Source organism: Biomphalaria glabrata, chromosome 5 (genome assembly GCF_947242115.1).
Source record: "Biomphalaria glabrata chromosome 5, xgBioGlab47.1, whole genome shotgun sequence".
In the NCBI taxonomy this organism is placed as follows: Eukaryota; Metazoa; Mollusca; class Gastropoda; family Planorbidae; genus Biomphalaria; species Biomphalaria glabrata.
In genome coordinates, this window is record NC_074715.1 from 2,436,193 (window position 1) to 2,508,281 (window position 72,089).

The window sequence follows — 72,089 nt, forward strand, 5'->3', positions numbered from 1 at the left end:
GTCTGATTCAATGTTCTGATACTGAAGCTAGTCTGATTCATTGTTCTGATACCGAAGCCAGTCTGATTCATTGTTCTGATACTGAAGCTAGTCTGATTCTATGTTCTGATACTGAAGCTAGTCTGATTCATTGTTCTGATACCGAAGCTAGTCTGATTCATTGTTCTGATACCGAAGCTAGTCTGATTCATTGTTTTGATACCGAAGCCAGTGTGATTCATTGTTTTGATACCGAAGCTAGTCTGAATCATTGTTTTGATACCGAAGCCAGTCTGATTCATTGTTCTGATACCGAAGCTAGTCTGATTCATTGTTCTGATACCGAAGCTAGTCTGATTCATTGTTTGATACTGAAGCTAGCCTGATTCATTCTTCTGATACTGAAGCTAGCCTGTTTCTGATTCATTCTTCTGATACCGAAGCCAGTCTGATTCATAGTTCTGATACTGAAGCTAGTCTGATTCATTGTTCTGATACCGAAGCTAGTCTGATTCATTGTTCTGATACCGAAGCTAGTCTGATTCATTGTTTTGATACTGAAGCTAGCCTGATTCATTCTTCTGATACTGAAGCTAGCCTGATTCTGATTCATTCTTTTGATACCGAAGCTAGTCTGATTCATTCTTCTGATACTGAAGCTAGCCTGATTCATTGTTCTGATACCGAAGCTAGTCTGATTCATTGTTTTAATACCGAAGCCAGTGTGATTCATTGTTTTGATACCGAAGCTAGTCTGAATCATTGTTTTGATACCGAAGCCAGTCTGATTCATTGTTCTGATACCGAAGCTAGTCTGATTCATTGTTCTGATACCGAAGCTAGTCTGATTCATTGTTTTGATACTGATGCTAGCCTGATTCATTCTTCTGATACTGAAGCTAGCCTGATTCTGATTCATTCTTCTGATACCGAAGCCAGTCTGATTCATAGTTCTGATACTGAAGCTAGTCTGATTCATTGTTCTGATACCGAAGCTAGTCTGATTCATTGTTCTGATACCGAAGCTAGTCTGATTCATTGTTCTGATACCGAAGCTAGGCTGATTCATTGTTCTGATACCGAAGCTATTCTGATTCAATGTTCTGATACTGAAGCTAGTCTGATTCATTGTTCTGATACCGAAGCCAGTCTGATTCATTGTTCTGATACTGAAGCTAGTCTGATTCATTGTTCTGATACTGAAGCTAGTCTGATTCATTGTTCTGATACCGAAGCTAGTCTGATTCATTGTTCTGATACCGAAGCTAGTCTGATTCATTGTTTTGATACCGAAGCCAGTGTGATTCATTGTTTTGATACCGAAGCTAGTCTGAATCATTGTTTTGATACCGAAGCCAGTCTGATTCATTGTTCTGATACCGAAGCTAGTCTGATTCATTGTTTTGATACCGAAGCTAGTCTGATTCATTGTTCTGATACCGAAGCTAGTCTGATTCATTGTTCTGATACCGAAGCTAGTCTGATTCATTGTTTTGATACTGAAGCTAGCCTGATTCATTCTTCTGATACTGAAGCTAGCCTGATTCTGATTTATTCTTCTGATACCGAAGCCAGTCTGATTCATAGTTCTGATACTGAAGCTAGTCTGATTCATTGTTCTGATACCGAAGCTAGTCTGATTCATTGTTCTGATACCGAAGCTAGTCTGATTCATTGTTTTGATACTGAAGCTAGCCTGATTCATTCTTCTGATACTGAAGCTAGCCTGATTCTGATTCATTCTTCTGATACCGAAGCTAGTCTGATTCATTCTTCTGATACTGAAGCTAGCCTGATTCATTGTTCTGATACCGAAGCCAGTCTGATTCATTGTTCTGATACCGAAGCTAGTCTGATTCATTGTTTTGATACCGAAGCTAGTCTGATTCATTGTTCTGATACCGAAGCTAGTCTCATTCATTGTTCTGATATCGTAGCCAGTCTGATTCATTGTTCTGATACCGAAGCCAGTCTGATTCATTGTTCTGATAAGCCAGTCTGATTCATTGTTCTGATACTGAAGCTAGTCTGATTCATTGTTGTGATACCGAAGCCTGTCTGATTCATTGTTCTGATACCGAAGCTAGTCTGATTCATTGTTCTGATACCGAAGCTAGTCTGATTCATTGTTCTGATAAGCCAGTCTGATTCATTGTTCTGATACTGAAGCTAGTCTGATTCATTGTTCTGATACCGAAGCCAGTCTGATTCATTGTTCTGATACCGAAGCTAGTCTGATTCATTGTTCTGATACCAAAGCCAGTCTGATTCATTGTTCTGATAAGCCAGTCTGATTCATTGTTCTGATACCGAAGCTAGTCTGATTCATTGTTCTGATACCGAAGCCAGTCTGATTCATTGTTCTAATACTGAAGCTAGTCTGATTCATTGTTCTGATACCGAAGCTAGTCTTATTCATTGTTCTGATACCGAAGCCAGTCTGATTTATTGTTCTGATACCGAAGCTAGTCTGATTCATTGTTCTGATACCGAAGCTAGTCTGATTCATTGTTCTGATACCGAAGCTAGTCTGATTCATTGTTCTGATACCGAAGCCAGTCTGATTCATTGTTCTGATACCGAAGCTAGTCTGATTCATTGTTCTGATACTGAAGCTAGTCTGATTCATTGTTCTGATACCGAAGCCAGTCTGATTCATTGTTCTGATACCGAAGCTAGTCTGATTCATTGTTCTGATACCGAAGCCAGTCTGATTCATTGTTCTGATACCGAAGCTAGTCTGATTCATTGTTCTGATACCAAAGCCAGTCTGATTCATTGTTCTGATAAGCCAGTCTGATTCATTGTTCTGATACCGAAGCTAGTCTGATTCATTGTTCTGATACCGAAGCCAGTCTGATTCATTGTTCTAATACTGAAGCTAGTCTGATTCATTGTTCTGATACCGAAGCTAGTCTTATTCATTGTTCTGATACCGAAGCCAGTCTGATTCATTGTTCTGATACCGAAGCTAGTCTGATTCATTGTTCTGATACCGAAGCTAGTCTGATTCATTGTTCTGATACCGAAGCTAGTCTGATTCATTGTTCTGATACCGAAGCCAGTCTGATTCATTGTTCTGATACCGAAGCTAGTCTGATTCATTGTTCTGATACTGAAGCTAGTCTGATTCATTGTTCTGATACCGAAGCCAGTCTGATTCATTGTTCTGATACCGAAGCTAGTCTGATTCATTGTTCTGATACTGAAGCTAGTCTGATTCATTGTTCTGATACCGAAACCAGTCTGATTCATTGTTCTGATACCGAAGTCAGTCTGATTCATTGTTCTGATGCCGAAGTCCATTGTTCTCTTTATTATTTAGCCAGTGGAAAGAGGAAAGCAAGGCATGATGCACCTGTCTCAAACCTCAAATTTAAAGTGTAATTAATATTACTTTTCCCTTAAATGACGTCATTGTTTGACCTTATTTTTTTTTTCTTTTTCATGTTCACAAGGAGAATATTTAAAAAAACAGGCATGATAAATCCAGTTACAGCTTTAACCTTAATCGCTTCAGTCATCGTGATAACCGGTAAGTATTATATTTTGTTTACAAAGCTTATATCAATTCACTCTTGATAAAGTGTTCAAAACATATGTGTTTCCTCATGGATTTTTTTCTCGACTTTCACTTTAAATAAGTCTAAATAAAGAATTAAAATTGGTGCAGTTTATTTGAATTCGTAATCTAATGAAATAAAAAAAAAAAAACAACTTCATCCTTCGCACTTACTGGCAAGTAACGTTACAACCTATGGGCACTTTAGACCAATAGCTCGTAGCCACGTCACAGGTATTACGACGTGGCAACGAGCTAACTGCCCACAGGTAGTAACGTTGCAGGTCGGTGTTGAGACCTATAACGAATGGTATTAGTTAGCCTGGGAGAACTCTAGATTGACCGTTATAATTTTTTCAAAGTATGAATAATTTATTCAAATAAGCGTAGTGGACTAGTGGAGGCGCGGTGGCTGAGCGGTATAGCGCTTGGCTTCTGAACCGGATGTCCCGGGTTCGAATCCTGTTGAAGACTGGAATTTTTTATTTCGGAATCTTTGGTTGCCTGCTTTAATGGACATTAGTTGTCGAAACGTAAAGTTTGTTGATTGTTGTGCAGGTCACATGACACCCTTGTAAGCCCTATAGATCACAAGGTCTGAAATAGGAATTTTACTTTTTTTTTTTAGTGGACTTCCGTTCTTCTCTATCAGACCTTCTGTAAACGCTGCCCAACAACACAATACATCTAAAACATCAACTTGACAACAAGAGCTTCAATAAACAAAGTGGCGATTTATTTACAATTACATCATCAACAGCCAATAAACACAATCGGCTACACTAACTTCAAATGCTTTGCTACACAACAGAACTGCCTAACTAATCACTAGAAGTCTCTCTAGCTCGTACAGCTACATTTTCGAGGACTCACTTCGTAGCACACAGTCCTTACTGCCTGCTGTCATGGACTTGACTGTCCTTTCCGACACACTGTCTCTCGTCTGTAAAGGCTTTTCGGTCACAGAACCATAACATTGGTCATATTTGCGTGCAGTAGCAGTAATGTCCCTTGTTCAACAGACGTTGACCTGTGTGATTGGCCTTAGTCTCGTGTGTCAGTAGGTCACACACACATTAACCCTTTCAGTCCGCCACTAGGGTTATAACATTATTTATTATAAATCTTATTCATTTAAGAGATTACTAAATGAATGTTCAGACAAGTTTTACGCCTTGTCTTCTAAGGCAACATCTGAAGGCCTATCTTAAGAATATTATAAAGTCAAGTAGATACATACATTCGCTTGACCAGGAGCTTTTTTCTGCAGAATGGGGGGATTGGGGCGGGGTAATTTTTTTTTAAAGTCTAACATTCATATCAGGTATTTTCTTTGTACAAAGCTTATTTAAACTTACTTTCTCTATCTGTGTGTCTGTCTGTGTGTCTGTCTGTGTGTGTGTCTGTCTGTGTGTGTGTCTGTCTGTGTGTCTATCTGTGTGTGTGTCTGTCTGTGTGTATGTGTCTGTCTGTGTGTCTGTATGTATGTCTGTGTGTCTGTCTGTGTGTCTGTCTGTCTGTGTGTCTGTCTGTCTAGCCAAAAAGTCAGTGTACCTTATTTTTGCGAAAACCCATTCTTAGATCTAGCTAAAATTTTGCTAATTTTTTTTCTTTTATTTGACAGCACAAAAATCAATAAAAAAAATGATTAGCTCATTAGTTAAATAGCTATTATTAATACATTACTTTGTTTGGTATCTCAAACAAGGGAAATAAATAATACTTGATTGATTTGATGGTATAAGCTGAATTATTCCCCTTTATAGAAGGCTGCATTCTTTGGCTTAGTGAGCACCAACGTGAAATAGAAGCAACAGATAACTACACAATCTTCCACGTTCATAAGCTCTTCGATAGCAGAGTGGTTACCGTGTTGGCCTGAGGAGGATTGAGCTATGAGTTCAGATCTTCCCCCCTTTTTTTTATTTTCATTATTATTTTTTTTTTATTGTTAGTCTAGATGCATTACAAATTAAATTATATGACTGATCCAAACTAATTGATACAAGTACGCTTATTATACGCTTTGTATTTTTAAATATTTTTCTTGTTAAAAAAAAGTGTATTTAATGCTATTATGTTTCGTGTTTCTATTTCATATACAGCCCAATTCACATGTCTGTCGGTCTTGTCTGAGTCCCAATGCAAACTGATGTCCCACTGCGACTCAGAGTTTTATCCGAATTGCACCTGTTCTACATGTTTACCACATTTTTATGGTGCTTTCTGCCAGTATAGTAAGTATTTCTTCCTTAAAGTCAGTGTTTCTCAAAGATTTATGGTGCTTTCTGTCTGTATAGTAAGTATATCTACCTTAAAGTCAGTGTTTCTCAAAGATTTATGATGCTTTCTGTCTGTATAGTAAGTATATCTACCTTAAAGTCAGTGTTTCTCAAAGATTTATGATGCTTTCTGTCAGTATAGTAAGTATATCTACCTTAAAGTCAGTGTTTCTCAAAGATTTATGATGCTTTCTGTCAGTATAGTAAGTATATCTACCTTAAAGTCAGTGTTTCTCAAAGATTTACGGTGCTTTCTGTCTGTATAGTAAGTATCTCTACCTTTAAGTCAGTGTTTCTCTACGATTTATGGTGCTTTTTGCCAGTATAGTAAGTATCACTACCTTTGTGGTGCTTTCTATCAGTATAGTAAGTTTCTCTACCTTTAAGTCCGTTTATCTCAAATTTGTATGGTGCTTTCTGCCAGTATAGTAAGTATCTCTACCTTTAAGCCAGTGTTTCTCAAAGATTTACGGTGCTTTCTGTCTGTATAGTAAGTATCTCTACCTTTAAGTCAGTGTTTCTCTACGATTTATGGTGCTTTTTGCCAGTATAGTAAGTATCACTACCTTTAAGCCAGTGTTTCTCAAAGATTTACGGTGCTTTCTGTCTGTATAGTAAGTATCTCTACCTTTAAGTCAGTGTTTCTTAAACTTTAAACAGTGGCGCCCATTATGGAATGTATCTTCATATTTCTGATATTTTTGGTTGTGTAGGTTGAATAGTTTATCTCTGTTCTCTCTCTATATATCTCTATCTATCTATGATTCTGCATTGCTTAGTCAGTGATGCTCAACCTAATTCGATCTGGGGGGCAATTTTAATTTCCGACATTCGTGTCGCGGGCCAAATGAACGAAAAGGAACAAAAGCGAATTTAAATTGACTTGAATTTGAAACTATTTGATTTGAAACCCTTACATTAATGAATTGGATATTTAAACTTTTTTTTTCACGAGCCAGAAAATGGCTTGATATCTTATCTTATATAATACAGACGTTACTTCAAAAAAAGAAAATGATAACGTCCTTAAAATATGAGCAAGGTTGTAGCTAGCTTTACAAAGACTCATTTTCTCTTTTGAATAAATATTCCCATTGATCCTCCAATCAGTAGGCGTAGTTAAACTTTTTTTTTTCGCGGCTTAAATCAAGAATGTCGCCTTATTTGTTTGATAATGCCGTTTACATGTTTTTCTTCTTAAAACAGACTCATTTTCTTTACAAATAAAAATATGTTGGCTTATTATCATAGTCCACAAAAAGTAAAGATCCGTTCACTTTTTTTGGTAGATTCTACATTCAGAGTTCCATTCACTAACCGTCCAAATATTAAAGGTCATTGTACCAATTAATTAAAGAAAAATTGAGAGCCCTAATGTAGGTAAAGATACATTTGTCAATATTTTCTTTCTGGATGGGGGATTTTCTACACTTTGTGCCAACTTTTCGGCGGGGCCGGATGGGACCACGTCGCGGGCCGGATCTGGCCCGCGGGCCATATTTTGGGTATCACTGGCCTAGATCAATCATTTGTGTACTCAAGTTGATATTACTTTGACTCGTCCAGAGAACCTAATGTCTCCCGAGGAATCACTGGTGGAAGTGCATGACGCAAGAGAAATGGGTCAGCTCTGCGATGAGAATCTCTCTACCTGTGACGATGTCCCATTGCACGAACAGCTAAATATCACATTTATTAAGCCATTGGTATTCATATACATCCGGATTGTAGCAAATGAATGTAAGTACTAGGTACTTAAGTTTTTTTGTTTTTTTTTATGGTTCAATCTCATTCGTGGACCATTGGGGGAGGAGTTTGTATTTGGAGAAGGTTTTTCCGTGCTGCCTTTAGGCGCTCAGTAAGCACAACTCTTCTCGAGTCGAGTGAAATGTTTGACATGTTTCGGATGTTCCTTCAGAGTTGAAGATAATTACTTCCTAGTCCAAACCTCCCGCAGGACGACGGGGGATGAGAGCGGGCAGGTTTGAACCCTGGACCATCGATAAATCTGAACGACAGTCCAGCGTGTTAACCGCACGACCAGGCAGCGAACCTTGATTCCCTTTTATAGGTAGCCAAGACAAGCCAAGTTCAAGCGTACATAGTCTCTCGACCACGCTTCCCGTAATAATAATAATCTTTATTATCCATAAGGAAATGTGTCTTACAATGTGTGCATTACACCAAACAAAACATTGTAATTATAGAAAACCCAAACATACATTCACACCAGACTCACTCATAATTTACATGCGAAAAGTTTATATAGGATAGTTTCTGAATAATCATTTGATTGCCAGGGGAACAAAAGAGTTTTTGAGTCTGTTTGTCTTTGCTATCGGTGTTGTCACAACTTTCCTATTCTATTTATAATTATAACTCGATAGAATCTACCTTAGGTTTCGATACGTCTGGGTGTCTCTGGTTCAGTTCTAGTTAACGAAATAAAACAATTAAACCACTAGATCAAACACATAAACTTTAATCAGCTTTACTGCATATCACACAAGCTGGTCTCTCTCTCACAACAAAACACACTTCCGGTCATTCGCGCAGATTGTAAAAATAGATTACACATACATTCATCCGTGAATGGTGTCTTGTATCTCTTTTGTGATGGTAAAATACTTAGCACTTTATATGTTTTATATATATGTAGAATACTTATATATGTAGAACACTTATTAAAATAAATAAAAAAATAATTAAATTATCAATAAAATCTCTATTTTATGTTCTAGCTATAGGGCGCAATATGTCCATAATATTGGTTGCTTCATCGAACACCCTGCAAGAATGTAATATGACCAATTCTCACGTTGTAGACAAGAACACCACAGATATCTACTGCAACATCACCAGCACCATTAGTAAGATCCTCCTGACGTTCGACAAAGCGTACCGAATCTGTGAGATATTCGTGAATGGAGGTACTTTACGCGTATTTTGATGATAGATATAATTAAAGTAATTTGTTATTAATTAATAGTGAAATTATTATAGCTTTTATATAGCGCTACTTGCATGCTTAAAGCATGCTCAGAGCACAAATCTTATTTGTGGACTAGTGGGGAGGGGGGGTATCTGTGAGAAGGATTTCCGTGCTGACTATAGGCGCTCAGAAAACAACTCTGCTCGAGTAGGGTGTGGAACCTCGAGCCCCCTACATAAGTAGTCAAGACAAGCCAAGTTTAAGCGTACTTAGCCTCTCGACCACGCTTCCCACATTAATTAATTGTTATTTATCGTTACATTGATACTGACCATTGGGAAGACATAGCCCTAGACCGTACTAGTTGAAGAGAGATGGTGACCAAGGAAGCTATGGACGGCGAGAAAACATGGGCTTCAGCTCTGGAGAAAACATGGGCTTCAGCTCTGGAAGAAAACATGGGCTTCAGCTCTGGAGAAAACATGGGCTTCAGCTCTGGAGAAAACATGGGCTTCAGCTCTGGAAGAAAACATGGGCTTCAGCTCTGGAAGAAAACATGGGCTTCAGCTCTGGAGAAGACATGGGCTTCAGCTCTGGAAGAAAAGCGTGCCATACGAAAAACAGCCGGCTCCTCTACCGCCCAAAGCGAAAGCCACCTCGACCTGCTGTATATGTCGATGGAAGTGTATCTACAAAATAGGGCTCCACAGTCACATGAAAACGTGCCCGGCTCCTCTACCACCAAAGTGAGAGCCACCTTAACCCGCGATATATGTGGACAGGAGTGCCTCTCCAAAACAGGGCTTCAGAGTCACATGAAAAATAGCCGTTCTAGATCTACCCCTGAAGGAGTCCCACACAATTTATCATATTTTAATCAGAATTGTGTAAATATCGGTACATTTCATAAATAAAGCATATTTTTTTAAATGTTCATTTGGATTTCGTAAGATGCAATGCTCTTTCATTAAGAGATGAGATACATTAAGAGTTAAAAGAGATACGGTTTCCAAAATATGTTTGTAAAATGTTTTACATGTTTCGGATGTTCCTTAAGAGTTGAAGATAGTTTACTTCCTTTTCCAAGTGTCCCGCAGGAGAACGGGGGAATGGCAGCGGGCAATGTTTGAACCCGGTACCATCGACAAGTCCGAACGAGCGTGGTCGAGAGGCCAAGTGCGCTTGAACTTTGCTTGGCTTGGCTACCTAGAAACGGGCTCGAGGTTGGTTCGACACCCGACATGGGCAGAGTTGCGTTTACTGAGCGCCTAAAGGCAGCACGGAAAACCAACCCCTAGATAACCCTTCCCCCCCCCCACCCCCAACTGGTCCACTAATGAGATTGGACCAAAAGCGCTCTGAGCATGCAATAAGCATGAAAATAGCGCTATATAAAAGCTATAATAATAATTATAAGAATACCGCACGACCAGGCTGCCACCTAATATGGGGAACATCTGGATTGAACTTAACCCCTTGTTTATAACTGCGTTCCTCGTTTGTTAATTATTCTTCAACCAATGGCATATGTGGTCTATGTTAAAAGTTTATATGAGCCGTCGCCAGTCGTGAAATTATATAGGTCAAAGTTAGGTCTGCATTGACTACGTGCAGCGGCGTAACTAGGTGGGTGTGGTAGATGCGGAAGACGCCTGGTGACACCGAACTTACTGTCACCATAGTTTAATATGATATACAGCAGCCCTCCTTAAACATCGTGCTCAATCGTAATTACTAATAGTTGATATAATTTATTTCTAGCTTCCACGTGCCTTTTCCCTCTTAATGTTTCATTTGCTATTTAACTCTTTCTCCCCGTAATTATTTACCACATTCTGGTGGAATCAACGTTGGCATCGTCAGTTAGGAGAGAAAGAGTTAAAGCAATACCGTTTTTCACGTAGCATCATGAAGCTAAGTTTATTTTTAAAGCTTTTGTCAATTCATAAAATATAGGTCATGGGTTTATATCTTTATGTCCGCATTGCATTATAAATTTTGTTCTTTAATCCTGATCCCTACATACTTTCTGGGTGGGCTGTTAACTCTTTCTCTCCGTAATTATTTTTCCACGTTTTGAAGGAATTCTTTATTAGGCTCATTACTATTTCACTACCCCTGTTATGATTGGGCTTCAATAGCTTTGTTGTTTGTTATCAGAAAATATTGTATTTGGTATAGAATTAAAGGGAAATGTATGCTCCTTTTATATAATTCATAGTTAAGTTTAAAAATGTAAACATTAATTAAAATTAGTGAGGTCAAAATCAATCAACGATGGCATCGTCGATTCGGAGAGAAAGAGTTTACTCTGTTATTCTCTGCTAGGTCGCAACATGGCTTACGGCCAGGAAATTGAGATGTCCTCTGTTGCTCAGGGGTTCTGTGACAACGACATAGCAGATGGCGTAACACGCTACAACTCTACGTCCGAAGAAGGTGGCTGCGTTCGTTCGGACAGTTATGACCTACACCCCCACGTTTCACTGACCTTCGGCTATCCCGTCCTGCTGTGGCGATTGGTTTTGTACGTCGCACGTAAGCGACATTTTATCAATCGGTCAATCAATCAATCAATCACTCAATCAATCAATCTATCTATCTATCTATGTAACTATCTATCTATCTTTATATATCTATCTATATATCTCTATCTATCTATATCTATCTATCTATCCATATATATATCTATCTATATATCTATATCTATATCTCTCTCTCTCTCTCTCTCTTTCTCTCTCTCTCTCTCTCTCTCTCTATATATATATATATATATATATATATATATATATACATGTGTGTATTATTATATATGTATAACAGGGGTTTTCAACCTGTGAGTCGCGACCCCATTGGGGGTCGATTGACGATTTCGCAGGGGTCGCCTTAGACAATCGAAAATATGGATTGTTATTGTCTATTCTTCTATTGCTGTGGGGGGGGGGGGGGTCGCGGCAGAGTTGGGGATTGTAAAAAGGGGTCGCCGAGCATAAAAGGTTGAGAACCACTGATGTATAATGTTACTATCATCTGTTTTTGTGGTTCACTGTTAACGAAGGTGTCGTCTGGCAACACAGCGAGCAAATGTCTTGACTTTTCCCAAACTAATGTCTGGTTTCCATTAGAACTGGGTTGACTCAGAGACGCACTAACATCGCAGTCTTTATTAGGATGCAAATTTGGGACCCTAAAATTCAGAACCCAAGCCCTTAGCCACGCAGACACTGTCTGTTTATCTAATGATAACATTTTATAAATAAAAAAAAAATTCCATCAGCAAAAAAATCTTATAAACATAAATGTTCTTTGTTCTATCTTCTGGGTCTAGGCATATTTCCGGACGACACCTTAAGAAATTTTAAAATAACTTTTTACGACACAAACCTTGTTCCAATTCATGAGTATTTAGAGGCTACGAGCAGCTTCAATGAGGTCTACACACTTGACCTCCTGATGTCTCGCCCTGTTCAAAGTTTGACGTTAAGCCTTTGTAAAGCTAGTGAGGCGTTAAGTCTTTGTGAGATTGAAACTTATGGAGGTAAGGTCACGTGATAGAGTCATCGTCTAGTATGTGTCGTTAACTGGACAAAATAGCGAAAAAAACAACAACAAACAACAAAACAACAAAACAACAACAAACAACAAAACAACAACAAACAAACAAAGCAACAACAAACAAACAAAACAACAACAACAACAAACAACAAAACAACAACAAACAAACAAAACAACAACAAACAAAACAACAACAAACAAACAAAACAACAACAACAACAAACAACAAAACAACAACAAACAAACAAAACAACAACAACAACAAACAAACAAAACAACAACAAACAAACTAACAAAACAACAAAAAAAAACAACAACAAACAAACAAAACAACAACAAACAAACAAAACAACAACAAACAAACAAAACAACAACTACAACAAACAAACAAAACAACAACAAACAAACAAAACAACAACAAACAAAAAACAACAACAACTAACCAACAAAACAACAACAAACAAACAAAACAACAACAAACAACAAAACAACAACAAACAAAAAACAACAACAACAAACAAAACAACAACAAACAAAAAACAACAACAACAAACAAACAAAACAACAACAAAACAACAACAAACAAAACAACAACAAACAAACAAAACAACAACAAACAAAACAACAACAAACAAAAAACAACAACAACAAACAAACAAAACAACAACAAAACAACAACAAACAAAACAACAACAAAGAACAAAACAACAACAAACAAACAAAAACAAACAAACAAAACAACAACAAACAAAACAATAACAAACAAACAAAAAAACAACAACAAACAAACAAACAAAACAAAAACAATAACAAACAAACAAAACAACAACAACAACAAACAAACAAAACAACAACAAACAAACAAAACAACAACAAACAAACAAACAAAACAAAAACAATAACAAACAAACAAAACAACAACAACAACAAACAAACAAAACAACAACAAACAAACAAAACAACAACAACAACAAACAAACAAAACAACAACAAACAAACAAAACAACAACAAACAAACAAAACAAAACAACAAACAAACAAAACAACAACAAACAAACAAAACAACAACAACAACAAACAAACAAAACAACAACAAACAAACAAAACAACAACAAACAAACAAAACAACAACAACAAACAAACAAAACAACAACAACAACAAAAAAAGCGCAATTATAATAGCGCGGACAAAAAAGAGGAAGAAAACTGGCGCTCAAAAAAAAAAATAGCGATAACAAAATAGCGAAAAAAAAACAAGGTTACAAAGACAGTTTGTGCGGAAACACAAACTGAAAATCGGCCCCCAAAGTGGTCCACCCAGGCTAGAAAAAAGGCAGGTTTCAATATTATCAGAATGAAATTCTACCAAAGGCAAATGACAGAAAATAATGTAGAAAAAAAAAGGTTAACAGATCTCGTGTGGTGCCCCAGCGGTCCAGCAGACCAAAGCATAGGTGAAAGTGAATGTGAAGTTAAATGTAAGCCTGGCCTAACTAATGTCTTATAATGAATATCTTATTAAAGTAATTGTTTTGTAAAGGGACAATGTCTTATTCCTCAGGAATAAAACATTTCCGAAACAAAAAAATGTTCTTTGGTTAGGTGTTATATGTACTCATGGTCTAAGTGTACTCACATTGTCAGTGTACTCACATTCTCATTGTACTACTGTTCAAAGTGTATTCCTATTCTCAGTGTACTCCTGGTCTAAGTGTACTCACATTCTCATTGTACTCACATTCTCAGTGTACTACTGTTCTAAGTGTACTCACATTCTCAGTGTACTACTGTTCTCAGTGTACTCACATTCTCATTGTACTACTGTTCTAAGTGTATTCCTGTTCTCAGTGTACTCACATTCTCATTGTACTACTGTTCTCAGTGTACTACTAATTTCAGTGTACTCCTGTTCTCAGTGTACTCCTGTTTTCAGCGTACTCCGATTCTCAGTGTACTCCTGTTCTCAGTGTACTCCTGTTCTCAATGTACTCCTGTTCTCAGTGTACTCACATTCTCATTGTACTACTGTTCTCAGTGTACTACTGTTCTCAGTGTACTCACATTCTCAGTGTACTTCTGTTCTCAGTGTACTACTATTCTCAGTGTACTCCTGTTCTCAGTGTACTCCTGTTCTCAGCGTACTCCTGTTCTCAGTGTACTCCTGTTCTCAGTGTACTCCTGTTCTCAGTGTACTCCTGTTCTCAGTGTACTCCTGTTCTCAGTGTACTTCTGTTCTCAGTGTACTCCTGTTCTCAGTGTACTCCTGTTCTCAGTGTACTGCTGTTCTAAGTGTACTCCTGTTCTCAGTGTACTTCTGTTCACAATGTACTCCTGTTGTCAGCGTACTCCTGTTCTCAGTGTACTCCTGTTCTCAGTGTACTGCTGTTCTCAGTGTACTCCTGTTCTCAGTGTACTTCTTTTCTCAGTGTACTCCTGTTCTCAGCGTACTCCTGTTCTCAGTGTACTTCTGTTCTTAGTGTACTTCTGTTCTCAGTGTACACCTATTCTCAGTGTACTCCTGTTCTCAGTGTACTCCTGTTCTTAGTGTATTCATATTCTCAGTGTAGTCCTGTTCTCAGTGTACTTCTGTTCACAGTGTACTCCTGTTCTCAGTGTACTCCTTTTCTCAGTGTACTCCTGTTCTCAGTGTACTCCTGTTCTTAGTGTATTCATATTCTCAGTGTATTCCTGTTCTCAGTGTACTTCTGTTCTCAGTGTACTCCTGTTCTTAGTGTATTCATATTCTCAGTGTAGTCCTGTTCTCAGTGTACTACTGTTCTCAGTGTACTCACATTCTCAGTGTACTTCTGTTCTCAGTGTACTACTATTCTCAGTTTACTCCTGTTCTCAGTGTACTCCTGTTCTCAGTGTACTCCTGTTCTCAGTGTACTCCTGTTCTCAGTGTACTGCTGTTCTCAGTGTACACATGTTCTCAGTGTACTTCTGTTCTCAGTGTACTCCTGTTCTCAGTGTACTCCTGTTCTCAGTGTACTCCTGTTCTCAGTGTACTGCTGTTCTAAGTGTACTCCTGTTCTCAGTGTACTTCTGTTCACAATGTACTCCTGTTCTCAGTGTACTCCTGTTCTCAGTGTACTCCTGTTCTCAGCGTACTCCTGTTCTCAGTGTACTTCTGTTCTTAGTGTACTTCTGTTCTCAGTGTACACCTATTCTCAGTGTACTCCTGTTCTAAGTGTACTTACATTCTCAGTGTACTCACATTCTCAGTGTACTTCTTTTCTCAGTGTACTTACATTCTCAGTGTACTCACATTCTCAGTGTACTCCTGTTCTCAGTGTACTCACATTCTCAGTGTACTCACATTCTCAGTGTACTCCTGTTTTAAGTGTACTCACATTCTCAGTGTACTCACATTCTCAGTGTACTCACATTCTCAGTGTACTCACATTCTCAGTGTACTCACATTCTCAGTGTACTTCTGTTTTCAGTGTATTTCTGTTCTAAGTGTACTCCGGTTCTCAGTGTACTCCTGTTCTCAGTGTACTTCTGTTCTCAGTGTGCTCCTGTTCTCAGTGTTCTTCTGTTCTCAGTGTACTTCTGTTCTCAGTGTGCTCCTGTTCTCAGTGTACTTCTGTTCTCAGTGTACTCCTGTTGTCAGTGTAACTCTGTTATCATTGTAAACCTGTTCTCAGTGTAGATCTGTTCTCTCCGTCGGATTTTTAAAATCTTTTTTAGTTGACGAGATCTAAACGGGACGGACGGCCGACGGACTGTCGGACAAACAAACGTCACAAAACTAATATTGTCTTTTTCGCTTTCAGGGGCGCTAAAAATACTCAATTAGTCATTTAACTAGTGGTAACTAATTATTTTGTTTGATATCTAATAAGGGAAACAATTTTATAAATATTTCTAGATATTTTTTAAGGGCGGAGTTCTTCCACTTTAGCTAATCTATCTATTAAAGGATGTTTTAATATTTTGCTTTACTAATGTTATTATAATTTACGTTTCACAAATGGAGGTAACATAAAACATGTTTTTCTTATTTGAGTTCAGACTGCGACGTATTTAACTGGGGTATAGACTGCCAGTATACATGTCCAGATGAGTGTCAGAATGGATGTTCCTCAGAAGACGGCTCGTGCATTTATTCCCCATATATGGAAAAGAAAATAGAGATTGATACTGTACAGGTAACAACCAGTAAGTTTCACTTAAAGCTTCTCAGTCTATAGGTACTATTTGGCAATCGCGAATTCTAAAAGATTTGTAATGAGGGTGTAGCGGGCGGAAGGGTAGCTAACAATTTACCGGTGGCGCTGGGCCTGTTTTTTCCTTCGTAAATATAATATCTTCTTTTCTTATAAAATGCAGACGTTACTTCAAAACAGAAGATGATTACGTCCTACGCGTCATGCATCTAGTCACGTATGTTTACCAATGACTTGAATACAGCCAAGTCACTGGTTTTTCTGGCTGGCTCAGGCAACCCAGGAGGCGCGGTGGCTGAGTGTTAAAGCGCTTGGCTAATGAACCTAGGGTCTTGGGTTCGAATCCTGGTAAAGACTGGGCTATTTAATTTCTGATCTTTGGGCGCCTCTGAGTCTATCCAGCTCTAATTTGTACCTGACATTAGTTGGGGAAAAGTAAAGGCGGTTGGTCGTTGTGCTGGCCACATGACACGCTGGTTAACCGTAGGCCAAAGAAACAGATCACCTTTACATCTGTAAATCTTATTCTGTGGTCCACGGTTAACCAGAGTGTCATGGGGCCAGCATAAAGAACAACCGCATTTACTTTTCCCAAAGTAATGTCAGGTACCCAATAAGTTATGTGCCCTAGGTGGAGCCCTATTGATTCCGACATTAATATTCCAAGTCTTCACAAGGATTCGAACGCTGGACCATTGGGTTCGGTAATCAATCAGTCACCAAGCCTCATACAAACACAAAGACAAGCACTCTCTAACCTACACACACACACACACAAACATATATATATAATATATATAATATATATATATATATATATATATATATATATATATATATATATATATATATATATATATATAGAGAGAGAGAGAGAGAGAGAGAGAGAGAGAGAAAGAGATAATTATAGATAGATAGATAGATACATAGATAGATAGATACATAGATAGATACATAGATAGATGGATAGGCAGTCAGATGAATGGATAATTAAATAGACATATAGATAGATAGACATATATAGATAGATAGACAGACAGATAGATAGATAGATAGATAGATAGATAGATAGATAGATAGATAGATAGATAGATAGATAGATATATAGATAGATAGATAGATACCTACATACATACATACATACATACATACATACATACATACATACATACATAAATACATACATACATACATACATACATACATACATACATACATACATACATACATACATACATACATACATAGATACATAGATAGACATATATATATATATATATATATATATATATATATATATATATATATATATATATATATATATAGAGAGAGAGAGAGAGAGAGAGAGAGAGATAGATAGATAGACAGGTAGATAGATAGATAGATAGATAGATAGATAGATAGATAGATAGATAGATAGATAGATAGATAGATAGATAGATAGATAGGCAGACTAGTCTATCTGTCTTTTTGCGCCAAACCAAAACAACTTATAATAAATTATATCACTATATCTAAATGTATTTTCCATTTCCCTAGTGTGTGATCCAGGTTGGTTTGGGGATGATTGCCAGTACAGATGTCGGTGCAAAGGTGCCTGCAGCTCATCTGGTTTATGCACTAACTCGACATGCGAAGATGGTTGGTTTGGAGATTTCTGCCAATATCGTGGGTGATCCTTTCTTTTATCTATACTATTTTTAAGGGCCAGGATTATGTTTTTACAAAGCTTGTATCAACTCACACTGTCTGTCTGTCTGTCTGTCTGGTAAAAAGTGTGTGCACGTTATTTCTCCCATACCCATTCTGGGATCAAGCTGAATCCTAGCTCAATTACTCATTGACATAGACAATACATGAATCCAAAAAAAAAAAAAAAAAGTAATCAATTAGACAATTAATTACTGGTTTTGTTTTGTAGAAACAAGGGAAACTAATACTTCAGTATTCACAGATATTTCTAAATAGATTGTGTTTAGTCCTTAAATAATTGTTAACGCTATTTCTCTATCATGCATTTTCCGATCTAGTTGATACTTAAAACAATTATTTATTGTACATAACAAATCATGAATTAGTTAACAAAAATAATCAATTAGTCAATTTTTTTTCTTGTTGGAAATGAAGCGTTTGGCATTCTTTAAAAACAGAGTTACTCTCCCTTAGCATTTTTAAAAAAGTTGTTTGTTTGGTTTCTTACTTTATGAATACTTTATAGCATTAATATTACTTTATGGGAAGTTGTGTGCCTGCACTACGTCCTCAGGTGGGTCATTACGCGTGTTGCAAAGACATCCTTAAAGAGATTCCTCTTGGAGTCACGGCTGGGAACGGCTAGATCTAGATGGCTCCCCATGGCTCCTTCTAGTTTATATCAACTCATTCTGCTGGCGTGATTAAAGTTTCAACAAACATTGGTTTCCGCACTTCCAAATCTGAGATCACGTTAAAATTTGCATAGTTATTCAGCGAATCTGACAAAACATAAATCACTTATTGGTTGCTAATTATTTTGTTTCGATTTCGAAATAAGGGGAATAAATGCTACATAAGGAGAGATTTGGATGTATATACGGATCTATTCCTCTTAATTCGTTTTTTTGTGAATTTTTTTTCTCACAATTTCCTTTTTCTGATCAAGTTGAAACTTTACATGATTATTAATAGTCCATAAACGATAATAGATAAACGAATCAATCCATTTAATGGTAATTAATTCAGTTTTCTTTGATAAAGCAGTATGGGAGCTAAACCCCGCCACCTTGAGATAAATGTCAATACTTAGCAGTTCTTTCCCTCTCTTTCTTATACTTGTTTTAAACCTTCTTGCATATCTTTCACACGTTACACCAGAAATAAGAACGCCACCCCCCCCCCAGCACCCACCCCCACCCCCCTCTGCTAAATGGCAGCAACTCGTGAAAGAAAACTTAAATAGACCGCCAGAGGTCAACGACTTCATCTGCAGGTCACAGCTAGGTTTTCGTAGTCATGTGAAATACTGCCCTCATCCTTAATCTTTAAAATCAAAGACATAGCCATTATTATTTTGTTTAATATATATATATATATATATATATACTAGCCATATGTTACCGCGGGTCTTAATTTGCTTATCACTGACGAAGTAGTCACTGAAAGTGTTTTTGTAAACAATTAAACGAAATAATAACGTTATAAGTGAAGCGAATGCGGAATGCGTGAATGTAAAAATAGTATGAATGGAGCTATCAAATTAGCTAATCGACCTAAATCCATTTTTAAAAATTAAAAACATTTGCTTGTAGGCCTTCATATGTTATTTTTTTTATTTTTAGAAAACTACCTACATTCTGATTATTCCTCGGTGATTGGGCCAATTAATGTGACTAGACTTCTATTAGATCAAGATGACTACACCTGCATGGTGGTACGTGTCAAAGGAATTGTTTCTTTTAAATTCACCAACCCTCTGACGTTCACATTTATGCGAGTCAACGCGAGAAAAGGTGAAGGACGACTCTTATATATCTCATAGAGAATATAGTACTATTTTATGCTGACTATGCCGCCGCTGTGGGCCTTCCACTTTTATAAGCCTCGAGCTGCTTAAAGGTGTAAATTATCAAATTAAAGTTATAACATATTTCTTGTGGTCTCGTGATTTTTCAGGAGCTCATGGAAATCTCCTGACATTGCAAAGTATAGGAAAAAGTCCTTAAAATCTCCTGAATTTATACAAATGTCCTTAAAACTAGACAGAATTGTTCTTTTTTGTTGCCATTCAAAATGTTAAACGCCAATGCTATGCGCAAGAAAAAACAAACGATATTGTCAGCTTTCATTTAATACAAATGTTATCAAAGAGGTTTTTTTTTTCTATTACATTAAATCTTAATTTTTAAATAATTATTCTTATCCCTACCCTGAATGGGTCCCCGCTAAAATCCATTTAGCATAGGGTTCCGCAATAGTTAGGGCCGGCCCTGGTGTTACGTTGTATCAAGGGGACATGACCGAATGAGAGAGTTTACTTCTCTACGTGTTACCCTAACGGGGACATCTTTTAGAAGAGACTGGTGGGATAACTAGGGAGAAGGGACCTTTCCTATTAATGGCCTCCACAGCCCTTCTAGCGAACTCGCTCTACTAATCGTCTTTTTATTACGCTGCTTCTCTTTTAAGACATTTGGCAATCCATATAAGTATAAATATAGCTTTAATGTAGCGCAACTTTCATGCTTATAAGCATACTCAGAGCGCTGTGGTCCAATCTCATTTGTTTGTTTGTTTTGTTTGTTTTACATGTTTCGGATGTTCCTTCAGAGTTGAAGATAGTTTACTTCCTAGTCCAAACCATCCCGCAGGACGACGGGGGGGGGGGGGGATGGGAGCGGGCAGGGTTTGAACCCTCGGCCGTCGATAAATCCGAACGACAGTCCAGCGCGCAAACCGCACTACCAGGCAGCCATCATTTTTTTTGACCAGTGGGGGGGTGGGGGGTGGGGGAGGGGTATCTGTAGGAAGTTTTTTTTCCGCGCTGCTTTAAGCCGCTTACTAAACGCTTCAAGTCGGGTGTCGAACCTCGATCCCCCTTCCTAGGTAGCCGAGCCAAGCCGAGTTCAAGCGAACTTAGCCTCTCGACCACGCTTCCAACGGAATACGCAAGAATCGCCATGTAGAGGTTTAATTGGTTGGGAACATGGAGTCATGTCCCTTTATAAACGAATGCGATTCAAATGATTATCAAGTAGGAATTCTTCATTTATTTCAAGGGTAATAATAGGCGCTAGCTTGACCCTAAATGGACACTACTAAGGTGACCAACTGCTAAGGCGCTTGGTTTTCAAAACGTCGGGTGGCGAGTCTTGCTGACAACCGCGTAGCTATAAACTTAAAACTCTATTATCTCTATTATTATTTTAGTGCCCACCCAATTATTATTATAGCTTTTATAAAGCGCTACTTTCATGCTTATAGCATGCTCAGAGCGCTGTTGGTTTTCTGCTCACTCTGGATCACACCTGGATCACACACAACTCTGCCCAAGTCGGGTGTCGAACCTCGAGCCCCCTTCTAGGTAGCCAAACCAAGCCAAGTTCAAGCGCACTTGGCCTCTCGACCACGCTTCCCTAATCTATGTATTTATTATAGGACATACCTAATCAATGTATTTATTTTAGTGGCCACTAAACTATGTATGTATTTTAGTGCCCAATTAATCTATGTATGTATTTTAGTGCCCAATTAATATATGTATGTATTTTAGTGCCCAATTAATCTATGTATGTATTTTAGTGCCCACTTAATCTATGTATGTATTTTAGTGCCCAATTAATCTATGTATGTATTTTAGTGCCCAATTAATATATGTATGTATTTTAGTGCCCAATTAATATATGTATGTATTTCAGTGCCCAATTAATCTATGTATGTATTTTAGCACCAAAGGAATCAAATATGGAAACTTTCTGTTTGCGACAATACTGTTCGGGAAAAACCGTTGCTATCTTTACCGATTCTTGAATCAGTCATGCTTTTGTTTTTAAAAAGAGTGTTTAGAAAAAAATCGCGTGCTATTTTTAGCCGATATAGAAACTATGGCGTCAGAGAACTTCCGTTGTAGCTTACAGCAGCCGACGTCTTGGCTGCGACAATGGCGCCCTATTGGGTATTTATAACATATAACATTTTCTAGTCTTATATTTTTGCCATTATTTGCATATTTTAAAAACAAATGGATCTGCTAAAATGTATTTCTTTGCACTTTGCAGCTAAAGCTGTAAGTGTCATGGTTGAGTTTCAGACCTCATCGATGAATAGAGTACCCTGCAGGAACCAGTTTTTAGGATACATCGTCAAAACGCGGAATCTCGACATATACTGCAGTCTTAATGACACAGTCAAATTATTGTATGTGTCAATACTACCACCTGCGGTAGTCTGTTCCCTTTATGTAAACGGAGGTCAGTTGTTATAGGACGTAAGTCATTATTTATGTTTATAATTAGGTGAAAACAGTCTTGCATAAATTAAAAAAAATGTGGGGGATAAAAGTCGTAGCAGGTTCAGGAAAAATAAAAGGATGTTATGCTCATGAAACGATGTCATGATTTTAAAACTATTTATAACTAGCTTTAGAAGCCGGGTACGCCCGTTAATTTCTTCCTCGACTCATCAAATTACACTCTTGCTTGAAAATATTAAAGATGTGACAAAACTAAAACATGAGCCTAACCCTAATGAGGCCTACCAAATAGTAAAACGACAAAATTTGTCATAATAAAAGCTTATTTTATAACAATGCCCCATGTATAATCCTGGCCCGTGAATTCTAGTATCCCTGATAGTATAGTTACGATTCTCTCTTTCCTAATCAGGCGTTCTGTAAACACTGCTAAACACAACACATCTAACACATCAAGAACTTGACAACAAGAGCTCCAAATAATCTGGTACTTTAATAATGAATAGATAAAAGCCAATACTAGACTATTGGCAACACATCAACCACTAAAAATGCTACACTGTACATCGCGGTACTACTACTGTCTCTATCTCTTCTTGGACTCGTACATTCACTTGAGGACTCCGCCAGGACCGACTTCATGGCCGACTAACAGTCCCGGACTCCTCGCTGTCCTTTCTTGAACTCCTCTTTCTTACACACTGTCTCTAAAGGATGTCGATCACATGACCATAACATGGGTCCAATTTGCGTGCACTAGCATTACTGTCCCTTGTCCATCGACAGCCGTTGACCTGAGTGATTTGCCTGAGTTCACGTGTGTCAGCTAAACCTACAGTCAGGGACGGTCCTAACTATTGCGGGCCATATGCGAAACTGATTGCGCGGGGCCTAGTCTGGGTGGGAATAAGAATAATAAGTGAAAAATAAGATTTTGTATTAGAAATTAAATTCGACTTTGCACTTTATTCATTCTTTACTAAGTACGAAATTGCGATCAAGTTAACTTTACCTTACGAACCTTGCTATCTAAGGTATATTTATACGCCAGTGACTATAAAAGTAAATAAGGTATTGGAACTTCCGGTTAAGGGAAAAATTCAACTGATTATTACATTTTATTACAGGAAAGCTGACAATGTCTTTTTTATCGCGCATAGGATTGGCGTTTTCGTAATAAATGACTCCCACAAATGACAGTTTTGTCTATTTTTCAGGAGATTTTAATAAATGCAGAACATTTCCAGGAATTTTTCGTATATATTTTGCAATTACTAATTACACATAGAATTAGCGCGGGGCCTATGAAAGCGCGGGGCGCACTGCGGCCGCATAGGTTGCAGTGGCCTAAGACCGGCCCTGCCTACAGTTAACCCTATCGCCGCCAATAGGGTTATAACAGTATTATTATTGATTTTGTGTAGAGTTTTTTTCTCAATATTGTTATAGCAAGCAGTTAAAAAAAAAGAATTGCCTTTTAAGACCTTTCAGTACACAGAGAAAATGATAGAAATCTAATTTATTTACCTAATTACCTATTTACCTAATTACCTATTTACCTAATTACCTATTTACATAATTACCTATTTACATAATTACCTATTTACATAATTACCTATTTACCTAATTACCTATTTACATAATTACCTATTTACATAATTACCTATTTACATAATTACCTATTTACCTATTTACCTAATTACCTATTTACCTAATTACCTATTTACCTAATCCAAAGATTACCAGTTATTGGTTGGATGGCTATTGTGCTAGCCACGTGACATCCTAGTAGGCAAAACAGAGGCTCAGTGTGCAAGGTTTTAAAGACATTGGGGGGAGGGGATGTTTTGAGAGACGGTTTCAGTTCTAAATTTAGGGACTCGGGGGTCACACAGCTCTAGTTAGATTTGTAATGGTCAACGATAGTCAAGCTCCAACCATGGAAACTTTAAGAAAACACGTTCTCACGATTTTTAGCTACCCCACAACATCCGTATTGTCGTAGTCCTAGTGCTTTCCCTTTGGGACCTGCCTATCGTACTAAATACTATCTAGTCCGATGGGTAATGTCTATTGTCGTGGTTACTGTCTATTTCACCCGATACTCTCTATAGAACTAGACTGTGTCTGTGCCACTGGTTTACTTTACATTGCGATAGAGACTGTCTATTTCACTAGATATCCTAGTATCCTAGATACTGTTAATCTCAGTAGATACTGTCTATCCCACTGGAAACTATCAAACACGATACTGTCTTTTTTTACTAGATACTATCCAAATGGATACTTTCTTTCCCAATGAATTATATCTGTTCCACTAGGTACTATCCGTCCCACTAGATACTGTCTGTCCGACTAGATACTGTCTGTCTCACTAGATACTGTCAGTCCCACTAGATACTTCCGTCCCACTAGGTACTGTCTGTCCCAATAGATACTGTCTGTTCCACTAGATACTGTCTGTTCCACTAGATACTGTCTGTCCCACTAGATACTGTCTGTCCTACTAGATACTGTCTGTCCTACTAGATACTGTCTGTCCCACTAGATACTGTCTGTCCCACTAGGTACTGTCTGTCCCACTAGGTACTGTCTGTCCCACTAGATACTGTCTGTCCCACTAGGTACTGTCTGTCCCACTAGATACTGTCTGTCCCACTAGGTACTGTCTGTCCCACTAGATACTGTCTGTCCCACTAGATAAAGTCTGTACCATTAGATACTGTCTGTCTCACTAGATACTGTCTGTCCCACTAGATACTGTCTGTCCCACTAGATACTGTCTGTCCCACTAGGTACTGTCTGTCCCACTAGATACTGTCTGTCCCACTAGATACTGTCTGTACCATTAGATACTGTCAGTCTCACTAGATACTTCCGTCCCACTAGGTACTGTCTGTCTCACTATATACTGTCTGTCCCACTAGATACTTCCGTCCCACTAGATACTTCCGTCCCACTAGATACTGTCTGTCCCAATAGATACTGTCTGTCCTACTAGATACTGTCTGTCCCAATAGATATTGTCCGTCCCACTAGATACTTTCGTCCCACTAGGTACTGTCTGTCCCAATAGATACTGTCTGTCTCACTAGATACTGTCTGTCCCACTAGATACTGTCTGTCCCACTAGATACTGTCTGTCCTACTAGATACTCTCTGCCTCACTAGATACTGTCTGTCCTACTAGATACTGTCTGTCCTACTAGATACTTCCGTCCCACTAGATACTGTCTGTCCTACTAGATACTGTCTGTCTCACTAGATACTGTCTGTCCTACTAGATACTGTCTGTCCTACTAGATACTGTCTGTCCTACTAGATACTATCTGTCCTACTAGATACTGTCTGTCCCACTAGATACTGTCTGTCCTACTAGATACTGTCTGCCTCACTAGATACTGTCTGTCCTACTAGATACTGTCTGTCCTACTAGATACTTCCGTCCCACTAGGTACTGTCTGTCCTACTAGATACTGTCTGTCTCACTAGATACTGTCTGTCCTACTAGATACTGTCTGTCCTACTAGATACTATCTGTCCTACTAGATACTGTCTGTCCTACTAGATACTGTCTGTCCTACTAGATACTGTCTGTCCTACTAGATACTGTCTGTCCTACTAGATACTATCTGTCCTACTAGATACTGTCTGTCCTACTAGATACTGTCTGTCCTACTAGATACTGTCTGTCCCACTTGATACTGTCTGTACCTTTAGGTACTGTCTATCTCAATAGGTACTTTCTATCCCACTAGGTACTGCCTATCCCACTTGGTAATGTCCATTCTATTAGGTACTGTCTATCCACTTGGTAATGTCCATTCTATTAGGTACTGTCTATCCTACTAGGTACTGTCTGTCTGTGAAGTGATAAAACACTAAGAACTGTATGTTTCACTAGATTTCGTCCATTTCAACGATAGTCTATTGCAATGGAAACTGTCTATTTCACTTATAATTGTCTATCTCATTGGATACTGTCTTTTATCTAGACATTATCTATCCTACTGAATATAATTTATTTCACTAGTCAATGTATAACCCACTAGACACGATTATAATAGAAATTGTCTATCCCAATGGTAGCTGAATATCCTAATAGAAATTGTCTATTCAAACGGAAACTGTCACTCACACTAGATACAGAATATCTCAACTGGAAACTGTCTATCCCACTGGAAACTGTCTATCGCACTGGAAACTGTCTATCGCACCGCAACCTGTCTAACCCACTAAAAACTGTCTAATGTCTTAAATTCCGTCTATCTTTATCCTGGCTATGCCCATGATATGGATACTGACTATTCCTCTGAATACTGTCTATCTCAATGGATGCAGTCTATGCATCTACATAGTGTCTATTCATCTGAATAATGTCTATTCTACTGAAAACTGTTTAAATTACTGGTAGGGTCAATAAAGCATGATACTGACTATTCCTCTGGAAACAGTGTATATATCTGGATCTGACCAGTAGACAAATATAGGTCTATAGAAACTTTAAACACTTTATGTAGCGTGAAGGAATACTTATTGCTATGTTTTTCTTTAAAACGAATTTGCTAAAAATAAAAAAAAATAAAAGGTAAGTCAGACTCAACACACATCGTTTAGATATTGCATTTTTTTATATATATTTTGTTGCAGGAAGAAATCTAGCGTACAGGCAAGAGGTTGAGCAGACGTCCATCAGATACGACACATATTTGGGTGCACCTTGGAGAGCCATTGATGGTGTCAGAGGTGGTATATATTTAGAACATGGCTGTGCCAGCCTTAAAAGCGAAGAAGACAACATGTTCAATCTTACATTCAGGAGACCACCAATACTCAATCGAATCGACTTCTACAACAGAGGTAACAGATATGGGACATTATAAGCCAGTGCCGGTTTCTAGTATATAGAGGCCCCTTGACAAAATTTGTGAAGTGGCCTAACTCTCTTTAAGAAACAATATAAATGCAGTTAATAGATCTAAATTTGTCATAAAATTAATAATAATAATTTTAATAAGAATAATAATGTTTAGCTTTATAATATGAGAATCTGCCTACCGTGGTCACCATAACCGAGTCGCAAAACTAACACACCAACACCTGGCTTTGACACAGAATTTGATTAATGTGAATCCCACTCCATAATATAAATACTCGCCACTAGAGGTTCTCGAGTCAACCGATCACATATTATTCAGGGATAGGCCTATTTTGATTGACAAAACGGTTGATGTTAATCTGCTTAACTATTGTTAATTAACAAAACGGTTGATGTTAATCTCCTTAACTATTGTTAATGAACAAAAAAGAAAAACGCTACCATCATTGACATCGCTGTACCACTATCTCATAATACAAGAAAAAACAAAAAGGAAAAACAAAGAAAATATTGGAACCTAAGTTTGGAAATTAAGCTGTTTATTATGGAAGTTGTCTGAAATAATAATAAATCATATAAGTAAAAATGTAAAGTTCCTCTTTCAGACCTTGCGATCTATAGGGCAATGCATGTTAAGGGCATCTGTTTCTTTGGCCAACGGTCAACAAGCAGGGTGTCATGTGGTCGTCACAACGACCAACGGCCTTTATTTTTCCCAAATAAAGTCAGGTACCTATTAGATTTGGGTGGACTAAACATTTCCGAGGTGCAAAATTTTAGTCTTTACAGAGAATCGAACCCAGGACCCCAGGCTTGGTTGCCAAGCCACTCAGCAACCGGACCCCATATTGTTATTTCAACTGAGGGGATAATGACAAATGACATTAAAGATACCTTCAAGGCCCTAAACCTATCCCTGTAAAGATTCTCCTTGCCTATCAGAAGGCGTTACTTCTGCAGACCTTCCACCTCACAAAAATAATTTTTCAGTTAAAAGGAGACTACTATTAATTTTGTTTCTCTGTAACTAAGGTTGAACCTGCCAGTGCCAGAGAATGAATATTATACAGTTTTTATTCATAATAATAATAATAATTTATATTTCAAAACTTAATTTAAAGGGGAAGAACTCGGCTTAAATCATACCTACCTATAATGTAAAGGTAATTTCCCTTATTTAATATCAACCAAAGTAATTAATTACCAATAATTGATTGACCTATTGAGTATCTTTGTTTATTGACTTATGTTATATTAGGTACAATAAATAATTGTTTACAGTATCGACTTGATCGGAGAAAGCGTGAGGAAGAAACAGCATTAATAATTTTTAAGGGGACTTAACCCTACAAATCAAAGCAGTAACATTCATAACAAACGAATATTCACATTTGACTAGAGTAACATCATTACTAAAATCACTAAATTTAGAAAGTCTTCAGGACAGAAGACCTAAAAGTAAAGTAGCAATTATACATAAAACACCGGACCATAATTTTAAATACAAAAATAAAAACTAATACAATACTCAGAAAAACACAAAGATAGAGGCACATTCCTAGTCCCATATGCTAGGACAAATTTGTACAAAAACTCCTTCTTCCCTAGTGCTATTAGCGCATGGGATGGGTTGCATGAGCCAGTCAGGAAAACCAATGACTTGGCAGAATTTAAGTCATTGGTTAATATGCATGACTAAATGCATGACGAGTAGGACGTAATCATCTTTTTTTTTTGAAGTAACGTCTGTATTATATAAGATAAGACAATTAAGTTTAAGAAACTTTAACTTAAGACGGTCAAACGGTCGAGTTTTCCACGTATGACCAACGCGTTAGTAATTCCGCGATATACATGAACTGTTAAATTTTCAGGCAAATTGTTAGGACAGTTTTAAGATCCCACACTTTACCTTCTTGTAAAAATAAAATGCGCAACTTTTTAGGCAATAGACTTCAGACTAGATATAGGTCGAACTAGCCATCTTGCTCAATTCATACATATCTATGGTCTATGATATCTATGACATATACCTAATTAACATTTAAGTTCACAAGCAAGATGGATAGATCGATAGATAGATAGATAGATAAATAAATAGATAGATAGATAGATATAGATTAGATAGATTGATAGATAGATTAGATAGATAGATTGATAGATAGATTAGATAGATAGATTAGATAGATAGATTAGATAGATAGATGGATGGATGGATGGATGGATGAATAGATAGATAAATAAATAGATAGATAGATAGATATAGATTAGATAGATTGATAGATAGATTAGATAGATAGATTAGATAGATAGATGGATGGATGGATGGATGGATAGATAGATAGATATATAGATAGATTGATAGATAAATGGATGGATAGATAGATAGATAGATAGATAGATAGATAGATAGATAGATAGATAGATAGATAGATGGATGGATGGATGGATGGATGGATGGATGGAAGGATGGATGGATGGATGGATGGATAGATAGATAGATAGATAGATAGATAGATAGATAGATATGAAGTTTCTTGTTTCTATCTCAACGATCTCACAGATGACAACTTCAGCAATCGTTTCAACAATTTTAAAATGAAATTATACAATGCAACTGGCTGTGTGCTCTACACATACAATGACCAATCAACTGACCTTGACAAGACGTATTACATGGTACAAATCCCTAAATATCTTTCCTCGCCCATCTGGAGGATATCTGTGTCGGCAATGTATGGAAATCGCCCAATGTTGACAATCTGTGAACTCGAAGCATTCGGAGGTTTGACATTTCTTTATATTCTTATCTTATATTCTTATCTTATGTTCTTATCTTATAGAATACAGACCTTACATTAGAAAATGAAAATGATTACGTCGTAGGCGTATCCCTAAGTCAATGTAGTCATACATGTTAATAAAAGACTTAAACTCTTCTAAGATTTTTTTTTTATGGCTGACTCAGGCAACCCGTTAGGTGCTCTAATTTCTATAGGAAAGAAAGAGTATATGAACAAATCTGACCTAACATGTGCAACAAATAAAATATGGTGTCATCATGCCTTTCTGTCTGAGTGTTTCATTAATGTTGCTTTTTTAGGGGCCCCCGAAAGGGGAAAAGACGCTATTAGTTTTGTATGGCCTGTCTGTCCGTCCGTCCCGTTTAGATCTCGTAAACTAGAAAAGATAGTGAAAATCCGACATCACAATATTTAAGACCATTCAAAGTTCTGATGCATCTGCTAATTTTTTCTTTTCTGAAAGCGAAAAAGTTAGTTTTTTAAATCACATGTGAGTAGTTTTTTCATAAAAATACACGACGTTACAACTTTTTCACTATTAATAGTAACAAACACTCTTTTTTATGGGCGGCAACTGTTAATCATATTTTAAACACATTTATGCAAATGGTTGTAGTTTTTTGGTCAAAATAATAAGACATTAGTTAGGCCAGGTTCACATCTAACTTCACATTCACTTTCACCTATTCTTTAGTCTGCTGGACCGCTGGGCACCACATGAGATCTGTTAACCTTTTTTTCTCCATTATTTTTGTCTTTGATAGAATTTCATTCTGATAATATTGAAACCTGCCTTTTTACGTGCCTGGATGAAGCACCTCGTGGATAGATGTTGGGTCCGAGACCCTACACTAACTGTCTTTGTAACCTTGTTTTTTTTTTTTTTTTTGGTATTTGAAGATTATGGTTTAGTGTTTTATGAATAATAGCTACTTTACTTTCAAATGATTGTAAAATAAAAGGTGTTTAAGTTAGCATTGATTATGCAAACCGTATCAGAAAGTATTTCTCTAACAATAAAAGCATTTCAAATATACTTTTAAAAAAGACACAACCTAAACGATACAGTATAGTGTGTGTTGTCTTAGTTCCCGAGGACTAATAATAGAAAAGAAAGAAAAAATTGTTTATTTTTCGCTTCTTTTAGAGTGAATATTTTGCATTGATATAGATTACATTTTAATAGAGTTTTTTTGCGTCATCAATACTTGATGATCCTTTGCAGACTGTGCGTAAAATTATTCTTTACTTTAATTATGGCCATACATCCGAAAATTCAAGAAAGCGATAGTTCTTTCAAAACTTATATTGGATTTATATCTAGACCTAGTTAAAAAAAAAACCAAACAAAAAATGCATTTGCATGCTTTGAAAAATATAATTATGGCCAACGAGTCCGCGTGCCACAGTTTAAGAACCATTGCTCTTTATAAACTTGTTGGAATCTCTAACAGATTGTGTCAAAGGAACCTGGGGGCTCGACTGTAATCAAAGTTGTCCAGAGCACTGTAATGAAGGCTGTAATACTATGGATGGGACATGTTCAAGTTTGTGTATGTTTGGTCGCATTTTGCCAGATTGTCGACAAGGTAAACGTTAATGGTAGACTCTGGGACCATATTTTATGATGGTCTCTTTTCATTTTGAGAACCACTGAGAATAAAAATAGTTTTCTCCGTTTTTATTGTCTTTTAACTATTGGCAAGTTTGTGACTTATCCATTTTCTTTTTTACATTCTTTTCTTATTGGATGCGTGGTTGAGGGGCTTAAGTACACTTGGCTTGGTTTGGCTTGGTTTGGCTTGGCTTGGTTTGGTTTGGTTTAGCTTGGCTTGGCTTGGTTTGGCTTGGCTTGGTTTGGTTTGGTTTGGTTTAGCTTGGCTTGGCTTGGTTTGGATTGGCTTGGTTTGGATTGGCTTGGTTTGGCTTGGCTTGGTTTGGCTTGGCTTGGTTTAGCTTGGCTTGGTTTGGCTTGGTTTGGTTTGGCTTGGTTTGGCTTGGCTTGGTTTGGCTTGGTTTGGCTTGGTTTGGTTTGGCTTGGCTTGGTTTGGATTGGTTTGGATTGGTTGGCTTGGCTTGGCTTGGTTTAGCTTGGCTTGGTTTGGCTTGGCTTGGCTTGGCTTGGTTTGGCTTGGCTTGGTTTGGATTGGTTTGGATTGGTTGGCTTGGTTTAGCTTGGCTTGGTTTGGCTTGGCTTGGCTTGGCTTGGTTTGGCTTGGCTTGGCTTGGTTTAGCTTGGCTTGGCTTGGTTTGGATTGGTTTGGCTTGGCTTGGTTTGGCTTGGCTTGGTTTGGTTTGTCTTGGCTTGGCTTGGTTTAGCTTGGCTTGGCTTGGTTTGGCTTGGCTTGGCTTGGTTTGGCTTGGCTTGGCTTGGCTTGGCTTGGTTTGGATTGGCTTGGCTTGGTTTGGCTTGGCTTGGCTTGGCTTGGCTTGGCTTGGCTTGGTTTGGCTTGGTTTGGCTTGGCTTGGTTTGGATTGGCTTGGCTTGGCTTGGCTTGGTTTAGCTTGGCTTGGTTTGGCTTGGCTTGGTTTAGCTTGGCTTGGCTACCTATGAAGGGGACTCTAGGTTTAACACCCGACTCGAGCAGAGTTGTGTTTACTGAGCGCCTAAAGATTTTTTGTTTCTTTCGCTGTCTTTAATTTTCCTTTTCTGTATTTCTCTGTTACTTGTTTTATTCTTGTTTGTTTGTCTGTTTTTATCTTTTTTTAATTTCTGTCTTTCCATTTTTTATTTTCCTGCGGTAGGAAGGGGGGGGGGCAGGAGTATATGACGTGGGTCTACCATGGATGTCTACATTCTTTACAAGAGAAAAAAAGGGCTCTTTAGACCCGATTCGTTTTTTTTTAAATTCATATTATCTTCTTATCTTATAAAATACAGACGTTAGTTTAAAAAGAAGATGATTACGTCCTACGTGTGTCCCTAGGTTACTGCAGCCATGAATTTATAATTTGTGGTCCAATTCGGTCAAGGCTACACACTGGCAAATGTATGCTGTTGAATGAATAAAACAAGCATATTTTCACCATTCGCTTCCATATCTTTTAACTTTACAATGTAACGGATGTATGTATATGTATTTCTACAGTTAAAGCTCCCCTTTCGGACCTTGTGATCTATAGGGCAGAAGATATTAAGGTCAACTGTTTATGTGGCCAACGGTTAAGGAGGGTGCCATGTGGTCAGCACTACCAACCGCCTTTTCTTTTTCCCACCAGGTACCCATTAGAGCTGGATGGACTTAGAGGCTCCCCAAAGATCCCGAAATTTAAAAAATCCCAGTTTTCAACAGAATTCGAACCCGGGACCCCCGTTTCGGAAATCAAGCGTTTTACCGCTCAGCCACCGCACTTCATATTTTTTCATCATCCTGATAATAATCCTTAGATGCCAGGGTATGCTGTATGGTGTATTGCGTATGAGAGTACGTACAAGAAACATATATCGTCACAAAGATCAATGGACAGTAACTAAGTCCTCTCAGGATGAAACAGAATAACGAGCTTTAATACAGAATGGGTAACAGTCAAGTCAGTAACTAGATATGATATTATCCTTTTGAGAGCCCTAAAAGTCTACATCAATAATCTCTAACCCCATGTCCTCAATAAAAACGTCGCGTTGAAAGTCTGTCTAGTACAGTGCGTATCTAGACTAAACTAAAGTTTCCCTTTCAGACCTTGTGGTCTAGAGGGCAGATGATGTAAAGGTCATCTGTTTCAGTGGCTTAAGTTTAACAAGAGTGTCATGTGGCCAGCACAACGAACAACCGCCTTTACTTTTTCGCTATTAATGTCAGGTGGGTGGACTCAGTGGCGCCCAAAGATCCCGAAATTAAAAATCCATGTCGAACCCGGGATCCTCGGTTCTGAAGCCAGCGCGTTATCGAACAGCCACCGCGCCTCACAGACTAAACTAAGTGCCTAGTAATAAACTTTATATACCCATCCTATTAGAGCTGGGTGGACTCAAAGGCACCCAAAGATCCCGAAATTAAAAATCCATGTCGAACCCGGGACCCTCGGTTCTGAAGCCAGCGTTTTACCTCACAGCCACCTCGCCTCATAGACTAAACTATGTGCCTAGTAATAAACATTATATACCCATCCTCCTCAGGACATGACAAAAAACAAATGATATTTACAATAAAACTGATATTTTTAGCTTGTTCTATGGGAAAATGGGGACCAGAATGTGAGAAAAACTGTTCGAAAAATTGCTACAGGGGATGCAACATTAACACTGGCCTATGTGATAACGGCTGCATTGGCTTCAGTGATCCGCCTCACTGTAAAACGGGTAAGTACAAGTTGTGATAATTTCTGTTTCTTTATTGCCTGATATTTCTTCTTATGCTAATCACTAGCCGAATATTACCAGCGGTCTTCGGGCCTTAGTTTGGGTATCACAGATCTAATTAGGTACTTTTTGTCTGTTTTTAAGGCCCTGCGATCCTGGGCATGCTACCCTGCTCATAGTGGCGGCCGGGTGGAAACGATCGTATGAGGAAACGATTAGGCTAAAGGGTAGCAAAACAAGACACCCGTGGGGGTGCCTAAGGGGGTGCGAGAGCATCCTCATTGCACTGTGCGGAGTTGTTAAAAAGCTCCCACAACCTTGTCACAATCCAGGCGCTGTTCCTCTAGGGGCCGTTACATAAATGGCGTGTCCCGCACAGTTAGCCTGGTATAGAAAAGGAAAATGGCGTGGATCTTAGTGTACGCGGCCTCTTGCCGTGAGTCTGACCCACCCGCCAGACAGAACAGTGTACACTGTTCTCATTCAGGCCAGTGAGAGTTAGCTCTTGTTCACTTTGCTGGCCTAGAGTTCCAAGAGCCGAAGGCTCAACTCTACCTGACAGTTTCAAGAAGAAGAAGAAGAAAAGGCCCTGCGATTGTGGTAGGGACATTAAACATACACTACTGTCTCCGCCATGATATAAGGGACACAATGAAACTAAATCTGAGAATAGAAAGTGGCAGGAATGACTTGTTACACTTTGTATCAGACAGACACAGTTAATATAAATTCTGTATAAACAGTTCACAAAGAGTACGAAGCTTCATTTCTAGTATTGAGAGATATTAAATTACGACATTGTTTGTTCTGATTTTTCAATAGAAATATAATAATTGAAAAAAAAAAAAGTTTTTTTTTTATAATTAGCATATTTTCAGCAGGAGGAATAACGCTTGGCTACCGAATCAAGGGCCCGGGTTTGAATCCTGGTAAAAACTAGAGGAGTCGCGGTGGCTTAGCGGTAAAGCGCTGGGCTTCTGAACCGGATGTCCCGGGTTCGAATCCTGGTGAAGACTGAATTTTTAATTTCGGGATCTTTAGGCGCCTCTAAGTCCACCCAGCTCTAATGGGTACCTGAAATTAGTTGGGAAATAGTAAAGGCGGTGGGTCGTTGTGCTAGCCACATGACACCCTCGTTCACCGCAGAACTGTATGAGCTTTACAAGATATGAAAGGGTAGCTTTAAATTTACTTTTTTTTTTTATATTTTCACCAATTAATATAAACTAGTGATGCCCAATCTACGGCCCGCGGTCCAGATCCGGGACGGAACCACGTAACCATGTAAGTACAAGAATTAATGACTAAGTACTAAATCCACAAGTTGCCATTCAAAAAGTTTTAGTTTAATTTCTTTTCGCTATGTGTACCTTTACGGTCATATGGCCCGCGACACGAGTGTCGGAAATTTAACTGGCCCGCAGGTTGAATTGGATTGGGCATGACTGATATAGTCCATCAGAATATACAATTGTGCTCGTTTTCTTGTGAAAGACTTAAATTTCAGCTCGTGTTCCTGTTCAAAGCGCGACCACACGTTTTGGAAGCTTAACGCCAGTTTTGTGTTTCCCGTCTCCTCCACAGCGTGTGACGGCTTCCATTACGGAGCTGATTGTAGTAAAGAGTGCAACAGTTCTTGCTTCGACAGCAAATGTAACGGCACTACAGGTCTCTGCCTCGTGGGCTGTAATGGATATTCCGATCCGCCTTACTGCACAATGGGCAAGTACTTTTGTACAATTAGCATCTGCAATTAGCTTCAAATTAGCATTCAGGAATTCCCGATATCATTTCTCACATACTTTTATAGTACAATAACATAATAATAATTGATATAAAATTCTCTTTATGGCTTAAGAGCTTGGACAAGAAGTAAAGGAAAGATCACTCTTTTATTTCTGCAAGTCGAACTACAGTTACCATACAAAAAAAAAAAAAAGATGGGGGGAACAAGTAGTATTCACCCGTTAAAAAATATCGGGGCCGGACTTAACCATTATGACCAAGATGTCATGGATAGATCACTCTTTTTTTTTATTTTTACTCCACGTAGTTTTAGCGGCGGACTGAATCGTTGTGGGGCCCTATGCGAAACGGATTTCGCGGGACCAAGTTTGGGTAGGGAGGGATATGGATAATATGTGAAATTTAAGAGTTTGTATTAGAAAATAAATTCGTCTTTGCGTTTTATTCATTCTTTACTACGTACAGAACTACTTTTCGAGCCTTGCGTGTAGCGAAGTCATACAGTATAGTTCACTCTCAAGAATTACCAAATGTTTCAATCTATCTACGAGAATTGTTGACCTCAAGTAATTCTTCATTAGTTTGAGGCACGAGAAGCTTCTTTCACTAGATTCCACAATTACGGGTATTGCATAAGCGTGTTCGAGAGGCCAAGTGCGCTTGAACTTGGCTTGACTTGGCTACCTAGAAGTGGGCTGGAGGTTCGACACCCGACTCGGGCAGAGTTGTGTTTACTGAGCGCCTAAAGGCAGCACAGAAAACCAACTCCTAGATAACCCCCCCCCCCCACTGGTCCGCAAATGAGATTGGACCAACAAAGCGCTCTGAGCATGCTATAAGTATGAAAGTGTCACTATATAAAAGCTGTAATCGCGCGTAGGATGTGCAATTTCCATATTAAATGACAATTTTTGTATAAATATTTCAGGACATTTGTATGAGTTTTTAAAAGATTTTAATAATTTCTGGACATTTTCTGGACTTTTTCGTATATTTTGCAAATTCAGGAGATTTCCAGGAGCTCTTGGTAAATCAGGAGGCCGCGGGAAATCTGTTATAAGTTATAAAATGGTTTCATTTAAGAATTTTTACATCGAGAATTACCGCGGGTTCTATGAAAGTTCGGGGAAAACTGCGGACGGATAGGTTGCAGTGACCTAAGGCCAGCCCTGCAAAACAGCAGCGTATTCTACGCGACCGGTCGACTATTAATAATAATAATAATAATAATATAAAATAATAATAATGTCCTGATCTGCTGTTCATTGCTTTAAAAAAAAAGAAAACGCTATCATTATTAACATCGCCGTACCACTGTCTCATAATTTAAGAAAAAACTGAGATGGAAGCCTAACCATGATTAAATGGCTATACGAAAAGAATATATATATCAAGGGGTTCATCTGATTTTTTAAAAAATGACTTGAAAATGTTTTAAGTAATATATTATTGTAATGTAGTTAATCAAAGTAATAGGTTTTGCTTTTATTTGCGAGAGACCTAGATATACCAATATAGGCTTGACCTTCAGCTATCCTTTAGTCTGTTTGGGGAACCAAACGAGATCTGTAAACCGTTTTTCTCCATTCCTCTCTGTCTTTAGCCATGGCAGGGCCTCCCATTTTTTGTGTTTGTTGTCTTCGCATTGCTTTTTTTGTCTGCCTCTTCTTTTTCCTGGTTCTGTGCCTTGAAGGAAGGTCTTTGCGAGCCCAAAAGTCCTTGTCATATAGTCATTGTTTCACGTTAAGTGAATACTAAGATAAAAAAATAATTTATGTATGCTATTCTCTTGCAGCTTGCTTAAATATGACGCATGGTATCAACTGTTTCAAGAAATGCCCAGTGAAATGCCTAAACATGACGTGTCATCACCTAACTCACAGCTGCCTCCAAGGATGTAATGGTTACAGGGACTTTCCGAACTGCACCCAGAGTAAGGAAAGAATGAAAGATTTTCTTTTTCTATCTGGGAAGATTTCTTTCTTCCCTTTTCCTCTTCTCGGGTCAAGTGGAATTTCTGCACAATTATTAGTAGTCAATCATAATACATGGTGGCGTGGTAGCTGAGCGGTAAGGCGCTTGGCTTCCGAACCGAAGTTCCCGGGTTCGAATCCTGTGAAGACTGTGATTTTTAATGTCGGGTTCTTTGGGCGCCTCTGTGTCTACCCAGTTCTAATGGATACCTGAAAATAGGTGGGGAAAAGTAAAGGCGGTTGGTCGTTGTGCTGGCCACATGACACCCTCGTTAACCATAGGCCACAGAAATAGATGATCTTCACATCATCTGCCCTATAGAATACAACGTCTGAATGGGGAACTTCACTTACTTTTAATGATAATACATGAATCCAAGGCCGGCCTTAGGTAATCGTAGGCCCTAAACAAAGTAAATTTGTTGACCGAAAAAAAACAACAACTAAACACTATGAAATTTAAAAAAAAACAACGCAATTTCAAGTTTTTGGGTTCAATCAAAGCAAGTAACGAAATTAAAATTAAGTACCTCGTCCAATGCTCGTGTACGTATTGATGCACCAGACTCGAAATAACGTTTTGACATTTTTGCCAACTGGAAGAAACACGTTTCTTCTAGCATAGGTAGTCAAACAAGCAAAATATTTAAAAAAATCCTTTAGAAAAGGCTTATCTAAAGTAAAAAACTCCCTCCTTAAAACTGGATCTACCAATCATGTACAATTTATTTCCCTTATTTGATATCAAACAAAATAATTAATTACCAATATTTAATTGGCATATAGTGTATTTTTTGTTTATTGATTCAGGTTTTGTTAGGTACAATCAATAGTTGCTTGATGGGAGAATGCGTGAAGGAGAAATAGCGTTAAAAAGTATTAAAGCGGACTAAACCCGACACATTTAGCCATATCTTTGAATACCGAATACTTATTTTTTTATTGATGCTATTAAACCAAATAATGAATTTCTAATAATTAATTTCTCATTGGTTACTTTTATTTATATTGACTCATGTCTAGTCTATGTCAATGAATAATCGTGCGAAGTTTCATCTTGATCCGAGTAGGGGTGTGGGAGAAATAAAGTGGACACACTTTTTACCAGACAGGGACAGACAGAGTGAGTTGATATAAGCTTGTAAAAAAATTATTTCTGAGTTCTAGCATATTTTTTCAATGTGATGGCATCGCCGTATTTTGCTTCGGGACATTGTTTAATTTATCTGTAAAATGTCTAATCTTTTTTGAGTCGTAAATATTTTGCATATTATCTGAGCTGATGATGGCGCAAACAGCATGACCACTGCACTTATTTTTATAATAAATTTATGTATATTGTTTTTTTTTTAAATTATTTTTATTGCTTTTGTTTAATGCAATTTTCATGCTGATAGCCTGTTGAGAGCGTTATAGTTCGAACACATTTGTGGACCAATGGTGGGAGGGTGGGGGGTGTTTGGAGGAGCATATACGTGATGCATAGTGTGTGTGTTTATTTATTTAATTGTTTGCAATTTAAGTTATTAACATGGTTTATTCAAGGGGGATAATAAGTGTATCACGTTGTCAATTTTTAACATTTACATTATTTATATGGACATGTAGTAAATCTCCTAAATGTTTTTGTCTTGTATGTAAATAAATTCTATGACACTCTTAATCTAGTGTTGATTTGTTAGTATAAACCTTGTTCATACTAAAGTATCTAAAAATAGCCTAGGTTTCACCTTCCTGATTTATTGAGAGTACATTCAGTACACGTTATTAGTATCATACCATTAATCAAGCCTACTGTGTACCACTCAACATTGTACATTTGGGTCTGTTATGATGCGGATTCCTTAAAGCGTTGGTAGTTTCTATGCAAGGGCAAGTATACTTGTACCAGTTCATTATATACATTTATTATACAACTTTACAATACATAAGTTTCAATCTTTCCAACATGAGTTCTAATTACAGGTCTGATTTCGCTCTCCGTAAAATGTCTGTCTCTAAAATCTAACTTACACAACTCAGGCCTTAAAATACTTTGTCTCTCCACTTACTTTGTACAGGTACTTGTACAAACACATCAAGTAGACCCTTTTATTGTCTCGCGTCTCACACTTGCGTCTCACACTTGCGTCTCACACTCGCGTCTCACAGTCACCCACCCGTATCGTCTCACCAAACTCTCTCTCTCTCATCCAGACATTGGCACACAGGTCCTCTCGTCTCTCCAGTCTTCACAGGGCTCATCTAGTAAAAAAGTAAAGTTCCCTTCTCTGACCTTGCTATCTAAAGGGTAGATGATGTTAAGGTCATCTGCTTCTTGGCCAACGGTTAACGAGCAGGGTGTCATGTGGCCAGCACAACGACCAACCTTCTTTACTTCCCCAACTAAAGTCAGGTACTCATTAGCTTTGAATGGACTCAGAGGCGCCCTAAAAATCTCAAGATTCAAAATCCCAGTCTTCACCGAGAATCGAACCCAGGACCCTAGATTCGAATGCTAAGCGTTTAACCACTTAGTCACCTCGCATTCCGTTGTTATTTCAATTGAGGGAATAATGACAACTGACCTCTTAGATATATCTATACATATCTATACATGTCTGTCTGTGGTCAATTCTGGTGTACAGGCCACCAACCAGCTTCCTCCAGGCATCTCGGTTCTGGGCGAGTCTCTCCAACTGTCTCCACGTCTTGCCTATATACCTGTATACCTATCTGTCTATATCGCTGTCTTTATAGTAGAGAGTTCAGACTAAGCTCTTTACAGCTTCCAATAGCAAATACAACACTGTTCGAGTCGGGATTCGAACTAAAGCCTCCAAGGTAGCCAATCGGTTTTCACCACTTATCCACAATCCTATATTGTTAATACTTTTTTTTCCAGAATGTTCCAATACAATGTATGGACCCAACTGTCTCCAAAAGTGTAGCCAAAAATGCTATCGGGAAGAATGCCACTACCAAACTGGGGAGTGTACTTTGGGCTGTAATAGTTTTAGCGACCCACCAGAGTGTGGAACAAGTGAGTTTTTTTTTTTAATTTATTATCATTGACCACCAACATTATTACCATTATCTTAAATATAATCTTTAATAATCATTAATCTTCATCATTCTCATCGCAACAACGCTCTTACCGTCAACGCCATCTTCAACAAAGACATCATTATCATCATTAGCGTACATTATCATCATTAGCGTACATTATCATCATGGAGTATGGCCGGAAGTTTGGGAGCAATGTGGAAGGTGGAACATGGACACAGATCTCAAAACCGGCCCAAAATTATTTTTCCTAGAAATTTAGCAGTTGTTGTATATTGCAGGGAAAAGGGTTACTAGCTCGTTGGCCACAGGGGAAAACTCTAAGTTGACCATTACAATTTTCAAAGTAAAATAAATAGTACATTTATATTTAGATCTAACTATCTAGATTTAGATATATGTAGAAAAATCCTGAGGTAGATCAAATAATATAAACTGAAAACGACATTACATGATCTTTGTGATGTTCTAGATAGCTCAAACTCTCTTTGTACAAATTGTGTTAACATTTTATTTTTGTGTCTATTTCGTTTAAGTGTGTGTTAACGGCAGTCACGGCCTAAACTGTATCTGCCACGAATTCTGCGAGGAGTGCAACACTTCTAGTTCCAAGTGCTTCCGTTGTAAAATTGGATTTCACAGAGATCCTACCCACAATCAATGCTTAGAAGGTAAAGCATCATTTCCTTACGTTGTGTTCTAGAGGGCATACGATTTCTGGGGCAAGCGGTTAACGAGGGTGTCATGTAGTCAGCATAACGACCACAGACTTCATTCTCCCAACTAAGAGAAGAAAAAAAAAGGGTAAAGTTCCTGTTTCAGACCTTGCGATTAACAGGGGCAGACGATGTTAATGTCATCAGTTTCTTTGGCTAATGGCTAACGAGTAGGGTGTCATGTGGCCAGCACAAAGACCAACTGCCTTTACTTTTCCCTAATGTCAGGTACACATCAGGGTTGGGTGAACATAGGGGCCCCCTAAAAAAATCACGAAATTCAAAATTCCAGTCTTCACCGGGTTCGAAGCCAGGACCCCAGGTTTGGATGCCAAGTGATTAACCACTCCGCCACTGTTCCCACCAAATAATGCCTATTAGATTTTGATGTCCTTAGGAGCGTCCCTAACCCTAACCCTAATCCCGAAATAAATTTCTAGTCTTCATCGAGCGCTTTGCAACTAAGCTCTCACGCCTTCCACGCAACTGAGCTCTCACGATTGCCACGCAACTAAGCCCTCAAGCCTCACATTGAACTAAGCCCTAACGCCTCCCATGCAACTAAGCCCTCAAACCTCCCATGCAACTAAGCCCCTACGCCTCCCATGCAACTAAGCCCTCACGCCTACCATGCAACTAAGCCCTCAAGCCTCCCACGCAACTAAGCCCTCACATCTTCCACGCAACTAAGAGCTCAAGCCTCACATTGAACTAAGCCCAGCCTCCCATGCAACTAAGCCCTCACGCCTGTCATGCAACTAAGCCCTCACGCCTCCCATGCAACTAAACCCTCATGCCTCCTATGCTACTAAGCCCTCACGCCTCCCATGCTACTAAGCCCTCACGCCTCCAATGCAACTAAGACCACGCCTCCAATGCAACTAAGGCCACGCCTCCAATGCAACTAAGCCTCAAGCCTCACATGCATCTAGGCCTTCCATTCAGAAGACACGTATATCCTTTTTATTTTGTATGTTACATCTAAAACATAAATGATGGTGGCTAACATGCGACTACCTTGATTCAAATGCGTAGAAAGAGATGGTGTCACCCGATGCGACATAGTGCCACCAAAGTCCTAATCATCACTTCCTCGGATACGAATGTTGATTTTTCTGTATCTACATGGTGTCTATGTTTTTTTTTTTAAAGTATTGATTTATTTATTAGGGAGGTGCGGTGGCTGAGCGGTAAAGCGCTTGGGGTCCGGGGTTCGAATCCTGTTGGAAACTGAGATTTTTCATTTCGGGATCTTAAATAAATTAACATTCATGAACATTTTTGCGCATTGTCTTCTAGGTCTAGATCTAAATGCTTATCATTGGACTATTAAAAGGTGTACTAGAGCTGTACATTCGCTTAACCAGAAGTCTTTCTTCGTGGAGAAGGGAGCGGGGTAAAACAAAATGCTTCGAAGTCTAAAATTAACAAATTTCCAGAAGAAAAACATTCGCTCTATATGTTGCATAAAGGAGTTATTTTTTTTTGTCATCTCTTTACAAACTTCGTACAAAATAAAAACACGTTAAATGAAGGAAATTCCGGATGTTTAGCAAAGGGAAACTATTCTAGATAAAAAATTAAGCAATAAAAAACAAGAATTGGAGAAATGGAAACGAAAAAAATAAATTTGAAATAGCCGATGCCCCCAGCGTTGGTCCGACTTTTTTCCCCCTTTTTAAAATCAACGTCCTGTGCGTTGTTGCGGAGCCAAAGAGTTAACAAAAAAAGTATTTTTAATGTTTTTTTTTTTTGGTTTTACAGTAAAAGCTGAGTGGCACTCAAAGGCATCGGACTCGCCGGATCAAAGGCTTCTTATCCCGCTGGTTATATTTCTATTTGCAGTCCTGGAAACTCTCATCGCCCTGTTAGTTTTGATCCGGCGTCGACGCCGAGGGCAAAGGTTAAATAAGGATAGTGAACAGTCCGAAACGTAGCCATTAGCTGTATATCATTAGCTGTATATCATTAGCTGTATATCATTAGCTGTATATCATTAGCTGTATATCATTAGCTGTATATCATAAGCTGTGTATCATTAGCTGTGTATCATTATCTGTGTATCATTAGCTGTGTATCATTAGCTGTATATCATTAGCTGTATATCATTAGCTGTATACCATTAGCTGTATATCATTAGCTGTATACCATTAGCTGTATATCATTAGCTGTATACCATTAGCTGTATACCATTAGCTGTATATCATTAGCTGTATATCATTAGCTGTGTATCATTAGCTGTGTATCATTAGCTGTGTATCATTATCTGTGTATCATTAGCTGTATATCATTAGCTTTATATCATTAGCTGTGTATCATTAGCTGTACATCATTAGCTGTATATCATTAGCTGTATATCATTAGCTGTATATCCGTTTGTCCGTAATCTATGTATGCAGTTAAAAAGATGAGATGAAATGTTAATTTTAAATTAAAAACAAAGTAAAAATAAAACTTGTATCTCAACCTGTTTTATGTCGTACATGTCCAGCATTTATTATTTTTAATTTAATTACAAACGCATGGATTTGAAATCCGTCTGTGAGTCTGTCTGTCCGTCTGTCATGTAAAAAGTTAGTACACGCTAATTCTCCTATACACAAATCTTGGATAAAGTTGAAATTTTGCACAATTATTTCTTGTACCTGACAAAAGAATAATATTCTTTTTTAAATTCAATAAATAGTTAATAAAAACTATTAGTAATTAACTTTAAAAAAAAAAAATTGATATCAAAATAGGAAAAAAAATTGTACTTCAAAGATGTGGTGGTACAAGTTGAATTATTCCCCTTTATACTTTGTGTCCAACAGACAATCTAATAGGTGAAGGTGATAGTTTGCGTTGAGAATTAGATCGCCGCTAAAAAAGTTTGATATAAAAGGTAACTATAAAACCTTCTATTTTCATAAGCGCTTCGCTGGCACAGCGGTTTATATTATAAAGTAGAAGCTTCGGCCCTCGAGTCCATTCGAATTTAAGACTCACAACTTCTCTTTAGAAATAAAATGCATTTAAAAAAGCGATCACGGTGACATTCACCCAGATATCCCCCTTCTTTCTGTCCCTCCCACTTTCCCAACAAGTAATATGATATTAGCGCGTTGAAAAAAGCTAAAAATATGACATTGCTCTAAAAAGGACTATTTACAAAATGTTTCTAATAACACAGATTTATTATTTACAGTCTAGATCCATGACAGGTGACACGACTGGTCCTAACTAATTGATACACTGACACTTAATATAAACGTTGTTTTTTTATTAAAGAATTTTTTTTATAATTCTGTTGTGGATATATTCTTACTGTACGGCTGTTAAAGGGAATAATAATAATAATAATAATAATAATAATTGTCCAAAATAACAATATACCCCATTGTTATATCAACCGAGGGGATAATAACAACTGACCTCACAGACACCTTCAAGGCCCTGAACATTCCTAGGAACATCTTCGTTGCCTGTCAGAGGGCGGTACTGCTGCAGACCTGCCACATCACCAGAAAATTTCTCAGTGGAAACTGTTAAAGGGACTACGGTGAATTTTGTTTCTCTTTAGCGAAACTCGACCCTGGCAGCGCCAGAGAATGAATACTCGTTCATTTCTAACATAATAATAATAATAATAATAAGGCTTGTCTTCGAGTCCGAAGATTAGTCAGGAATGCAATATTTCCCGTGAATACGCAGCCCCAACTGTGACCTACATGTCTTGCCACATCCAGGGAAAGCATAACCATTGTCCGCCGGGTGTCAATTAAGATTTTCTTTTCGCCGTCTGCATCTGTACTCGGCAGTGGATTTTCTTTTGGTCTCAAATGTGTATACTGCGGCCTTTGTGAAAGATCTCCAGCTGACTCATTCTGAGGCCACGTGCCACCAGGTGCTCTCTTCCATGTCAGACAAGTTGGCGCCCAAGCTGGTCTTTAAAGCGTTTCCGCGTTTACGTTCGTCCCCATACGGGATACGTGCCCTGCCCAGCGTAACTGTCGGACCATATGAAGTCCCTCTATACTGCTTATACCGGCAATTGCAAGGACATCGCTGTTTATAGTGCGGTGTAGCCACCGTATAGTGTATAAGCTCTCAACGAAACATATCCTGCTTCCAATGGTATGCGTCTCACGAAGCGTCTGTGAACCTGTAGCCTCTGTGAACCTGTAGCCTCTGTGAACCTGTAGCCTCTGTGAACCTGTAGCCTCTGTGAACCTGTAGCCTCTGTGAATCTGTAGCCTCTGTGAACCTGTAGCCTCTGTGAACCTGTAGCCTCTGTGAACCTGTAGCCTCTGTGAACCTGTAGCCTCTGTGAACCTGTAGCCTCTGTGAACCTGTAGCTTCTGTGAACCTGTAGCCTCTGTGAACCAGTCCTTCTTATTGTCTTTACGTGTGGCTTAGATATTGAGTCCGGTAGAGACGTTAAAATTGGAAAGAGCAGGGCCGAAGGCTTATAAAGCTTCTAACGAGAGGGGTCTCGTCAGCCCAAAAAAAGATAGAAGGACAACTCTCAACCTCTGGCGCCTTGCGGTTGTAAACTTAGGGGTGTGGTGGCTGAGTGGTTAAAAGCTTGGCTTCAGAATGGATGGGTCTAGAGTTAGAATCCTCATTCAAATTCAGATCTCTTATTTAGGGATTTTTAGGACACAACTCTGATGGCTACCTGACATAAGTTGAGAAAACGTAGGAGCGGTTGGTCGTTGTGCTGGCCATATGACACCCTCATTAAAAGTGGGCCAGGGGAAAAGATGGCCTTTACATTATCTGCAGACTCTAAAAAAAATATATATGTACTGTTATGGGGCGATTTGTAATTAGTTATTTGTTTCATAGAAAGGGAAAGTTTTGACGTTTTGACTTAGACAAAATGACGCGACCAGTAAACGCAAGACTAAAATGTTTTGTTTGTTTTACATAATTCGGATGTTCCTTCAGAGTTGAAGATAGTTTACTTCCTAGTCCAAACCTCCCGCAGGACGACGGGGGATGGGAGCGGGCAGGGTTTGAACCCTCGACCGTCGATAAATCCGAACGACAGTCCAGCGCGCAAACCGCACGACCAGGCAGCCATCCGACTTGGATTTTAGGAAGAATACATAAATGTGAACACAATACATATAAAGGCTTTAGATATTAGAGAGAGTAAAGTTTTATGGACGTAGAGAGTTTAGCTTGACGACATTCGACGATTCCCTCCGTTATTATAAAACTTCCTACATTTGACTTCAACATTCACTATTACAAAAAAGGAATCAAGAAACAAAAATAAGGGAAATAGCTTGTACACTATTGGTAGATTTATTTTTAAGGGCAAAGTTTGTCCCTTTAAGCTTTTTTTTTTGTTTTTGTTTTTTTTTTTTTTTTGTTTTTTTAGAGGATTTTTTTTTATATGAATCCTTGTTGGAGTAATAAGCAAGCTATTTTCAGGTTAGCTAATGTTTTTAAAAATTATATTATTTTGGCAAAGGAGATTGTTTCAGCTAATAAGTGCATTAAAAAATAAGTTGCGTTTTCTCGAGAGGCTTCTGATATAATAAGGGCTCGAAGCTTTAAGAAAAAAGATTTTTTTAAGTATCTACACAACATGATTCTTTTACACTTTTTAGAACTCCAGAAGGTCTAAAATTTATCGCCTATCCTTCATCGCTATGTTGACGAAAAAAAAAGGTCAGACCTCTTACTATAAGACCTGTTACTATAAGACCTCCTCCCTAAAAGGCCTCTAAATATAAGACCTTTTGCTGTAAGTCGCGCTACTATAAGACCTCATACTGTATGACCTATTTCTATAAGACCTGTTACTATAAGACCTCTTACTGCAAGGCCACTTACTGTAAGATCTCTTACTATAAGACCTTTTACTGCAAGAACTTTTACTGTACTACCTCTTACTTTGTGACCTCTTACTGTAAGACCTATTTTGTATGACCTCTTACTGTATGACCTCTTACTATAAGACCTGTTAATATAAGACCTCTTACTGTATAAACTCTTACTATAAGACCTATTACTGTAAGATCTATTACTGTTAGACCTTGTACTGAAAACTAAAATATTTTTATAACGACTACTTAAACTTAATTTGGGTTATATAAAAAAAGGGCATGCATTTATCTATACCAATTTTAACCATTTTCCAATTTAAAAAAAATCATTATTAAAGTTTAACCCTAACAGGCTAGAGAAATACAAATGATAAAAAAAAAATTCCTCCTGAACATGGTAAATAATTACGGAGAGATAGAGTTAAAATTATAGACAAAACACTATTTCTAAAAATAAAAAAACAACAACTTTTTCTTGTATTGTGCCGTTAATTTAATTTTATATTTAATTACGCTCTTGAAACAATTTCGATAGACACGACGGTCCTCCCCCAGACCCTCAGCTGGCTAAGGGAAGCGCGACTGATTTTTATTTTCATTTACGCGGGCGACACTGGTAAACCTTTGAGAAACACTGGCGTAATCATTTCATTTAATGAGGAGACAACTGTTAACTTAAAAAGATGGATTACTAAAGTTGACAACGCTGACAGCTTCCGGATCATATTTTCCCGTCTGTATCCTGACGTCCGCTATAAGATCTCATAACAGCATCCTCAAGCTATGAGTTTATTTTGCATATTAAATTTCATGAGACATCATTGCATAATAGCTGTCCAAAATAATGACAATGATAATAATAAATATACTAAATTTGTGTTATGTTATAAAATAATTAAATAGAATACTTAGCTTAACATTAAAAACAGTACCCTTCCAAGACATAACTATCTATCGGGCAGATGATGTAAAGAGCAGCAGTCCACGAAGGTGTCATGTGGCCAGCACAACGACGAACCGCTCTTATATTTCCCCAAATACTGTCAGGTATTCATCTTCTCTAGGTTGTGATTGTAAGTTATAAAAGAGGGAAAACTCGCTATAAAGAAATGTGGGGGTGATGTCATGGAAGCTAGAGAAAAGCATAAGGAGAAAAAAAAAACTATGAGAGATTTTAAAATAACTAAACAATATCGCTAAATGAATGAATTAATAATTTTTTTGTGTTACAAGCAAAAGAAAGAAAGACCTTGTGGTCTATAGGGCAGATGATTCTGTGGTCTACAGTTAACGAGGGTGTCATGTGGCTAGCACAACGACCAATTGCCTTTACTTTTCCCCAACTAACGTCTGGTACCCATTAGAGCTGGGTGGACTCAGAGGCGCCCGAAGATCCAAAAATTAAAAAACCCAGTCTTCACCAGGATTCGAACAGGAAGTCAGGCGCTTTACCACTCAGCCACCGCACCTCCTACATGCATAAGAGCTCATATATAATACATTTTACAGTGCACATAGTTAATACATACATTATAAAACACACAGCTTATCAATACATTATCATCCAGTACTCAGAATATTGTCGGTATGTAGGTTATATAATTCAAGCACCAATTCTTGTTAGGTGCACAATTTTGAACGCACCTTCTTTGTCGCATTGCTTTTTAGCTGATGGAGTTTTTCTGTTATTATGCTGATATAACGTTTCTTTGAGTTTCGTCTGTGTACCCCTGTTTAGGGTGTGTATCTAAGACATTACTGCATCTTGCAGTTGTTTCGCTTTAACTCTTTCTCTCCGTAATTATTTACCACATTCTGGTGGAATCAACGCTGGTATCGTCAGTTAGGAGAGAAAGAGTTAAATTTGTCTTTCTTACTTTTTTACAAGGAGTTAGTGATGGGATTGTAGGTTTAAAGCTTCACTAGAGTGGTGTCAGCAGTGGGACAGAGTTGTGCGTTTGCTGTGTAGATGACAACTACTTACTAATGTGTTGTGTTGGAAGTATGGGGCATCAAGGTGCACACGGATTATTTGATTTACATAACTTGTATATTATAATACTTGTTAAATTCAATAATATAGTACTTTATCAGCGTGTTCATTGTAAATTACATTCATATTAAACATTATATTAATATGTTAACATTTAGTCAATCATTTATTTTACGCACCAAGGTTCATATTGAATGTGAGGGGCCCGGGCAAGCGAGCTGAGGCTTAAAACGCAACTCTGACAGATATACAACAAAAAGTTATGAAACTCTTGTAAAAGATCGAATCAAGCAAAACAAATTTTGTGACATAAAGCGTTAAATAGCGGCATTACCTTCAATTTTGATAATTAAAGATGAGTGCAGTCTTTCACATGACTACGCAAACCCAGTCACGATCTGTATATTTTTCAACACCTGATGCAGACAACGCCGTTATATACAGTGGGTCTACTTAAAAGTTTCGTTACGTCTTCTGCGCCTACTAGGGCTTTTTCTTTGGTTCTTAAATGTGTCCAGAGGCCTCCGTGACCGCTGACCAACTGTCTTCTTCGGATGCCATTAGCTGCCAGCTATTTTCGTAAGTTGTCAAGTAAATCAAAGCGAATGAATCTTGAAGCGAGCCTAATTCATGATTAAGAGAATGTCTGCAAGAGATAAATTAACAAGGATATATTACATCACATTTTATGTGATTTGAAAATCTGATACTTGGTATGCACAGTTTCATAAACCCTAATTAAACTGATTAGGTATACATTACATACAAATCGTGTGAGTATTTATAACAGTGTGCATACTCCGAAATGATAATGGCTATGCTAAACCAGATTTGTCAGGGTCCTAGTAAAATTAAAAAATGGGTATTCATAAGACATAAAACCAATTTTTAAACCTAATAATTTAGCTTTTAAGCTTGTAATCTACGTACAGCGCACGCATGAGCATGCGGCAATAAAACGAAGATAGACACAGACTTAGCAAATAAATGGAGATAACTTTACCAACAATACTTTTCCTATATGGGAATGGTGTGCTTTTAATACCTTCTGTGCGGGCTGGCGATACGAATGATACCAGAGACCTGGACGGCTGCAAAGACCTGTGTGGACAATGGCGTGAATTGCCTTGCTCGTGTGACCCCAAGTGTCCAGTGTATAATGTCTGCTGTGAAGACTTCGAAGCGGAATGTCCTGAGATCGTCCATATTAGCGAGGCACAATACGCTGGACTGATTCGATCCAAAGTGAAATGTATTGACGATAACTTTGTGATAACCAGCTGTTCAGAAACGGAAATCGTTAGCGATACGTCTAGCATATTGCATACTAACAGAGCATTCTCTAATAGCACACTGCCAAAACAAGACAAGTACCTAGAATCTATACTAAACTTAATTCCTGTTCTTGATCTTTCAACTGGATTTTCTTTTATAAATAGAACCGTTTTTAATTGTCACAAAGGTAAACATTCCGAAGCTATTAATTGGGACATTGCTATCCCAGATAATGAACATCTATTTAACTTCCACACTAATCAATTACATCTTGAGGAAATCAATAAAATAAGGTCTGTGTATCTCTCTCCTTGGCATAAATGGAAAAACGTATCCACGCCCTTCTGCTCAGTGGGCAGCATCGACACATGCTCTAAAGTGAATGCTTCTTTAGAATCAAAATGTAAATCTTTTATTTCTTATGTCTGGAATAAAGATTTAGTAGTTTTCAACAATAAATACTGCGCTTATTGCAATGAGATTCATGACATCTCTACACTAGACAAATTCTGGAGAAATAACAAGCATAAATACAAGTTTGATGTGGTCATGTCTATAACTGAGGCGGACGTCACGCTAGCGTTTGTTGGAAATTTATTTCTGTCGAGCAACTGGGAAACTATCCAGTGTAATAGAGAGGGGCAGAACCACTTAAATAACAATTATAACCAATATAAAAAATGTGAAGTTAGTTGTCAGCAAGGATTCGCATGGCGCCCTAAACGACAATGCCAAGAATCCCTTATTCTCCAAATCGCTATATCGACCGCCATGTTTTCACCAGGAGGAACAAATGCAAAAATATTAGCCGATTCTGTGCATTGTTTTTTAGCCAAAGTTTTAAGGTTAGATATTGACTCAATCTTAAACTTCTCAAAGGTTGATCGTTTTTACGACATTAAAGGGAATTTCTATTACGTAGAACTGTTGGTTTACAACAGGGGATCGATTTTCATGCCCGATAGTCTGATGACTAAAAACTTTATTGATCTTCTGGGTAAAAATATTCTAGAAAATCGAGTTTCAGCTACAAAAAGGAACCTGGATCTAGGACCGGAAGTTAAAACTGCGCCGGGTCCTTTAAAAGTTTGCGGGATGTTGTTTAATGCCAAATATAAAAATTCCGAAAGATTTCAAAAAGAATATGGGACAATGTTTTGTAGTCAGGATGTGAATGAGACTTCTGCTGACAACGAAACGAATCAAATCATTTGCCAATTTCATCTTTCTCGTTGTGCCTGTATGAAGCATATTCTCTTTCATGTATTACGCATACATCTATTTGTAGTCATCGTTTCATCTTTTATTTAGGGTCGAAAACAATATTATGTATTAGAGATTTTCAAAACATGGAGGTAAATCTATTGATAGCAATCATTTCTGGTGTATCCGGCGTACAAACTAAACGGAAGTGTGGACACACTGAATAGTGTTGTTCATATTTCGGACGGGCATTAAGAGCTGAAGAAAATCTACTTCTTAGTCCAAACGTCCAGAAGGGCAACGAGAGATTGGAGCGGGTAAGGTGTGCACCTTGACCATCGAGAGTCCAGCACGCATTCCGCAGGAACAGGCAGCCATCCGATGTTTCTAAAACGTTCAATGATTATTTTTGTGCAATGTTTTCGACACTTGTTGGACACTTAGTTTAGTATGGCACTATAATAGACCGGAAGTGAACGCATATAGTGACGATATGGACGTTGTGATTAGAGATTAGTGTGGACTTTCATATTAGCTATTGCAAGGCTCTCAAAGGGATAACATCATTGTCAGTGACTGACTCGACTGTGGCCCATTCTGCATTAAAGATTTGTTTATATTTTCATCTTGAGTGAACTTAAGTCTTTGAGACTTTGATCTTGTTTGTTATCGTATACTGCCTTGTGGCGGACCGCATGCGGACTCGCAAATGTAAAACATCTTACAAGCTACTCACGCCTCTAGAATTGTTAAAGTAAAGTTTCCCTTTGCGATCTTTGGGGCAGATAATGTTAAGGTCATGTTTCTTTGGCCAACGGTTAACGAGCAGGGTGTTATGTGGCTAGCACAACGACAAACCGCATTTACTTTCCCCAAGTCAGGTGCCCATTAGAGTTTGGTGGACTCAGGGGTGCCCTAAAAATCCGAAATTCAAAATCCTAGTCTTCACCGGGATTCGAACCCAGGATTTCCGGTTCGGAAACCAAGCCCTTAACCATTCGACCACCGCGACCCCCTAGAATTGTCAAGGTATTTAGAAATGCATCAAATACATCTTATTGCACATGCATCCGTTACACACTGCAAAATATGAAATTCTTATTTATTTCTGCCTGTAACTTTAATTAAGTTGGCAACTTTGGAGTTCAGTTCAGCGTCCGATTCACTGATCATAAAGAGCAGGGGTTCTCAACCTGTGAATCGCGACCCCCTTGGGGGTCGATTGACGATTTGCCCGGGGTCGCCAAAGACCATTGAAAAAATGGATTGTTATTGTCTATTCTTCTAATGTTGTGTTTGTCGCGGCTAATTGGGGGATTGTAAAAAGGGGTCGCCGAGCATAAAAGGTTGAGAACCGCTGATAAAGAGGATAAGCTTCAATGTGAACCTTGCTTAAAAATCTGATGTTACTGAAGGAAGATTCCTTTTTCTTTTTTTTTTTTTAGAGATGCAAATGTCACACTTTTAGTGCAAAATACGAATTTACCTTTACCTTTACATATCCCTGTTGGGGCACCAAGCGAGACTCGTCGACCGTCGTCCTCCGTTCCTCTCTGTCTTTTGCCTTGTTTAGAACCTCTTCCAATGGCGGGCCCGTCCATTCTTTTATGTTGTCCTCCCATCGCTTTCTCTGTCTGCCTCTTCTTCTTTTTCCTGGTACTGTTTCCTGAAGGAAGGTCTTTGCGAGCCCCGAAGACCTTGTAATATGGCCATAGATTTTAATCCGCTTACTGCTTATTAAATGAAGTTTTATATTAAAGTCCTCTTGTATACAGACTAAATACATATTACAAAGCTTATATCAGCTCTGTCTGTCTGTTGTTGTACATGTCATTTCTCTAAAAGCCATTCTAGGATCGAGTTGAAATTGTGCACAATTATTTATTGTCGTAGACAAGATATGAATCCATTAAAAGAAATGTAACCAACAATCCAATTAACTACTGGTAATTAATTATTAAGCTAAAAAACAACAAAATGCATTATACAGTTAATCTCCAAAATTGTATAGCTGCATTAAATACATTTTCTCTATTAAATATTAATTTCTATTCGTGAAACCAACAACATATAGTAAGGATTCTGTGAGAAGTACACTAGCAATGTACCCTAGCAGGAAGTGGCCCCATGAGGAGAATTATATGAAAACTTATTTTTTTACAATCTTATATCCTATCTTATCTTATATAATACAGACGTTACTTCAAAAAAGAAGATACTTACGTCCTGCGCGTCATGCATTCAGTCATGCATATTAACCAATGACTTAAATTCTGCCAAGTCACTGGTTTTCCTGGCTAGCTCAGGCAACCCATTCCATGCTCTAATACCTCTAGGGAAACATATCAGTTGTAATATTGAAAAACACAAATTTAAGCAATTTAATGTTACATAGTATATGTTTTCATGTTTCATTGGCTATAAAGGGAAAACAATATAGATTGAAAACAAATTCTCAAACACATATTAAAAAGATTAAGATTTTGATATTTGAAGTGTGTTTAAACAAAACACACTGAGCATCCACTGTATATTTATAAGCTTATCAATTTGTAAAATCATATACTGCACTTTGTTTTCTAATTCTCTTTTTTTTTGGGTCGTAGTCATTATTAAGCATTTTCTAAAGTTTGTTGGCTTAAAAAAGTCTATAGACTCAATCCCCATGTCATAATTAGCTATTCATGAGAGGCTAAATTAAAAAAAAAAAAGATTAATCCTATACATAATAAAAATAAGGTAAACATAATGTTATAAGATAATACTGGGGAAAAAAACTGGAACGATCCTAGTGTCACTGAGACCCAGTCATGTTTTTGGTCTAATTCATTTATTTCCTATCAGAAATCAGGTTCTCATCTTGATTCTTAATGGTGGCTTTGTAATTTGTTGATATTTCTTCAAGATCTTAAATAAAATAATGTAAACATTTATAATTATTATTATAATATTTTTTTCACTTAACCATATATCAATGGGATTGTCATATGCCAATATATATGATAATATTGGTTAAAACAAAGAAATCTATGTTCTAACTCAAGTCATAATGCCTGTTGATTCATATTGTTATGACTTTGCCATGCGCACCGCCATCCAAGATAGTGCAGAAAGAAGGTGCGCACTATCAGTGACCAGACAAGTCGGATGTTGACATAAGAGACTAACGATTTCCGTCCAAGTAGAGAGCCAATATGGAGATGCTGTACTCAAGGCAGATGCCCCTTTGTGTTTGTCATGTCTCAGTGTAAATAAACGTCTTTGTCTCGTTGAGTTGCCTCACTTAAGTTATTACAATATATAAGTAATTGATTCCCACAGAGTGATATCCTGCTTTGTACTCTGGGAGTGTACGTTACAAAAAAAAAAAAAAATAAACATTAAAAAAAAATGCTACAAGTATTAAATCTCTTAAATAATTATAATACTAAGATATTTTATGTTTCTAGATCAGTTAAGTTTTACTTTGCAATAATTTTTATAAATGTGTTATTACTAACATTTTCCAAACAAATATTTTTCTTCAATATTCGGCAATGATGTCACTTTCAGACAAAATAAAATAATAAAACGCAACTGTACAAAATAAACAGCAGTGGCGAAACGTCAACAAACATGATCTTAAACAAAAACATAAGAAAAAAATTTATAAAATGTAATAGTTCTTCTTTTATATTTATTTTTAGAAACGCACTCTGACAGTGTACAAAGTGGGGTATAGTTAAATAGTAGCTATTGATTTTGTCTGCTGAAACCATATCTACTATAAAGAAACTAAGTTATTATTAGATCAGATTGTATCACGTCATATTTATCTCACGTGGTTTTCAAACACAATATAAAAGAAAACCTCATCACGGCAGAGCAGAGATTTTCGGGTTTGTCTTTAACTCAGCTATTCAAAAAGATCAATACCAAAAAGTAATCTAATTGAAAATAATATAATCAACATTTAAACACTGTGTTACACCGCTCCGAACTATCGAAATACAAACAAGATCGAATCGTAGCTTTACATATTACAATTAAATCAAATGAAGTCTGTTTCGGTTCTTCGGAGCTGTGTTTTTATATTAGTTTTTTCTGCAACGAAAACAATGATGAAATACGAACTGCAAAAGGATGAAAGCTGTCAGGACATTTGTGGGAAATGGAAAGAATCGCCTTGTTCTTGTGATCCAAAGTGTCTTGTATTCGGCAACTGCTGTGAAGACTTTGAAGTGGAATGTTCAGGAATGGCTGAAGAAAGCAAGTCAAAATACGCCGGACTTCTAAATTCTGAGGTGAAATGTATTTACGATAAATTTCTCATAACTAGCTGTTCAGCTACAGATACTGAAAGCCAAAATTCTACTTCTTTAGTTAGAATGAAAAAGGTAGATGTTCAAACCAAGCAAGACGAACTTTTTAAAGATTTTTTGCTAAACGAAATTCCGGTGCTAGATGTTTCAACAGGTCTCTCTTTCATTAATAAAGCTGTTTTTAGTTGTAACGGAGGCAACCTTTCCAATGCTTTGAACTGGAATATACTTGTCAAAACATTTGAAATAATTTATGACTTTCAAACTAAAGAAATTCTGCTTGAAAACCTAAAAAAAAACGAGAATAATTGGGTATATCAACCTCCTTTTCAATATAATAAAAATTTAGTAGCAGAAACCTGCCTAAATATCAGCGCCACTTCTTGCTCTAAAACAGAGCATCCGTTATACTCAAAGTGTAAATCATTCATTTCGTACGTAAGTCACGTAGACGTAGACGAACATCCCATAATTTTTAAAAATAAGTACTGCGCTCAATGCAATGGTCTTACAAATGTTTCAGTTTTTAAAGGCTTATCAAAAAATACAAATCATGGATCTGACTTCGAAGTACTTTTGTCTGTAAGCGAGACGAGGATTGATCTAGTAGGAAGAAAACCCAATTCGGGAAGCTATTGGAAAAATATTCAGTGTAACAAAAGTGCTAACAATGAGTATAAGCTATCTTTACAATGTGACGCCATCTGTCCATCTGGATTTGTACTTCGTCCGTACAAACAGTGCAAAATGCCACTTTCTCTTCAAATAGCCATATCGACGAACATCATTTTACCGGGAAAAACTGATGTCAAAATATGGACAGATTATGTGCACTGTTTTTTAACTCAAGTGTTAGAAGTAGATATAGAGACTGTACTGAACTATTCGCAAGTCAATCGACTTTACTACATCGAAGAATCTTTTTATTGGATAGAAATGTTAGCTTATGAAAAAGGATCGGATTTAGAACCCCAAATTAAAACGATCAGAAAAAGTATTAATCTGCTCGCTGATAGTCTTTCGGAATTTGTTGCTACAAGAGACAGTAAAAACTTGATATTTAAACTCAACTCTTCACTGGAATCTATCAAAATGTGTGGACTTGTGGTAGATATCAAGGAAAAAGAGTTGAGCCCAAATAAAAACGACAAAGGTTTGTTTTGCAGAGATATTTTCCTAACAACTGGTCAAGAGACGGTGAAAACCCAAAAAAACTGCCTTATACAGTTTTCACGGTGTTCTTCGATACATATCCTTCTGTTTTATTTTTCAATTCAACTTTCTGGTTTATGGATCGTATCATTTTTCATATACAGCTAGAGTACACTTTTAAAATCAACTTTCAAAATGCATTTTTGTTTTTGGTTGTCATATTTATGTTTGCTATTTGGTTGAGTCAAGCTTTTTTTTGTCATATTTCGGATGTTCCTGAAAGCTTATTACGTCGGGCGTCCTTATTCCAACCACGCTCAGGATGGATAGCAGGGTTTGAACACGAGACAATAGACAAAACTGTTTGAGGAGCATACCAGACGAACAAGCAGCCATCAAGCTGTGGTTCGCGTATGTATGTATGCATCTAAGTATGTATACATGTATGTATGTGTGTATGTATGTATGTATGCAGGGCCGGTCTTAGGCCACTGCAACCTATGCGGTCGTAGGGCCCCACGCTAATTCTAGGTGTAATTATTAAATTGCAAAAAATATACGAAAAATTCCAGGAAATCTCCTGAATTTATTAAAATTTATTAAAATCTCCTGTAAACTTAGAAAAATCTCCTAAAAATATACACAATTTTCATTTGTGGGTGTCATTCAATGCGGAAAACGCCAACCCTAAGCGCTATAAAAGGCATTGTCAGTTTTCATGTAATAAAATGTAATGATCGGGCAAACTTTCACCTTAATCGGAAGTTCCAATACTTTATTTACTTTTTTAGTCACGGAATATAAATATGTCATAGGTTGCAAGGTTCGTAAAGTACAGTTAATTTGATCGCAACTTTGTGCTTAGTAAAGAATGAATAAAATTCAAAGTCGAATTTATTTTCTAGTACAAAATCTTAATTTTCACAATTAATTCTGCATTATTATTTCTAAAATATGCTACCACTCTTCACGATAGCGTATATTTTTAAAATGGCATATAGTTCGTTCAACGTGGTTCAATGTTGACCACTTTTGTCATCCACGGGGGCAGATGGATTAGCACCGGGGTTTTGTGCCTCCTCATATGGCTGGTGAGACCTATGTGAGCCCGGAATGTTCGGCTGCACACTGGGCAGGTTATTCCAGCTGGAGCTGGAGTCATTTGTCTTGATTTTTTCTTTGACGAGCTTCTTCTGCCAGCGTTGTTCTATCAACCTCTGCAATTTGTGCGTCAGTTTTAAAAGCGCGACACCATGATGCTCATTCCTAGTGCTTCCATCTTCCAGGTGGATAGGGTTAATGCTGAAGGCTTTAACAGAGAAGATTTAATGGTGTCCCTGGAGTGTTTTCTTTGTCCAATTAGTGAGTTCAATTCAAAGTGCTTCACCACTCAGCCATCTCGCCTCCCCTGGCCTAATTGATGTCTTATAATTGAGCTAATTGTTTTGAAAAGGCTCAATCTCTTTTTTTTTTTTTCTGGTCAAGAAATTACAATTCATTTAATATCCACTAATTTGTAGTCACTTTAAAAAAACAAACAAAAAAACATGAGTGGTCAAGAAATTACAATTCATTTAATATCCACTAATTTGTAGTCACTTTCAAAAAAAACAATAAATAAATAAATAAAACATGAGTAGTCAAGAAATTACAATTCATTTAATATCCACTAATTTGTAGTCACTTTCATAAAAAATAAAAAATAAAACATGAGTGGTCAAGAAATTACAATTCATTTAATATCTACTAATTTGTAGACATTTAAAAAAAACAAAAAACAAAACAAAAACAAGAGTGGTTAAGAAATTACAATTCATTTAATATCTACTAATTTGACAACGCTAAGGTTGTCAATTGTAGTCAACCTGAATGTAAGTTATCTTATCTTGTAGACATTTTCAAAAAAACTAAATAAAGCAAAAAGAACTCTGTAGTGTAATTGTATCCAATTAGTTTATGTTTCCTTTCAAGCACTTGGCATTTGTCGTTGTCACTTTATGGCTAAAGGGGACATAATGTATTGAACTTGGTGGTAGTGCGAAGAGGAAAAAGTGACTGATTTCATCCTAAGCCTCCATTCTGTCTCGTCAAATAGTATTTTAGACATATAATAATATTTAATTTTACACAACAGAACCTCATCTTTTCTATGAAGTAATACAGAGAAAAAGGACTTCCTTGATAAGTAGACTCAGTATTATTGCTTCAACAGTAACAATCTTCAACATAAATGAGTTCATTAACAAAGTTGCACAGCAACATAAATGAGTTCATTAACAAAGTTGCACAGCAACATTAACAATCTTTCAGGACTTTGACTTTGAAGCAATGCTATGTTCCCAGGTAGTAGCAAGTACTTAGACAAGGCAAGCCAATATATATACAGCTGCCCTATACGCCTTATGTATTTAAAAAAGACTGATCCTAATGATTGTGTTTATGCTTGGTATATAAGTTGGTGGAGGTTCTGTGATGTTTGCTAAATAAACTATCTTCGGGATGACCAGGTTGTTTACTAGTATTGCTCTACCAAATATAGTAGTTGCTGCATAATGAAATCTTTTAAGTGTGTTTTTGGTTTTCTTTAAAATATTTTCCCACTGCTGTGTGTGGTAATATGTTGGGTTGCTTGTCCACGTGATGCCGCATATTTTAATTTCCTTCTCTATTTTAAGGTTAAAGGGGATGTTTGAGGGGATTTCCCACCTGCCCAATCCCATAATAGAAGATTTATTTATGTTGATTTTTGACCCGCTTGCCCTCCCAAATTGAATAAACTTATCTGTGATTGCGGCTATGTCTTTTTCTGAGGAGGGAAAAAGGGTGGTGTCATCAGCGTATGCTTTAACTTTAACTACGGGCGTGGGGCCTGGGATTCTTATCCCCGTGATTCCACTATCTAGCCTGATGGTTTCTACAAGGGGTTCTAGGCAAAGGGTGTATAAAAAGGGAGAAAGGGGACACCCTTGTTTAACAGATCTTCTAATAGGAATACTGCCACTAAGAGTTTAGTTTATTATGAGTTTGCTTGTGGCATCAGTGTAAACTAGCTTTATGTATTTCTTCATTCTTCCATCTGTCTTCGTCTTGTCTAGTATTTTGATCTATCATGGTCTATTCTGTCAAAGGCCTTTTCCTGGTCAATAGAAAAGAGGGCTGCTTTCAAGTCTTTGTCTTTACAGTAATATATAATGTCTCTTAAAAAATGGTTAAGTTCGTCGATGTTTTTGTCTGGGTTGCTACAGTATTGGTTCTGTCCTATTAAGTGTGGTATGAGGGGTTTTAGTCTAAGAAAAATCATTTTCCTCAGGAGTTTGTAGTCAGTGTTTAGAAGTGAGATCGGTCGAAAGTCGCTAGGTGAGGTGTTGTTTTCTTGTTTTTTTTGGTAGAAGTGTGATGTATGCTAAGTTGAAATCTCTAGGTAACTGTTCTGTCACTAACATGTCGCTGTATAGATTTAATAGTAGGGGTCCTACTTGGGGAAAAAAGGCTTTGTAAAATTCAAACGTCAGACCGTCTGGGCCAGGGGATTTGTTGTTTTGTGTTGTATCTAAAGCAGCCCTCAGTTCGTCTAGCGTAAAGGGAGCGTCTGTCTCTATCTGTTCTGTCATTGGTATTTCTTTGCAGTTCTGTAAAAATACTTTTTGTGCGTTGTCGTCCGTCTGTTCCTTGTCATACAAATTAGTAAAGTGTTTCGTAAATGTGTCTGTTATTTTGTCCAGGTCGTGTATAGTTTCTCCTTTACTATCAATAATGTTGTCAACAGTTCAGTCAATTTGAATGTTTTGTTCTGCTGATAAAAAAAAGTTTGTTAGGCCCTTCGGTTATTTTTTTTACTTTTGCACCTCAATTCCGCTCCTTTGTATTGATAGTTAAATAGTTCTTCTAGTTGTGTTAGTATATGTGTTTTGGCTGCTTCGTCTTCTTCGTGTGTTAGTAAATTTTTAAGTCTTTCCTCTTCTTTTTTTCCTTTTTGAGTTGACTAGTGTGGCCAGTATTTGGCTTTGCTGCTTAATGGAGCTTTTAATTAGCGTCCATATTTGTGTGACTTTGAAATGGGGTGTGTTTGAGTCATGTATTATATTTTTGAGGAGGTTTGCGATTGTTTTTAAATAGAGCGGGTCTTTTAGGTTGTCGTTGTTAAGTTTCCAAATCGGTGTTTTTTGTTTTTTCTGTTTTAGTTTTGGGTTCAGAAGTTCCACTAAGACTCATTTGTGGTCTGTATATTGTAACGTCTCTACGAGATGTGTTGCACTTTTTGTTTCGCACGCCTTTGGCACATACACTCTATCTATCCGTGTTTCTATTTGGTGTGCCTTGTCCCTGAACGTGGTGACCCGGCCCGTGACCTCTACTTCTCTATAGGCATCTACTAACCGGAAAGCCTTGATGACTCCCCCCAAATAGTCATGCGTTTTAATTGTTACATGAGAAGCAGGACCCTCTGTGTTTGTGTTTTGCTTGTCTAATTGGGAATCAATGTAATTTAAATCACCCCCTACTATCAAATTTTCTCCTGCGTACTGAGTGTGTAGAATGTCACTTAGCCTTTTAAAAAACTCGTGTTTCTCTTTTTTTTGAGCGGGTGCATAAATGTTGACTAATGTGTATGTGTGTTTTTGTGAGCTTGTCCTTATTATTACTATCCTCCCGCTATTGTCTTGATATGAGTGTGTGATTGAAAACCTATTGGATGTTTGTAAAATGGCTGTCCCTCGTGGCTTTCTACCTAAACTAAAATAACCCTCCCGCTATTGTCTTGATATGAGTGTGTGACAGAAAACCTATTGGATGTTTGTAAAATGGCTGTCCCTCGTGGCTTTCTACCTAAACTAAAATAACCCTCCCGGAGGCTCATAAAAGAGACTGCTTTTTTGGACTTGTACTCTAACTGTGTGTTGGTTTCTTGCAGAAAGATAAAATCTGGCTTGTATTTGCTTGTGAGGTGTGCTATGTATGTGTGTTTATTGTTAAGCCCTCTGATGTTGAGTGTCAAAATTTTGATGTCTGTCATGAGTGTGTGAGATTGGTTTGCGTGTTTGTTATTCTATTGTGTGTGTGTGCGTTTTATCTTTAAGAGTTGCTTTGTTGTTTATGTGTTTGAATGTGTGTTAGGGTCCTCGCCCTCATCTATGACTAGCACTGACGGGGAGTCTGGAAAGTTCAGCTCGAGCTTGAACTGTTCTTCCTCTCTTTTCTCCTCCTCTACCCGGGGATCCTCGTTTAGATCCTCTGATGAGGAAGAGAGAGAGAGAGGGCCCTCTTTCTTGTTATTTTGGTTGGGGTGGTGGGTGCTGAACTTGCCCCTCCGGATGTTTTAATTTTTTTACTTTGCTTAGATTTGTTTTCAGGGCTGTTAGGTGGGGGGAGACCACTTGGAGTAGCTCCCATAGCTTCTATTTGTTTTTTTCCCCCTCCTTTGCTGCTTTCAACCATTGTGAAGCCATCTTTTTTTAGCTGTTGATCAATCTCGGATTGCTTTTTCTCTCCCTCCCCTTTAAGGGCCATGGCATAGGAGATTTTCCCTCAAACTTCTTTTGCACCTTCTGTGGGGTTTTGGTCCCGTCTGGGGTTCGCCCTATTTGGACACTGGTTTGACCAGTGCTGATCCTCTCCGCAATGCCAGCACTACGTCCCGGGATGGTCAGGAGGACCTTGTAGGTCCTCGTATCATCCTCGTATCGTAACTGAATATAATGGGGGAGTTCAGTCTGTTTGCGGATTTTTATCCAAGCCGCCCACTTATCTGAGTTGCCTAGCTTGATTGGCTCTATCTTGGAGCCTTCTTCTGCAAAGGCTCCAAAGATTTCTCCTATCTTTGATTTGTTTATGGTTGGTGCTACCCAGTGAAGGGTAACCCTGATTTTTTCGTCTTCTAAGGTACAGACATCTACCTTGAAGTCCTTATCATTCCCGAATGATTTCCCTAGTATACGGGTTCTCACTCGGGCAGATGTTGGGACCAGGAACCAGACAAAGGGGTTCTCGAAGCGATAGAGAGAACTCACTTCGTCCGGTGTTAGTTTCAGGCACTCTATTAGGCTCGCCATAGTGGCCTTAACAGCCCCTTGGCCTGACAGCTTTAGAAGCAAGGTACCTGGGGCTTTGCTTTCATATTATTGCTTTCTGCAACGAACATGGCAACGATAACAAAGAGGGAAGATCAAAATGACAGCTGTCAGAACATTTGTGGGAAATGGCAAGAATTGCCTTGTTCTTGTGATTTAAAGTGTATTGTATTCGGCAACTGCTGTGAAGATTTTGACGTAGAATGTTCAGTAATGGCTGAAGAAAGCAAGTCAAAATACGCCGGACTTCTACGTTCTGAGGTGAAATGTATTAACAGTATCTTTGTTATAACTAGCTGTTCAGTTGCAGACGCTAAAAGCCAAAATTTTACTTCTTTAGTTAGAATGAAAGAGCTAGATGTTCAAACCAAGCAGGGCGAACTTTTTACAGATTTTTTGCTAAACGAGACTCCGGTTCTAGATGTTTCAACAGGTCTCTCTTTCATTAATAAAACAGTTTTTAGTTGTAACGGTGGCAACCTTTCCAATGCTTTAAACTGGAATATAATTGTCAATGAAATTGAAAAGATTTTTGACTTTCAAAGAAAAGAAATTCTGCTTGAAAACCTAAAAAACAACGAGAATAATTTTGTATATGAACTTCCTTATAGATATGATGAGAATTACAAAAGTCAAACCTGCCGAAATATCAGCGCCGCTTCTTGCTCTAAAATAGAGCATCCTTTATACTCAAAGTGTAAATCATTTATTTCCTATGTAGTGACACACGTAGACAAACATCCCATAATTTTTAACAATAAGTACTGCGCTCAATGCAATGGTTTTACAAATGTTTCAGTTTTCAATGACACAAATGAACATAACTGTCAAGAATGTTACTTTCAAGTACTGATGTCTGTTAGCGGGGCAAGGGTTAAATTAGAAATGAGATTTTTTCAACTGGATAAACAATGGATTTCTATTGAATGCAACAAAACTGGTAACCAAGAGTATAAGCATTCTTTACAATGTGACGTCATCTGTCCGACTGGATTAGTGGCTCGCCCGAACAGACTGTGCAAAATGCCTCTTTCTCTTCAAATAGCCGTATCGACGAACCTCATTTTACTGGGAAAAACTGATGTAAAAATATGGACAGATTATGTGTACAATTTTTTTACCCTAAAGATAACATTAGATATAGAGACTGTACTCAACTATTCGAAAGTCGATCGTTTATACGACATTAAAGAATCTTTTTACTGGATAGAAATGCTGGCTTATGAATCGACTTTAAAACACCAAGTTAACATGCTTAGATTCCTTTTTTATCAGCTAGCTAATAGTCTTGTGAAAATTAATGCAACAAAAAACAGTAAAAACGTAAAATTTAGCGTTAATTCTTCACAGGAATCTTTCAAAATGTGTGGACTTGTGATGGATATCAAGGAAAAGGAATTGAGCCCCCAGAAAACAGACAATTGCTTTATTTGTAGTGATTCTGTCCTAACAACTAGATATGAGACAGTGAAGACCCAAAATAGCTGCCTTCTACAGTTTTCACGGTGTTCTTCGGTACATTTTCTTCTGTTTTACTTTCCCATTCAACTTTCTTGTTTATTGATTGTGTCATTTTTCATTTAAAGCTAAAGTATATTTTTATAGTCAAACTTTTAAAATGCATATTAGTTTTCGGTTGTTATATTTATCTTTCCAATTAAGTTGAGTCAAGTATTGTTTTTTAAGTCATTGGTTAATATTTAAGTCATTGGTTAATATGCATGACTAAATGCATGACGCGTAGGACGTAATCATCTTCTTTTTTGAAGTAACGTCTGTATTATATAAGATAAGATAAGATTGTTTTTCACTTTTTTGAATGTTTATTTAGAATTAAAGCTTAATACTTCTTCATATTCCAAGTGTTAGGCACTTAGTTTAGTCTAGAGGCGCACTGTAGCAGATAGACTTTGAACGTGACATTTTAGTGAAGACATAGGTTTTAGGTTATGTAGATATTTTACAGTTACCTCTAGGCTCTGCATGGGATAGCATTCTGTATTAAAGCTCGTAGTTCTATTTTATCACGAGTGAACTTAGATAATTCATACTTTTTATGAGGATGTATGTTTCAAGCTTGTACTCGCATATGTAATACACCATACAGCATACCCTAGCATCTAAGGATTATTATAAAGGTACTGTAGAAATGTTTTCTACCTCCGATCCGTAAGGCGGATCTCAATATAAAGTGGTAAGATAAAATATACCAAAGAGGAAGTGCTACGAAGAGCAGGGTGCCAGGACATCCGCTGTGTTATCAGCAGAAGACGCCTTGGCTGGCTTGGCCACGTTCGTAGAATGCCAGTAGGTCGACTTCCACAAAACGTTCTGTATGGCGATCTAATAGAAGGAAGGAGAGCCGCAGGTCGCCCACTTTTACGTTATACGGATGTAGGCAAACGCGACATGAAGCTCTTCAAAATCGACACTAGAAGCTTGGAAAAAGTAGCACTGGATAGATCCACATGGAGAGAGAGCATAAAGGAAGGGTCTCGGATACACATACACAACGGAAGCAGAAAAATGCAACGGCGCCTGGTGATTACATAGGCCCAACCTGTGACCGCAGCTGTATATCAAGGATTGGCCTCTTTAGTCACACAAGAAGTTGCAAAGGGAAAAAATCGTCTCTCGAGACGTAAAATGACACAGAACGGTAGAAATACATTAATCACAACTCGCACATACATCCATACATCGAACCACCCTCAGAATGGATGGCAGGGTTTGAAATCGAAACTAAAAAGACAACAGTCCAAGGCGAATACCAGACAAACGAGGAGCCATCCACCTGTAGTTTTAAGTTTGCTAAGAAAGGTGCAATATATTTTTTCAAATTAAAATTCCAATCTGTTCGGGCAACTTGCGTCTAGCTCAAGAAAAACTGGTCGCCCCCACCTTCGTTACGCCGATAGTCAGTGATGCCAAGGCCGATTTGGGCATCCACTCTGACCCTATTCATTGTAGCCTAGGCTACCTCAAGAAGGTACTAACATGCAATATGGTATTTTGAAACCAAAACTAGTAAATGTTACAAGCTTTCATTGTAAGTTGGTTTCATATAGATGCCGGGAGGAACCTAATGATGTATGTGTTTGTTGAAGTTTAGGTATTTCTATAGTAACTTGATGAGAAACCTAGATGCTGGAGTATGAACTTGACTCTTCTGTATTCTTGACATGGTGCCCATTGCTTAGCTGTTTTTAATGTACCTACCAATAGCATATTCTTAGGCAAATCTATGGTGCCATACAGGATAAAACAGGATGGAGGATACGCACTAACCATGAGATATATCAATTGTATGAAGACCCGTGAACGAAAAAAAAAAAGAACAGACTACGTTGGGCAGGTCACCTTGAAAAATGGTCAGACAACAGAGGGGCGAAAATCGTATACAGGCAAAAACCAAAAGGCAGGCGACCCAAAGGCAGACCCCGAATGCGATGGATAGATGACGTGGAGAAGCAGATCTGAAGCAGCTTGGGGTTAGGGCGTGGAGACGAAAGGCCCAGGAGAGATCTGAATGGAAGGATGTGTTAAAGCAGGCCAGAGCCCTCCATGGGCTGTAGCGCCACTGGGATGGATGGATGGATCAATAGCATATCGTTGGAGATAATGGAGCTAAAAGGAACAGAAATAATAAACCATTTTAAGTGATCGGCCATTAACGGGCCCTTTTTTTTTTGGAGGGGGGAAGGGGGGGCTAGTTATTTGACTAGATGCATGCAGAAAACAGTCTGTCAACTGTGTCCTGTAAGCTTAGATTCAACAATAAAAACTGCGCTATCATGGCAGAGGATTGAAGTCTTTTAACCTTTAACCTTTTGTTTTTTTTCCTCTTGAATCTGAACACGTTGAAGACGTCCCCTAAGGATCTTGTCTGAAGAAATACACATTCGTTGATGTCGTTGTAACCATGACCCATTAGGAAATAAATGATTGTACCAAACAGAGTAGATGCAAGTACATATCCCTGTTTAACATCAATGCTGGCGTTAAAGCAGACTCAGGCTCAATCAATTTCATTTACTCATGAAAACATTCAATGATATCTGGTGTTTGTTTTTTTTTTGTTGTTAATTTTTTGAGGTGGGGGGTGGGGGCATTCTATTTCAAAAAGGCCGCTTCATCTGACCACGCCAAGTACTTTTGACAGAATAACAATTACAATGACGAGCGGCCTTGTCTCTCTGAATTTTTCATGCAGGAGTCGTAGAGAAAATATTAATTCTATAGGCCTACTATAATTTAACAAAAAAAAAAACTCCAAGGAGAAATAGTGAGACTGTGAAAGAGAGAGGTAAAAGAGAGTGAGAAAAGAGAGTGGAATAAGAGAGTGGGAAAAGAGAGTGGGAAAAGAGAGTGGGAAAAAGAGAGTGGGGAAAGAGAGTGGGAAAAAGAGAGTGAGAAAAGAGAGTTGGAAAAAGAGAGTGGGAAAAGAGAGTGGGAAAAAGAGAGTGGGAAAAGAGAGTGGGAAAAAGAGAGTGGGAAAAAGAGAGTGGGAAAAGAGAGTGGCAAAAAGAGAGAGGTAAAAGAGAGTGGGAAAAGAGAGTGGCAAAAAGAGAGATGTAAAAGAGAGTGGGAAAAAAGTGTGGGAAAAGAGAGTGGGAAAAAGAGAGTGGGAAAAGAGAGTGGCAAAAAGAGAGAGGTAAAAGAGAGTGGGAAATAAGAGTGGGAAAAGAGAGTGGGAAAAAGAGAGAGGTAAAAAGAGAGAGGGAAAAGAGAGTGGGAAAAGAGAGTGGGAAAAAGAGAGAGGTAAATGAGAGTGGGAAAAGAGAGTGGGGAAAAGAGAGAGGTAAAAGAGAGTGGGAATGAAGTGGGAAAAGAGAGTGGGCAAAGAGAGTGGGAAAAAGAGAGTGGGAAAAGAGAGTGGGAAAAGAGAGTGGGAAAAAGAGAGAGGGTGAGACAGAAAGGGAGAGTGAAACGAAGACAGACAGGGAGGGGAGAAAGACAGGAGTAGTGAAAACGAGTGGAGATAGAGAGAGAGAGACGGAGACGGAAACTCAGAGGAAAAACAGACAGAGATAGCGAGACTATGAAAGAAAAGTGAGAGAAGAAACAGAGGTGAGACAGAGAGGGAGAGTGAAAAAGGAGAAAGAGAGAGAGATGAAGAAAGACAGACAAAGAGGGGAGAGAGACAGAAAAAAAAAAGAGAAAGGATATATTTGTATATATTTGTAAATACCAGTATACATATACTCATATAGAAAGATGATGAGAAAAAGGACAAGAGAAGAGAGAGAGAGCGGGGGAGAGAGAGAGATAGAGAAAGCAAAAGCTAGTTGGAGACAGAGAGAAAAACTAAAAATAAACAGAGAACGAGGGGAGAGAGAGAAATAGGAGAGAGAGAGAGAGAGAGACTGGGAAAGAGGAGCGACAGAGAGACGGAGACAGAGACAGAGACCGAGGAGCGACAGAGAGGGAGAGAAAGAAAGATGAGGACAGAGAGACAAAGACTCAGAGCGGGAGGAGCCTTGAGAGAAAAAAAAGAGATAGAGACAGAGGAGGGACTGAGAGAGAAAGAGTGATTGAGACAGAGAGACAAATACACACAGAGAGGGGAGAGAGAGGGAAAAAAATGGTATAACTATTCTTATTTTCGTTACTCTTCGATTTGGCTAAAGTCAATGTTATTTCCTTGCAATGGCAAACTTCCTCATTATACAGTAAGAGAACGAGATATGGAAACATATGGGGTGGCAATATAGAACATTAACCCCTTCTCTCCTAACAGACGATACCAACGTTGATTCCACCAGAAGAGTTAAACTTAAAATAACTCTAGATATAGATTCTAGATCCAGATCTAGAACAACGAATTCCTAGCTAGATCTAGAGCTACATTTGCAAAGTTTGCCACATTTCTCCGCTGGCAACATTTCAACTACCAAAATTAGTTTTGATTAAAAAAAAATCTGATTTGTTTTTGGTCAGAATATGACAACCAGAAATGTCGCGGAAAATACTTCATGATGCGGACCTTCATGATGATCTATCTATCTATCTATCTATCTATCTATCTATCTATCTATCTATCTATCTATCTATCTATCTATCTATCTATCTATCTATCTATCTATCTATCTATCTAGGTATCTATCTATCTATCTAGGTATCTATCTATCTATCTATCTATCTATCTAGGTATCTATCTATCTATCTAGGTATCTATCTATCTATCTATCTATCTATCTAGGTATCTATCTATCTATCTATCTATCTATCTAGGTATCTATCTATCTATCTATCTATCTATCTATCTATCTATCTATCTATCTATCTATCTAGGTATCTATCTATCTATCTATCTATCTAGGTATCTATCTATCTATCTATCTATCTATCTATCTATCTATCTATCTAGGTATTTATCTATCTATCTATGTATCTATCTATCTATCTATCTATCTATCTATCTACATATCTAGCTAGCTAGCTAGCTAGGTATCTATCTATCTATCTATCTATCTATCTAGGTATCTATCTATCTATCTATCTATCTAGGTATCTAGCTAGCTAGGTATTTATCTATCTATCTATCTGTCTATCTATCTTTCTATCTGTCTATCATAGATTGGTATGATATATTTTGGATATACCATCAGAAATAAAGATAATTCTCTCCTTGCTAAAACTCCCTGTAGGAATTGAATTAATAGAAGTGGGCAGGATTTGGACCCAGCACCACCGGGTTCATAGTCTGTTTACAGTACAGCTATGCAAAGATGTATTTGTATTTGGGCGTGTATGTGTGTGTGTGTGTGTTTGTACATTTTGACAAAGCTTACATCAGCTCACCACGTTTGCTTGTCTGGGGGAAAAAAATTACACGTTATATTTTTTTTTCCCAAATTTCCTTTTTCGGTTCAAGTTGAAACTTTATATAGTTAAGTGCTGTAACTAACACAATCTGATTTTGACAGGTTGTAACATTTGGTCATTTACCTCAATCTGTTGTAAATCGCGAGAACAGCTCTGATCAAGAAAGGAAGCCATAACATTTTAGACTTTGCATGATTTTGCTAATAAAGGAGATAAATCTGTTAATATTTGGATTATATACGTTGTAACTTTTAGCGTGGCGAGGGAAATTATGTCTTGATGTTATTATACAATTTATTTCAGTGGTTCTCAAACTAAGACGAACGTAAGGGTGTCCGAAGAAAGATAAAAATTGAATACAATTAACATAATTTCTAAGCTATAATCAAGTTTTTTTTTTTCGATCGTATAATTTGAATAATAATGAAGTCATCCCTCATTTACAAATCTTATATCAACTGACTCTGTCTGTCTTTCTGTATATCTGTCCACATATGTTTCCTCCCATTTTCCATTCTCGGATCAAGTTGAATTTTAACACAATTATTTATTGTACCTGACAAGACAAGAATAAAAAAAAACAACAAAAAAAAAACAACAACAACAACAATTAGTTAATTAGTTAAAGGTGATTGATTATTGTATTTGATATTTAAATAATGGTAATAACTGTTACGTCAATGAGAGATGTGGAGGTATATATGGATTTAATCCCCTTATTAAGTTCTCTGATCAAGTTGAAATGTTGCATACTTATTCACAGTGGGTGAAAATACAGGAATCATTCCTTAAATTAACTAATTAGCTAAACATTTAGTACTAATTCATTTTTTTATAAGGCAGAAAGGGAGCTAAACTTTGCGTTTTTTTAGATAAATGGCCTAATTTAACGTTTCTGTCCCTTAGATAAGCTTTATTTTTTCTTTTGCTTGTTACTTTTTATCACTTTTTATTATGTCTATAACCGAAAATATGAAGACACATGGATATTCTTGACTAGGTACTGAACCTCTCTCATGAGTCTTTGCGCGCTGATAAACTCAGATGAATTCATCCCAATATTGAAATCCTTTTAAAAGAAAATAGGAACTTAATCCATTGATACCAGCAACACAGACTAAAAACGCAAAAATACCTAGCTGTTATAATAAATGAAAAACTGTCATGGTATCTCCATATTGATGAAACTATCGAAAAACAATCAAGCAAGCATTAGGGTTTATTAAAATAAATTTCTACGAATCAAATAAGAACATAAAACTTAAATGTTATATATCCTTGGTTAGGCCAATAATAGAATATGAATCCTCTGTTTGGGACCCCTCAACTCAAGAAAACATTAAGAAACTGGAAGAGACACAAATAGAGCAGTGAGATTCATAACAAACAAATATTCACATTTGACTAGAGCAGCGGTTCTCAACCTTTTAAGCTCGGCGCCCCTTTTTACAATCCCCTACTCTGCCGCGACCCCCCCCCCCGACACACACACATACAGCAATAGAAGAGTAGGCAATAACAATCCATAGTTTCGATGGTCTTAAGCGACCCCTGA

At 37.7% G+C, this 72,089-nt stretch overlaps 1 protein-coding gene across 1 annotated transcript; it reads left to right on the forward strand.

The window, feature by feature from the left end:
- The first annotated feature begins 3,459 nt into the window (after positions 1-3,459).
- Positions 3,460-44,325, forward strand: LOC106059061 (uncharacterized). The gene is made up of 18 exons (XM_056028566.1): positions 3,460-3,514; positions 5,647-5,778; positions 7,390-7,563; positions 8,565-8,753; positions 11,084-11,293; positions 12,033-12,293; positions 16,328-16,474; positions 18,022-18,150; positions 19,800-19,970; positions 22,236-22,427; positions 27,080-27,289; positions 29,872-30,093; positions 31,567-31,701; positions 34,278-34,412; positions 37,954-38,091; positions 41,016-41,153; positions 41,713-41,847; positions 43,657-44,325. The coding sequence occupies exons 1-18, from the start codon at positions 3,460-3,462 to the stop codon at positions 43,827-43,829; spliced, it is 2,946 nt and encodes a 981-aa protein (XP_055884541.1). The 3' UTR covers positions 43,830-44,325.
- The last annotated feature ends 27,764 nt before the right edge of the window (positions 44,326-72,089 follow it).

Excerpts from the sequence above, each read along its gene's own strand:
- LOC106059061 (XM_056028566.1), top strand. The coding sequence starts at position 3,460 with ATGATAAATCCAGTTACAGCTTTAACCTTAATCGCTTCAGTCATCGTG. Across the intron at positions 8,754-11,083 it reads TGAGATATTCGTGAATGGAG|GTCGCAACATGGCTTACGGC; the intron begins GTACTTTACGCG and ends ATTCTCTGCTAG. Across the intron at positions 16,475-18,021 it reads TACTGTACAGGTAACAACCA|TGTGTGATCCAGGTTGGTTT; the intron begins GTAAGTTTCACT and ends CCATTTCCCTAG.